General features: G+C 39.2%; 1 protein-coding gene across 3 annotated transcripts; it reads right to left on the reverse strand.

The window, feature by feature from the left end:
* Nucleotides 1–1,408: 1,408 nt before the first annotated feature.
* Nucleotides 1,409–59,297, reverse strand: LOC120533249 (NACHT, LRR and PYD domains-containing protein 3-like). 3 transcript variants are annotated; one of them, XM_039760034.1, is made up of 10 exons: nt 59,124–59,297; nt 47,996–48,176; nt 35,030–35,196; nt 34,708–34,882; nt 33,563–33,628; nt 31,748–33,473; nt 19,843–20,016; nt 13,816–13,989; nt 2,448–2,621; nt 1,409–1,632 (listed from the first exon to the last, which is right to left on the reverse strand). In XM_039760034.1, the coding sequence occupies exons 2-10, from the start codon at nt 48,084–48,086 to the stop codon at nt 1,533–1,535; spliced, it is 2,847 nt and encodes a 948-aa protein (XP_039615968.1). In that variant the 5' UTR covers nt 48,087–48,176; nt 59,124–59,297; the 3' UTR covers nt 1,409–1,532. The 3 variants fall into 3 exon arrangements, with proteins under 3 accessions (XP_039615968.1, XP_039615969.1, XP_039615970.1); XM_039760035.1 differs by lacking the exon at nt 59,124–59,297 and adding an exon at nt 58,909–59,073; XM_039760036.1 differs by lacking the exon at nt 47,996–48,176 and having other exon boundaries at nt 59,124–59,289.
* Nucleotides 59,298–72,089: the final 12,792 nt, after the last annotated feature.

Genomic DNA, 72,089 nt, shown 5'->3' on the forward strand with positions numbered 1-72,089 from the left:
TTAGCTAAAATTGCAACTCATTATGGTGGTCCAGCACTGTCCTCTGTCTCAGCAGTCATTACATAAGCAGCAGCAGTGAAAAAAATAGAGTCTAAAATCTACTGGTCTCTTATTCTTTTCACTCCCATGATTTCTGTTATGTTTACTGTCAGCTCCTTATTCCTACATTCTTGTCTACTTGTCATTTTGTTGTTTTTGCTCTTCTTTCTTGTCAATACCTGAGGATGTTGCCCATCTTTACATCTTCACTTTGACACACATGATTGATCTACTTGAATCAGAATTCAGGTAGAGAGAAGGTCTCCTGATCTTCATGTCCAAGGATATCTTTGGCCTTCTCACCATAGATGAAGGAGTAGGTAGCCCTAATGTCTCATTCAAAAGCTACAGACCTTGGAAAGAAAATTCTCTCCTCCATTCTAACATGACTCGGTTTTATATCTGTTTCACTTTAAGATGGTCACTCTCTACTTTCCACTATTCATTAATTCCTTCTCTACCGATCTAGACTCTCTTCCTCATCCTCTCTGCTGTCTTTGTCTTTCTTCTTGTAGCTCTTCTCCTTGCACACACTTTCAGTCCATCTTTCCACACTTAATTACTTGCCCAACTGTTCTGAAGAAGCCCACCCTCAAAAGGGATCTCACACTCTATCCTCAAGGACATCAGTAGTTTCAGTTCTCACCAATTTGTATTTTTGGACTCTGCTCCTAATTCTACAACCTCTTATTTTACAGTTTCTGTGTCTATTCCCCTTTGTTTTTATACTCCTGCATCCATCCAAGTTTTCATCCTACTTAGTCCAGTTCAGGGTAGCTGGGACACCATTGGGTTTAAAGCAGGACCGCACACTGAATGGCTTGCATGTTCCTGATGTTTTCTACACAGTTAGGACTGAGTTTTCCTCATTTTGTATTTGCTCTTGTTTCTTTTTAAATGGCTCATTTATTCAGGCTGCTGCTCCCCAAAGAGGACAATAGTGGAGGTGACATTGAAATGGAAACAATAGAATGAAAAAGAAGAAAAATGAAGAAGAGATCCTTGTGTCTTAAAGTGTTACAGAAGACCAAATCAGCACATGGTAGTGTCTGCTCAGTCAGATGTAGAAGTCAGGAATTAAATGCAAATAGGGACAATAAATCAGACGTGGAGCAGACAGGTTTAAACAATACTAATTATTGTAGATGAGCAGGCATTTTTTTGAGGTTTCCACTTACAGCTGGTCAACTTGTCCATGGTTTTCAGCAATACCAATTCTGCCCAGAATTCCCCCTTCTCCCAACCATTTTCTTAAAACTGGACAATCAACCTGTTATTACTCATGATGCTACTCTCGCTGGACTTCTGACCTTAGGTGGCTTTGAGAAAAACACAACTGAGTGTAAAGAAAAATCACAAAGGCCGTGAGGAAGACAGAGAGATAGTATGTGAAAGAGAGCTGACGAGATTACAAAAGAATAAAGAGAAGAATTTAGAGTGCATGGGTATGGGCGCTGTCTCTGAGGGTCAGTTGATCATCAAATTCAGTCTTCTCATGTGATGATATACACCTGCTGCCCAGTTCTGTTCAGCTGTGCCTGTAGTGACCTCAGGTCCTTCTTCTCACTCTCACCGATCCCATTAGCATATATCCTGTGAAGGACACAAATGCAAGTTACAAACGCCAGAGCATGGCACTTCACACACTGGAAAATCTACGTGAACACCCCTGAAGTAAACTTCCCAGCATTTCTCTCAGTGTCTCTGGTCATTTAAATCAAATGATGTGTATGTTGGACTGCCGGTCACTAAGTTCATTGACTAGCTGGGTCAAAATCCTCTGAAGTCTAGTTTTGCCATATATTTTAAAATGAAAGATATGACAATAACCTCCTTGTCCACCTGTTGTCACTTCCTGTGTCCACTTCCTGCCCCCCCTCTCTGTTCACTAATGTTTTTTCTCCATTATATTCTTTCCTACTTATTCCCAAATCTCTTCACTTTTCTCTCCAGTTCATCTCTTTATTGTTTCTTCTCATTTATCCACTCACCTCCCTGTTAACTGACATTTGCTTTCTCTTTGTTGCTTGTTCTAAATTACTCTGAACGCCTCATTGCTCAATCTGTTCTTGTGCATACTGCTTGCTTTCCTGGTTCTGTCACCACTCCTTCCTGTGTCCTTGTCTCTTTGTCTGTGGCTGGATTGTCATCTCTACAGCTAATGTCCTCCTTTTTCCCCTGTCCTTTTCTCTCTTTCCTTCTCACACTTCTCTTTTCTTTTCTCTCTTACCTTATGTCATTTCTTATTATCTAGGATGTTCTTTCAGTATATCTCCTCTGTCCATCTCCATTTACTAATTGTCCTTCTCCTTTCTTCAGTCAGGTCATGTGGTGTCATGTGGACTGTCCATCCATCAAGACGTCTGATGTAAAATGATGACCCATACACCCTCACAATGTTTACTCACCATAGTGTCTCTAATTTACAGTTTGAGTTCCTTAATCCCTCACACAGCTGAGTCACTCCTGAAACTCCCAGCTTATTATTGTCCAAAAACACATAAGTCAGCCTTGAGTGTTCAGAAGAGAATATCGAGGAGAGAGCTGAGCAACATATGGAGGTGAGACCACAATTAGACAGGCTGTAGAGATAAGGAGAGACCAGTGAGGGCATGACAAGGAACAAACAGACATAAGGGCAAACCACAGAGCACTTTTTTTTTTTTTTTACAAAGGCTGAGTCCTCATTGACTGTGTTGACTGTGACATCCACCCATAGTTAAACACTGACCACAACAGGAAAAAAATAAAAATCAAAAGATAAATGAAAAGATCATAAAAAACAAAACAGATTGAAGCATCCAAAGATTCCTGTATAGTGATATGCATATGAAGAAGAAATGTAATAAAACACCACCAGAACTGTATGGAGAAGAAGACAAGAAAATATCATGTGGTGTGAAGACTAGACACACAAGGATCTCTGTATCTGTCTTTCTTTCTTTAACTCTTTTTCAATTATTCAGTTATTTTTGTTCCTGCTGATGGCCACATAACATTAAAAGTGAGGAGCTCATCAGCTAAGCAGATTTGTGTTTTCTACTCCATAAATGCATTTCCTGTTTTAATCCATGCCTCTTTTTCATGTCTACATGTTGATTGTGTACATTTTAATTATGTGTGTGAGACATGTCAGTAAGAATTTAGCTGGACTGTCAAGAGGACAAGAGGAGTGATTACCACCTGTGTAAGGACAATGACTGATAAGAAAGGACCGTTTCATAAAGTCAGGACAGTCAAAGTCAAACATTGAAATTGTCACTTCAATCTATGGGCATTGTGATCATTCTCTCACTCATTTCATATTCATCATTCCATCCCTTATAATCTCAGTCTCAGGTCTCACCACATTGCCACATACATGCCCATGTTTCATGTGTTTCAGTTTTTTTCCTACTCATGTCATTCCACAATGAGACCCCTTTTATGTCAACAGTGTCTACAAATACACAGATAGACAGACAGACAGGCTTGGTCTTAGTAAGTAACATGATGACTACAAGCAGAGTTGTGGACATTCAAGTGTGTCACTGACCAGCATCTATAGACTAAAAAGGATAATAGAAGTCAAACCATGTATTGCCTGAATGCCTACAGATCACTTCACGCAGTATGGCCTAGTGGATCAGAATAGGACAAAGATGACAGTACAAACCCCAAAATCTATTAGCTTGAATGAACCACGTGAATAAAGTCATTGTATGAATGACTCAGCACTAAGAGTGAAAGACAGACTGGAGTAACAAGAAAGTGGAATGAATTGAAGCAAAATAATTAAAAATGAAATAAGGAGGTGGACTAAATTTACTGTTAGAAATAATACCAGAAGAGCAGAGCAGTGCTTTGTCTCCTATTCTGTTTGTGATTTACATGGACAGGATATGCTGGTACAGCTGGGGTTTGTAGTCTTAAAATTGCATCACTGCTTTTTGCAGACGACGTGGCAATGTTAGCTCCATTGGACTGTGAACTTCAAGATATACTGGGATGGCTTGTGAACAAGTGTGAAGTGACAGGGATGAGGATCAGAGCCTCCAAATCTGAGGCTATTGTCCTCAGTATGAGAAAGGGAAACTATCCTTACCGAATGGGAGGCGAGTTACTACCTAAACTTGAGTAGCTTGGGTTCTTGTTCACTGGTGAGGAGAAAAGGGATGGTGAGTTTGACGGAGGGATAGGGGTGCAAGCACAGTTATGTGGTCACTATACCAATCCATAATGGTGAAGAAGGAGCAGATTCAGGTCTGAACATACCAGTCGATCTAAGTCCTTAGCCTCAACTACGGTCATGAGCTTTGGCAATGACTGAAAAAATGAGATTGAGAGTATAAGCGGACAAAACGAGATTTCTCTGCAGGGATTATCCTTAGAGATACAGTCTTAAAAATGGTTCCATAATGGTACTGGATGGTCCTTAATGGAGTTGTGTGTTTACTCATAGGACATTTGCTTGTCAAAGATCTATTTAATTCTGGGAATGGTTCTTTGCATATGAAGTTGGTTCTTTGTGATTTGATAAACTACCTAATATTTGGAAAAAAATCTAAATATTTAATATATGGTACGCTACCTAGCAGTACACTAACAGATAAAGAAAACCTGGACTTAGCCTGTGTTATTGTATGCAGAGAGACTCTCTTAAAAAATCAATTTAAAATCATGACCCATTAGTATTTCTTAAACATATTACAGATTCACAATAAGTGATACTAACTTATTACAATTGATCTAATTTAATTAGTTGGTCTTTTTCTCTTGTTTTGTATTCAGAAGAGCCCAGCAGGATTTTTTTTTTTTTAATTTATTTATAAGACATTTAGAAATATTTCTATTTTTTCTGAAGCTTTAAATGCTTAACTCTCTTTTGTTGTTCTCCTATTGTTTTCCCCTTTTCCTGTGTAGTTTGCTTCCTTCATTTAACTCTAACAGTGACAATTACCAACAAGCAGAGCAGACAAATGGGATGATGAAAGCTGTAACTACTTCAGAGTCAGACTCAGTAATTAGTGAATAATTGATTAACCGGAAAAACAGAATGAAAATCAGGAATACATTAGGGTCAACAATAAAAAAAAAACTACATATTCTTCTTATAACCAACTGTTTAATACATTTCAATAACAATTTAGAAGATTTGTTTTGTAATTTCTACATTGACCCCAAAACAAAGAAACTGGGAAATAATGATTCACTTATTAGGCTAGGGAGTCCAATGAAAAACAGAAGTTGGTTGGCACAAAAACCTGCAGCCACAAGGGGTCCCCAGGACACACTTTGGGAACCACTTCCCCATGGCATCACTCTGAAGAATCAGCCTGGCACGTTTATTTTTAAGAGTGTAGGGTGTGAAGCACCCAGGAGAGGCTCAGAGTACAGCCATTGATCCACTGCACCAAGAGAAGCCAATTGAGGTGGTTTGGGCATCAGAAATGGATGGCTCCCAGACACCTCTATGTGAAGGTTTTAAGGGCACTACCAGCTGGGAGGAGACTCTGGGGAAGACCCAGTGCTTGCTTGGTGGATTATATCACCAGATGGCCTGTCTTAGGATCCCATTGTATGAGTGGGAAAGTATGACTAAGTTAATTAATTAAATAAATAATACCAGAAAAAGAATGATCAGATCAATAGGAAGGAGTCCAAATTACAAGTGTACACTTAAAGCCATTAGTGACATGGACTTCACACATTTGGATGATCTGATCACTTGTAGTTTTGAAAATGAGACAATCTCAGTTGCCAGCAGTATATGTGTAGAGCATTATGCCTATGAAGTTTTATTAATAAGTAGAAGATTACAATTTATCACCTCCATGCAATTCGAGGTGCAGTTTGAGGTGCAGCAGATATTCCTGACTAATAAGTGAATGTCTGAGGTGGCAAGTAATTTAAATTGTCATTTGAGGACTCTTGGTGATTGCTGTGTTCACTTGAGCTTTTTAAGATGTCATTAACAACTGGGAATCTCTTTGCACCTTTATTATGCACTATAACATTATTTCTTTTTTGCATATTACTATTAAATCTATTGATATTCACTTTGATTTTTTTAACCATTACATGCCTGTAATTTGCACACCAGGTTATTAATTATGACTATAACAATTCTATGTTCTGAGCACAGTGAATTTATTAAATCCTCTAGAATTACACTTTCATTACAGACAGTACTCTAGACCAGTAGCTGCAGGTTTTCATTCTGACCATCTTCTTAATTAGTGCGCTGTTTTTGCTGCTAATTAACTTGTCTTGCCTTAGATTTAATTGACGTGATTCAGACCCCTTAGTTGTTTCTTTTTCCTTAATGAGCAGCAAAACAATAATGAGACACAAAACGAGCTGCCACATGACCAGCTAACCTGAAAATAAATAAAGATGAAGGTCTCGGTCATGTCGGTCTGCTCAGGTCACCAAAACATCTCGACGGTGGTCTTAGAAAAAATAGAAAACCAACAGTCTGCTGTGGTAAAATGAGACCAGCAACAAGTCATGATATTCAATAACGACTTTAATTAACAGCAGGAATTGACTTAGTAGGAAACTGGTTGGAGTGAAATTGGTTGAAGTGAAATTGGTTGGAGTTTGACTTTCCCATTTAGCTGGTCATCTCTCAGCTTGTTTCACATCTCATTTCTGTTTGGCTGCCATTTAATGAAGAAACAAATCAATTCAGAGGACTGAATCCTTAAAAAAACAGGGCTATTAAAATGAAGGGAAAAGGAGTTAGGAGTTGATTAGAAATAGGGTTAGAATGAAAACCTCCAGCCATTGCGGCCCACCAGGACCAGGTTTGGACACCCCTGCTTTAGACAGTGTGGCAATTTCTAATCCCAAAAATCCATACTTATCAACAGCAATATAAACCCCTAGTACATGCTGTGGTGATAATATACATAAGTATGCAAATTCTGTAGATGGCAGTAGAGTACCAAATCAGAAATAAACGATACATACAGGAGGTGCTTTGCCAGTGAGCAGTTGCTACCAGTACTTGCACAGAGTAGTATAGAACTTAAGAAAGGTATTTACTCTTGCTGTATAATTGTAATAAAGTTTACTTAAATAACCCACAGTTAATTTTGTTCAACTAAGCAAATAACACATGGGACCAGAAGTGGTTCTGCGAAACAGTTCCAGAACTTTCATTCAAAGAAGAGTCCCAAGGTAATTGTGAGATGCTGAAGAAAGGAACAAAAGCAGAGTTTAAAAAAAACAACACCACAGAAGTACAAGTAATAGTTAAGTTAGAATCTGAAAGTCAACATGGAGAGTGGCCACCTAAACCTGAACCTATGAATTAGACCAGGAATGTGGATAGGGAATGGAATGTCCTCAAATGGTATCTCTTGGCTTAGACAGCAAACAAGAAGCATGAAAAATTGTGCTGCTGCAAACAGTTACTGGACCCCAAGCAAATTACATTTCCATACATTGATGTTTGAACAAGCAGATGACAAAGAAGAGTTGTCAAGGAATTAAATGGAAAAAATTAAACTTATGAGAAGTTATGGCTTTGACATTAGTACTCAATGACAGGGAGAACTGTCCAATAATGTTTTTGAAGATTCACAACACAAATAATATATGACATTCTAATTGAAAAAATTGAAAGAAACAATACTGAGAGAGACTGATCTAACCATGGAGGGAGGAATTAAAATACACACACTGAGGAAATTATTAGGAACATTACATTAATATTGGGGAGGTCCTCCTTTTGCTCTCAAAGCAGCCAGAGTTGTTCATGGCATGGGTTACCACTCACTCACTCATCACGAAATCTCCCAAACCATGAGGATTTGGAACTTGAAATTTTGAATGTAGGTTACCCTTGGCCCGTAGGTGCTCGCTAAGAAACAGTTGTAAAAATTTTGTGGTCCAAGCGCGTTCTGTCTGTATGTCCGTCCACTTTTCATGAGAGAATTACTTAACAGATTTAGATCTGGCCGTTTTCTATAATTTGCTTTAACTTTACGGTTGATTTTGCGACTTCTCTCATCGTGCTAAGGTAGGACCTCGGTTCACAACCATAATTCATTCCAAAACTCTGGTCGTAAACCGATTTGGTCGTGAACTGAAGCAACTTCCTGCATAGGATTGTATGTAAATACAATTAATCCGTTCCAGACCATACGAACTGTATGTAAATATATATATTTTTTTGTTTTTAAGCACAAATATAGTTAATTAAACCATAGAATGCACAGCATAATAGTAAACTAAATGTACAAACATTGAATAACACTGAGAAAACCTTGAACAACAGAGAAAACTAACACTGCAATAGTTTGTGATATAGCGCTACCAACCGCTGGCTAAAAGCACTTTTTAAATGAGTTTTAAGCACAGGGAAAAAATGAACATTTGAAAAAATCTGTAATTTAATAAAACATCAAGAAAAATAACATTGCAACAATGCATGCTACGAACAGATCGATGGAAACAGAAGTGAAAACAAAATCAAGCCCAGTGCATTCTTTAACTGCCTTCCTACCTTAATGCGTCCAGCTCTCTCTCGCGCTGCCTGTGTGTCTGCATCTCAGGCTGCCTCTGTGTGTGTGCGCGCGCATCTCTCTCGCACTGCCTGTGTGTGTGTATGTGTGCGTGCATCTCTCTCGCATTGCCTGTGTGTGTGTGTGTGTGCGTGCATCTCTCTCGCACTGCCTGTGTGTGTGTATGTGTGCGTGCATCTCTCTCGCATTGCCTGTGTGTGTGTGTGTGTGTGTCTGTGTGTCAAGCTCTCTCGCTCTCTCTCTTGCTTCCTGAACAGGAAATGCACAGGGAGAGACTGAACATGTACAAACCGAAAGGGAACACGATCAGATACAGTGCCAAGTTTGTCCCGTTTCATTACTATGTATGTACTATGCCACTGGGTACCGCTATCTGTCTATATATCTATCTATATCTATATATATATACTGCTCAAAAGAATTAAAGGAACACTTTTTAATCAGAGTATAGCATAAAGTCAATTAAACTTATGGGATATTAATCTGCTCAGTTAATTAGCAGAGGGGGTTGTTAATCAGTTTCAGCTGCTGTGGTGTTAATGAAATTAACAACAGGTGCACTAGAGGGGCAACAATGAGATGACCCCCAAAACAGGAATGGTTTAACAGGTGGAGGCCACTGACATTTTTCCCTCCTCATCTTTTCTGACTGTTTCTTCACTAGTTTTGCATTTGGCTACAGTCAGTGTCACTACTGGTTGCATGAGGTGATACCTAGACCCTACAGAGGTTGCACAGGTAGTCCAACTTCTCCAGGATGGCACATCAATACGTGTCATTGCCAGAAGGTTTGCTGTGTCTCCCTGCACAGTCTCAAGGGCATGGAGGAGATTCTAGGAGACAAGCAGTTACTCTAGGAGAGCTGGAGAGGGCCATAGAAGGTCCATAACCCATCAGCAGGACCAGTATCTGCTCCTTTGGGCAAGGAGGAACAGGATGAGCACTGCCAGAGCCCTACAAAATGACCTCCAGCAGGCCACTGGTGTGAAAATTCTCTGACCAAACAACCAGAAAGACTTCATGAGGGTGACCCAAGGGCCCCATGTCCTCTAATGGGCCCTGAGCTCACTGCCCAGCAGCATGCAGCTCGATTGGCATTCGCCATAGAATACCAGAATTGGCAGATGCACCACTGGTGCCCTGTGCTTTTTACAGATGAGAGCAGGTTCACCCTGAGCACGTGACAGAAGTGAAAGGGTCTGGAGAAGCCATGGAGAACATTATGCTGCCTGTAACATCATTCAGCATGAGCAGTTTGGTGGTGGGTTAATGATGGTCTGGGGAGGCATATCAATGGAGGGTCACACAGACCGCTACAGGCTTCACAAAGGCACCTTGGCTGCCATTAGGTATCAGGATGAAATCCTTGGACCCATTGTCAGACCCTATGCTGGTACAGTGGCTCCTGGTGCACGACAATTCCTGGCCTCATGTGGTGAGAGTATGCAGGCAGTTCCTGGAGGATGAAGGAATTGATACCATTGACTGGCCACCACACTTTCCTGACCTAACTCCAATAGGACACCTCTGGGACATTATGTTTTGGTCCATCCAATGCCACCAGGTTGCACCTCGGACTGTCCAGGAGCTCTGTGATGCCCTGGTCCAGATCTGGGAGGAGATCCCCCACAACACCATCTGTCATCTCATTAGAAGCATGCACCAATGTTGTCAGGCATGTATACAAGAACACAGGGGTCATACAAAGTGCTGCGTACAATTTTGAGTTGCTGCAATTAAATTTTGGCAAAATGGACTAGCCTGCCACATAATTTATTCACTCTGATTTTTGGGGCGTCTTTGAATTCAGGGCTCTGTAGGTTGATCATTTTCATTTCCATCAAACGATGTGGTATCCTTTCGTTCCTAACACATTACCCAGTCTATATCAGTATAGATATCCAAGAGGATTTCTTTTTCCCCATTGAGATCTGATGTGTTTTCAAAGTGTTCCTTTAATTTTTTTGAGCAGTTTATATCTATCTATATATCTCATCCGGAAAGTATCACTTTTTCAGCGCATCACCTTTTCCACATTTTGTTATGTTACAGCCTTATTCTAAATTGGATTAAATTCATTTTTTTCCTCAGAATTCTACACATAACACCCCATAATGACAGCGTGAAAAAAGTTTGAGGTTTTTGCAAATTTATTAAAAATAAAAAAACAGAGAAATCACATGTACATAAGTATTCATAGCCTTTGCTCAATACTTTGTCGATGCACCTTTGGCAGCAATTCCAGCCTCAAGTCTTTTTGACTATGATGCCACAAGCTTGGCACACCTATCCTTGGCCAGTTTCACCCATTCCTCTTGGCAGCACCTCTCAAGCTCCATCAGGTTGGATGGGAAGCGTTGGTGCACAGCCATTTTAAGATCTCTCCAGAGATGTTCAATCAGATTCAAGTCTGGGCTCTGGCTGGGCCACTCAAGGACATTCACAGAGTTGTCCTGAAGCCACTCCTTTGATATCTTGGCTGTGTGCTTAGGGTCGTTATCCTGCTGAAAGATGAACCGTCACCCCAGTCTGAGGTCAAGAGCGCTCTGGAGCAGGTTTTCATCCAGGATGTCTCTGTACATTGCTGCTGTCATCTTTGCCTTTTTCCTGACTAGTCTCCCAGTTCCTGCCCCCCACAGCATGATGCTGTCACCGCCATGCTTCACTGTAGGGATGGTATTGGCCTGGTGATGAGCGGTGCCTGGTTTCCTCCAAACGTGACGCCTGGCATTCACACCAAAGAGTTCAATCTTTGTCTCATCAGACCAGAGAATTTTGTTTCTTATGGTCTGAGCGTCCTTCATGTGCCTTTTGGCAAACTCCAGGTGAGCTGCCATGTGCCTTTTACTAAGGACTGGCTTCCGTCTGGCCACTGTACCATACAGGCCTGATTGGTGGATTGCTGCAGAGATGGTTGTCCTTCAGGAAGGTTCTCCTCTCTCCACAGAGGACCTCTGGAGCTCTGACAGAGTGACCATTGGGTTCTTGGTCACCTCCCTGACTAAGGCCCTTCTCCGCCGATCGTTCAGTTTAGATGGCCGACTCTAGGAAGAGTCCTGGTGGTTTCGAACTTCTTCCACTTACGAATGATGGAGGCCACTGTGCTCATTGGGACCTTCAATGCAGCAGAAATTTTTCTGTAACCTTCTCCAGATTTGTGCCTCGAGACAATCCTGTCTCGGAGGTCTACAGACAATTCCTTTGACTTCATGCTTGGTTTGTGCTCCAACATGAACTGTCAAGTGTGGGACCTTCTATAGACAGGTGTGTGCCTGTCCAAATCACGTCCAATCAACTGAATTTACCACAGGTGGACTCCAGTTAAGCTGCAGAAACCTCTCAAGGATGATCAGGGAAAACAGGATGCACCTGAGCTCAATTTTGATCTTTATGGCAAAGGCTGTGAATACTTATGTACATGTGATTTCTCAGTTTTTTTATTTTAATAAATTTGCAAAAACCTCAAGTAAACTTTTTCACGTTGTCATTATGGGGTGTTGTGTGTAGAATTCTGAGGAAAAAAATGAATTGAATCCATTTTGGAATAAGGCTGTGACATAACAAAATGTGGAAAAAGTGTGCGCTGTGAATACTTTTCGGATGCACTGTACATTAACTAAAGGATTAGATTTAATAAATGTTAAAATGTACATCTTGTTAATTTGAAAGGAAAGGGGATGTGGTGATAACATAAATAAGCATGCCAATCCTGTAGATGGCAGTAGAGGCCTAAAGCAAGAATAAACAATATATAAAGGAGGTGCTTTAGCTATGAGCAGATGCTGCCAGTACTTACAGTACACTGAGTAATGAAGAGCTTAAGAAAGTTATTTACTATTGCTGTATAACTGAAATATTTGCTTAAAGAATCCACAGCTTTACCTTATATAAAAGCACAAATGTCATGAGTCCAAGCAGTTAAGTCACACTGTAGATGGCTATGAACAATGGAGGATGAGATTTTGTTGAATCTTAATGCTAGTTTTACTCTAAGCACATTTGAGAAATGTGTGAGCATTGAATCAAATAAGCGTTTAGTAATGCAGGCAAAGCCAACAGCAGCAGTCTTATTGATCATTAAGTATATTTTGTGGCATCCCTGACTCCTACATAATGGCAGTTTAACAATCATTATAATTATAGCTGCTGTTTTTATTGGATTATTATTTAGGCTGTAGTTTTACTTTGTTTCCTTTTAAGCACATTTGTTTTGTATTTTAGAAGTAATAGACAAATCAACATTCTAACAGATTAGGATTTTATGTATTTGAACATATACATGTGCTTTTATTGAAACAGAAGTAATCCTACGTTTATTAAACTCCTATGTCAAAGTAAGGGTAACACACCTGTACATGGGTGGAGTGGAGAGCACCATTTATTGCTTTGCCTAGGTCAGCAAGAATACTCAAGTCACCCCAGTGATTGTGGGTTTCTAATTTTCTTGTTGGCATCTCCATCATAATAATTTCTAACCTTTCAAACAAAAGTTGGCCTGTTCAGTGCACTTGACAATAATGATGGACTCCATCTGAGCTTTCTGTCCACCTGTGGTCACTTGCTCTGTTTCACACCTTACGGTCTACACTGACTTCAGTCATAATCCTGTCACCTCTCCTCCCTTTAAGCTTCTTCCTATATCTGTGGGCGAGCGGTCATTTCCACCGTTTCTACCCACCCTTTGTCCTGTTCTTCTGTCTATCCATCTGTCAATCCTTTGTTCTCTTCTTGCAGGTCTCCTTTTCTTCTCTTGCTATTTGTTTCCTTCTCATTTGTCTCCTTGTTGTTACTTTCCTACTCTTCTTTTACCTGTGTGTCACCTCAGTCCAGCACCAGTTATCCACTACTTATTAACTACAGTCAGCTTTTTTATCCTCACTCACAATATTTTTACTTCTTATTTTGTTTTAGTGACTTTAGAGATCAGACGCAATAGAAGTGTGAGGGGGAACAATGAAAGACAGGAACAAGGACAAGATGAAATAAAGAATGGCCAGGCATTGGACTGTGGGGGAAAAAATCTAAAACAACAGAATTGACAGGGCAATGAGAGAAACCACTGTGGGTGAATGGCTCAGGGTCACATTGCTGTCTTTATAAATTTAATTGTCTGTGTCCACCTCACATCCATTTGTCCATCTGTCCACATGGAACACTGCAGTCTACCCTTATTAAATGTAGCATATTATAGATGTTGAACATTCAAGTTAAAGTCATAAGAAATAAAATTTCTTAAACACACACACATATGTTGTTCACTCACCTTAGTTTCTTTAATTTGCAGTTTTCACTTTTCATACCCTCACACAGCTGAGCTACTCCTGAATCTGTAATGTTGCATTTGCTCAGGTCCAGTTCAATCAAATGTGAGACTGGAGAAGACAGGAGTGAGGAGAGAGCTGAGCAAATTCTGGAGGTGAGACCACATTGAGAGAGGCTGTACAGAAGAAGAGAGAGAAGTGAGAACATGAGGAGGGACGGACAGACAGACAGACAATAGAAAACACAAAATAAACCAAACAAAATGTCCTGCCAGTTTTGACAAAAAACAACTCCTCACTGACTGTGCAGACTTTGACGACCATCCTCAATGAAGCACTGACCAAAGCAAAAAGGTGAGCATCTTGGGAATGAAATGAAAAGTCAGAGATAAGCAAGGAAAATAGAAAAACAAAATGGGTTGGAGGTAACAGAGTCTCCTCAATAGTGTGACACAGTTAGAGAGGAAATGTAATCAGACAACACTGGTATTGTATGGAGAGGAAGATAAGAACATCATGGAGGGATAAACATCACGTGGATTGAAGAAAACTCTTCAGCATTTATTTTTCTTCTCCACAGGGTTTCAACTAATGACCTCACAAAAACAAAAGTGAGGAGGACATTTGATGAGCAGATTTATGTTTTCTACTCCATTAAATGAACTTCTCTATTTTACTGTATTTGTGTTTAACATGTCGTTTGTTGCCTGCTGTTCAATAATATCAATAAGAATTTTAATGGACTGTTTATGGGACAACATGAGCAATGACCATCACCTGTGTGAGCACAATGAGTGACCAGAAAGAATACTTTTATAAAGTTAGAACAGTCAATGTCATGTCACGCTCTGATCTTGTCACCTCATTCCATAAGCACCATCATCCTTTCTCCCACCATACCTCATTTCATATTTGTTTTTGTCACCTCATTAGAGACTTGCCACTTCAGTCTCATCAGTTTATCATCTAAATGTCCGTGCTGTCTGTTTGACTTACTCTTTGTTCCTTCATTTGACATCAACATCTACATATTGGAAATAAGAGAGAGAGACTGGGTGCCAGAATGATTCCACTCCATTGGGCTCTTGAGCAAGGCCCTTAATCTGTAATTGCTCTGTCCTGGGTATGACATTAACTTGCATCCAGCCCAGCATGCAGGTCATCAAGGTTGCAGGGAAAATTTGGGGGTTGGTGGCAGGATTGGAAATAAGGTAGGATGAATTTACTGTTATAAATAAAACAATAAATATTCAGACAAAATGCTAAATGAAAATTGAATCAATGAAGATGGGTTAAAATTCTGAGTGTATGCAAAGGCTATTAGTGATGTTAACTTCACAAGTTTTGATGACACAATCTCATTTGACAATGATATGAGAACAAGAATGAGAGAGGGCTGCATGTGAAGGATTAGCAAAGTCACAATGTCAGTTGTCAGCCATGTCGGTTGTCATTTTTATCTGACAATATCTAACCTGCTTAGCCAGAGCAGCTAAAGTCTATCCCAGCAGTTATCATCATCATTATTATTATTATTATTACTGTTAACTCCATGATGGTGTTAGTTGAGGGATCAAATGGATTCAATTTCATGTCTCCTTTTGTTAAGATTGCTAAAGATCTGCACTGGCAATCATGAGGTTGTCGGTTCGAATCCCGTAAATGCCAATAGGGACTCTGCTCTGTTGAGCCCTTGAGCAAGGTCCTTAACCTGCAATTGATGAACGTTTTGAGTAGTGAGAAAAGTGCTATATAAATGCAAAGAATTATTAAGTGTCTGATGAGACAACTTCAGAAAAACTTGCGTACCTTTAAGACCTCTGCTTTGATCAACTCAAACCTCTAGTGGTGAGGGCTCGTAACTGCTCTCCTATTATCCCCTATTTATTTTCAGCTCTCAGTTCTTTTCCCCTTTAGTTTTCTTTTCCTTACTGGACATTCCCATCTATTCTTTTTTCTCTCACTTCTCCTTTCCTATAATGCCGTCTCTACTGAAAAGTCAGATGTTTCTTAACTTACTTTAATGAAGTTTGTAACATCTGTTAAAGTGAAATTACTGACAAGTTTATTTATGGACTTGGCTTATTCTGTTAGAGTGGGGATTCAGCACACAGTCTTGCTTATAAGACACAGAGTCACAGGTTCAGTATCATTCACAGTTGAGTGATTTTTTTTTTTTTATCTACAAGGCAAGGAAAGTTCACAGATGCCAATGTAACAGAGCTGTGGGCATAACCTTGAGTGTCTGTTGTGGTCAGCTATCTGTTTAAGTTGCCTGTCCTGAGGACTCACATCACCTCCTACACCAGCTTAGCTTACCAAGGTCAAATTCATGGATCTCTTATTACTTATCCATTCTTTAAAGACATTCAGCCGGGTGACTTGTGCACTGCTTCCCTGTGTGTGGATAACTCTATGACAGACTGTCCACTCTGCTTGTGCCAACTTTATTCTAATTCAAGAAGTCCTAACCAGGAGTGCAAAGAATCAGAATGACATTACTTGGCATATGTACCAAGTAAACTGGGAATTTGTGTTGGTAGCACAGAGCACATACACGTAAAATAAAATAAAAAAAACATGAAGATAAGATAATAGAAGAAAAGCAGAAACACATTTAAATGATCGTTATCTAATCCACAATTGTCAGTAAATTTTTACGAAAATTTTACACAACCTTCTGTTTTTCCATTACCCATCCCACATGAATAGAAAGCATGTTTTTAGAAAGCCTAGCACAGGGTGATGAGCTCAAGCGGAATGCACTACTTGCTGACATGTCACTTTTTTTCCTTAGGTTTTGCTATGTCACGATCAAAACCCCTCTTCAGGTCAGTGAGGATACAAGCCTGCTGAATTTGTTGTGGTTGCACAGCCAAGGGCCACATGATACAAGCAAGGGACATGTTATGAAAGACCTGACACTGCAGCCCAAACAGCTATAGGCATGTGTTGACTACATTGCACAGAGGTTTATTATTTGGGATGGGACTGTTGCATGACCTCATCAATTCCACAGTCACTCAGATGTATGGTGAGGGACCCTTTGAGGGTATAGTCCTTTGTATAGGAGATACAATGCCTTTTAGGTCAAAACTGGGGAAGAAATTAGACAGCAGACAAAAAAGAGCTAGTGTGCCCTCATGCTCTATCTCAGGCACTGAGGAATTCCACCACACTAACGTATGAGTTATGGTGAGAAACAACTGGGGACAACAGTTGAGTCAGAGTCATTCTGTACACCCACTCTAGTATGTTTGTTTGTCTGGCTACTACTGTATGTTGTTTGAGTGAAGAGAACAAAGAGAACCATAGAATAATAAGAGACACCAATGAGCACGGGGTACAATTAAAGGCTATAAAGCAGTGTTTCCCAAACTCGGTCCTGGGGACCTCCTGTGGCTGCAGGTTTTTGTTCCAACCAGCTTCTGTTTCTAATTGAACTCCTGGGCTAATTAAGTGAACTGATATTTCCCAATTTCTGTGTTTAGGGAGGATTATAGAAATTTGAAAACTAAGTTTGCTAAAAAATATATATCTTAAAATGTACCAAGCAGTTATATAGGAATAATGTATTTTTTTTTTCATTTTAACAAAATCCTTATTTTGATTTTCATTCTACTTTTCTAGGTGTTCTAATTGTTTAATTATTTACTAATTAGTGGGTCTGACTCTAAAGTAGTTGCAGCCTTTGAATATTCAGTGTGTTGTTTGCCAGCGTGTCTCATCTGCTCATCTGAAATTGTCATTATTAAGATACAACGAAGGGGGAAAACAGAGAAAGGGCAACATATACTGAAATCAACAAAAGAGAGTTAAGCATTTATAACAAAAGCAGAAATATTTATAAATGTCACATAAATGTGAAAATCACGCTGCTATGCTCTTCTGAATGTCGAATAAAAAGAAAAAAAATACCAGCTAATTAAATGAGCTCAGTGCTATCAGGTGTTGTCACTGATTAAGAATCTGGTTGGAACAAAAACCTGCAGCCACAGGGGGTCCCCAGGACCGAGTTTGGGAAACACTGCTATAAAGTGATGGTCAGAATTCTCAGATCTCTAGTTGGTCATTTGATTGTCTGCAGTAATTTAGAAAGATCCTGACTGAAATATGTAAGATTGAAACCAGCAAAAAGAAGGATTTGTGAGGCTGAGGTTTTAACTTGAATCATACTCTTACGAGTGGAGTCTCCTCTAAAGTGAAATACACAGGACCTCCAAAATTCAGCTAAGAAGCAGACCGGGATATTTACTGGTCAGTTCAGCAGAAGCTTTCTTTGTCCAGCTAGGCCCCAAATACTAACTGCTGGATTCAGTTGCGACAGACCCAAAAATAGGGGAGATAGCAAAACAATGACAAATATTACAAAAATAAAAGTGAATATCCCACAAGGTGAAGGGTCAGAGTAAACTTCCAGTTAGATCATGAAAAGTGCCTCAAAGAATCTTTGAATAAAACATTTACTAAAAAAAAAAAAAAAGAAAATTTAAATGCTCTAAAGAGCAATAAAGGAGTTGCCGCAAAGGCAATACACAGTAATCAAGTCCTAACACACCAATCATAATTTGAAATCCTAAAACAGAGCCAAAAAAAATATATATAAAAAATCCTGAAAATCCAAAGCAACAATAAACAAGAGAAGAACTCACTAAAACCAAACACACACAATGTACTACAGACGGACTGCAATTCCCATGAACTTTCATAGGACTTGGGGCTGTCCCTTCAGAGAGATTGACAGGTGGTCCTAATCCCTGGGAAACCGCCCACAAAACACAAGGGACATTGCAAACCCAGCATTCACACATAGAAACAAAACAATAAATACAATGAAAAAAAAATTGTATAATTATACAAATAATAGCACAAACAATCAAAATAGCCAAATTATTAAAAATGAGCAAAAAGGACATAAAAAGGCATTTATATGGAAGCTGGGGTAGTGCACCCTGGTTTAAACAAAATACACATCAACGAGTCGTCAAGGAAGTGCATTAAAATATGACTTGATAGCTTATATTTTATATCATGATTTACATTATTTTAAACATCCAACATGCTGTGAAGAGACACGAGCGCATGTTACAAACAGAAGTGTGTACTGCTTCACACACTGGAGTATCTCAGTAACACTCTCCCTAATGTCACTTTTGCAGAATTTCACTTAGTGTCGTTTAATTTAGGTGATGTGTGCATTGGCTTTTTGGTCATTAAAACACCAAACCGAATCAGTCGGCGGATTATTACAGATGAGCAGCTGACATTTTGTTTTATGGTCCGTTTTAGAAAGAAATTGACCTGTTCGGTTGAGGTGGCTGCCCATTGGGCCTTCTGTTCACCTGTGGTCACCTTCTGTGTATCACACCTTACTGCACATACTGCCTTCATTTCTAATCCACTCCTCCTTGTGACCTCCTCCTTCGTTGTATTGCTGGCTGGTTAGTTCTACTTCTTTCGCCCAAGTTTTCTCTGTCTGTCCATTTCACACTGTTTCTCCCTGTGCTCCTCATTTATTTAATGCGTTCTTTCTTTTGTATTTTGTACTCTTCTTGTCTTTGCTGTCCTATTCTGGTCATTCCTATCTATTCCCTCACTCCAGTTCTATATGTCCACTGGTCCTTATCCATAATCACTCTTGGCAGCTACTCTGCTCGCAATGACTGTGGTTCTCCTTCATGTTCTATCATAATGACTTTGATGAAAAATTTATTGAGGAAACCAGAGGCTGATAAGTGTGAGGAAGGGAAATGAAACAAAGGAGAACAACAAGGACCAGAATGAAATAAAAAATGGACAGCATGAAATTATTCGGCAAGAAAGAACACAACAGACTTGGTAAAGAGGACAATGAAAGGACAAGAGTGATTACTATGGGAAGGACAAAGTGTCACAATGCTGCCTTTTTGAATTTGTCTATTTAACTGCTTCTGATTAAGGACAGGCTTTTTATTGTAGGGGGTTAAACAGTCCAGAAGTGATAAATAAAATTTATCAAACACACACACACACACATCTTGTTCACTTACCTCAGTTTTTCTAATCTACAGTTTTCACTCCTTAGCCCCTCACACAGCTCATCTACTCCCAAGTCCTCTATGCTGTTGTCACTCAGCTGCAGGTCAGTCAGCTGTGAGTGTGGAGATGAAAGGACTGAGGAGAGAATTGAGCAACATCTGGATGTGAGACAACATGACGACAGGCTGTGGAGAAAAAAATATAGAAGTGAGAACATGAGGAATGACAGGCATATCAGTATGAATTTGACAGGACTCTTGACAGGTCAAAATTAGAAATGATTGTCACCTGTGTGAGGTCAACAGGTAACCAAAAAGACACATTTAATAAAGTCAGGACTGTCGGTGTCACATACTAAACTCAGCTCACTTTCATTGTTATCTTTCATCTCACAATTCCACTCTTCATATTTGTCATTTTCATCTCATTAAAGTCCCCATTTGGCGTCTCCTCAGTCTCAGGTCATTCTCACCACTTTATAATCTAAACTAGGTGTGCTACCTGCCTAAGATGGAGTAAACTCTAAGTATTGAACATAAACCTCAGCATATTCAGCATCAATGTTTGCAGTGCACCATCTATTGGAATGTATTTTGTAATTCATGTAGTGATAAAATGCATTGCATTTTCATTCTGACAGATAGCACATCACACATCTACATAGCAACCAGATGGGCATACAGATACAAGGACACACACATAAACACCTTTTATTAAGGTTCATGTCCATGTTGTCACTCTCTTTCAATTCTCTTTGTTCTGTCATGTTATTCAAGAGCGAGATACCCGATGTATTAATTGTGTCTATAAATACACAGACAGACAGCCTGGGGTCTCAATAATTGGCAAGATGACAACAAGCATAAATTGACACTCAAGTGTGTCACTTAACAGCACGCTGCTCTCATTTGAACTGAAAATGTAGCAGAGTGAAAGATAATTTGCCATCGAAATGGAAGAAAGCTCATTAAAATGAATGAGGAGAGACTGATACTGAATTGAGAATAAGGAGAGGAAATGTTAGAGCGAGAGAGAGCAGAGAGGACAAGATGACAGAAGATACAAACAGGAGGCACCACATAGCATAAAGACAGGGTGAAGTTGAAAATGGAAAAGAAATGAAGATGGAGTTATGTGACAAATCTTACAATAAGCATAAATTTAGGGTGGATCAAAAATGCCAGCAAAACCAAGAGACCTGACCAAGAAGGCAAACTAATTAAAGATGTAAAGGTTTTTTTGGGCCTTTTAGAGTAAGAACCAGGTAATTTAAAGACTGAGAGTGAAAGACCTATTCAAACTGGTGGATTAGATAAAACTTTTGATGGAAATATGAGCATGCCAAAAAGAAAAGTCAGATACATAAAACCTGCCATATGTATATTTATCTACATAACCTACCCTTTATAAATTACAAACACCTTGTAAATGTGCATTTGTGAACACACCTCAGTGCTAATCAACCTCATACATATGCAGTCATGATGCTGTTGAAACCTTGCCACCTGCATTCAAGAGCATCTGCCAGAGGTCTGAATGATCATATGTGGAATTATCATGCCTCTCCTCTGTGTTCTGAGGATCTAGTGTGGAAGAAATTAACTTGGAAATATACTTAAAGAAAGAAATCTTGTCCTCAAACTAGGACCTCTAAGTCAGGAACCAGTTGGCAGGGAGCTTGTCCATTGCATCTTTTATGTACTCTTCAGCAAATACTTAACAGGGAGCACCCTGCACAACAATCTTCTAAGAGACTGGCGGCAAGTGGTTAAAGAATAAGAAGTCCATATTTATAAACAACTGAATGTACATAACAGTGCTGAATTCATGCATGCACATTACCTGACATTTACTCTGATTGGTTCATTGCCTTACACGCCCATCTAATTGGTTAAAAAAATGCTTTTTTTAATATCTGGAAAAAATTTGGGATTAACTTGCTTAGAGATCTCTATATAGACGTCTTTGCATCCTATGAACAATTACATTCCAAATTCAACATTCCAGCTACACATTTCTTTCACTATCTTCAAATCACAAACTTTGCTAAACAGAACCTGCCTGATTTTCCTCATCTTGCACCCTCGTCTATGCTGGAAAAAATATTGCTCAATCTCAAGGACTCAGACACCATCTCTGCAATATATAAAATTATTTTACAGTCCCTCCCTTTCAAAGATCCAAGAGTACACTGGGAAAAAGATCTCTTAATCAATATATCAGAAAAGGAGTGAAAAGTACCAATGCAGAGAATTCACTCGAGCTCCATATGTGCAAAGCATACAATTACTCAACTCAAAATTATATATCGAGCACATCTGTCTCGTCTAACACTCCCCAAAATGTTTCCAGGGATGTTTTCACTGGATCACAGGTTTCGGTCCTGCACCAAATGAACATCATTATGGACAAAAAGTTTTAATTACCTTTCAGGCAGCCTTGGTCTCATAATCCCTCCTAACCTATTAACAGCTGTGTTTGGGGTTCTTCCAGATGGGTTTAAAGTGGAGAAAGACAAACAAATTGTGATTGCATTCAATACACTGTTGGCACACAGACTTATTCTGATAAACTGGAAGAACCCAAACTCTCCTCTTTTAAGTCAGTGGAAAACCAATGTTTTATACTATTTGAAATTGGAAAAAGTCAAATACTCAGTTAGAGGATCTGTACAAATTTTTTTTCAAAACATGGCAGGATCTAATCAGTACTATATTTTAGAATAAGCTCTTAAAACACAGAGGAAGCAATTATTTCTGCATTTCTCTTTCTTCTCCATTCATCTCTATTGGCTTATCAAACTCATCAATTTAGATATGTTTACAGGCCTTAAGTTTTACTCCGTTGGCCATGCTCGCTCTCTCTCTCAAGTGTGGGGATCGACTTGATCTTAATCCTACTTTTTGTAAAAACTGATTGATTTGTATGGAATGATTGCAATAAAATTAATAAAATTTCAAAAAAAAAAAAAAACAACAACATGAGATGTTTTTGGCAGAGAGCAAAGCTAGCATAAATACCCCAAAATAAAAGTCTTGTTTCACTATATCCTTATTCTTCTCATATCTCATATTCTACCCTTATTCTTGAAATTTCTATGTATGTGACAACTGTCCAGTGTTGTTGGGTGCAGAAAATCTGCTGATTTCTTAATCTTACTAGACCATCCTGGGTATGACATCAGCCATCTGCTAGTACATTCTTGTTTTTGTTGTTCACTTGACCTTTATCTGGTTTCCTGATATACTTGAACACATTTCTGACATTTATTAACCCTTTCATACGGTTTCTAAGACAGATGCTATATTTTAATGGGGAATGCACTTGATGCACCCTAAGTCTCATTTTTCTTCCACAAAGGCATATAGTGCCAGTATACGAGTGGGTGGCCGCTATTACCTGGCAAAGGTAATGGCAAGATTGCTGATACAATTAGCAGCAATAGTGCATAATCACTAATCATATATGAAAAACTGTGGTCTGCCAAAGCTAGTTTTCCTCAAAATAAATAAATCACAGGTTGACTCAGGCCACGGACATGTGATGTGTGTCAACCTCATCTTGGCATCACATATGACTGGAGTGTTAATAAAATATAACAGGTTTAAGTTAACAAAAGCAGCTTCATTCTCTCTAGGTGCCCTTATTGCATTGTGAGTGCCTTAAAGTGATCTGATTACATTAGGAGAACTGAACACGGTTGAAAATTACCTTTTTATGCTGTCAAAAATATGTCATATGTAATGTATGTACATCCATACAATATGAAAACAGGATGTAGTGTCTCCTCAGATAGTTAATGGCTTTAAGCACAAAAGACACGACGAAGCTTGGCTGAGATTGTCCTGACCGCTCAGCTAGTACCCTGAGAAGTTACAACAAGTAGCTCATATAAACTTACAAATACAAAAAAAGGTTCTGCAGTAAAAATTAACAGCATTGGCCCTCTTAACCGGGAAATGAAATGCAGCCTGTACATTATAAATTATCACTTTCGTGGTGTAATATATTTGCCAAATGAATACATATTATAATAAGGGTTAAGTGATATGAATAATTATAATTCATGATAATTATTAAAATTCATATCATGAGCCATTATTATAATGTATTTATAATATTACAATAATGCTTACAAGTAGTCAGTTAGCTGGTTTGGCTGCATTCCCCTTCTTCATCAAGGGTGTCATCATTTCCCAGTTTCTCCTAAATGTTCCATACACTTGGGTCAGAGTTGTCATAAATATACAAACATTCGCCTGTCAAGTTTTCTTTTATTAATGCTGAAGTTTATGTGGGAAGTTGCATATGCACATTTCAAGTCTCTTTTTGGGCACACACAAGCTCTATAAATGAGGCATCGTGTCCCCATCAAATTTAATGGAAGACAAAAGACACATTCAGAACGCAGGGTAAATGGCCTCTGCTGGCCTCACCAACACCTCTTCCAGCAGCAACCAAAGCATTTCCTGGATGGTCCAAATACTGGGCGGACCTGAACATGCTTAACTTCTGGTGAATGACCTGTTCAGAAGTGCATTTGGTATGGCTGAACTGTTAGAATGAACAGTTAGAATAAAACATTTCTTTTTAAAACATTCACTAACTTGAAATGCCAAATGTTTGCAGTGCAAGAATCTAAGCACAGGTTGCATAAACCAAACATGTGCAAGGCAGTACTAGTAAGCACATAGGTCCCACACACCAACACACAGCACTGAATATGCAGCTCTGTACAACAGGAGATCAAGCACCAGGTCCATGGCTGCTACTATGCACATCGAGGACAGGCAGATTCCTGCTCGAGCTTATCCTTGGCCTCACTAAGTAGATCAAGTGATTGCCCATGCAAGAACCCTGAGCAACTCATATTTGCATACCTGTCAGTGCTTCAGTCTTCCTGGTCTGGTCTGATCTTTAAAATATTTAATGTATATTAGAGCTATTAAATCAAACTTCATCACAAGCACTTCATTTAAAACATAATTTCTAAACTTTGAGAATCCATTACCTATTTTGCACTTTTGTCACACTTCATTGTTGCATAATATGACCATGTGAGTCACAATATTAGAGTCCCTGGTAATGTAATTATACATACTGACATTCTCAAATTTGCATAATCAAATTTGGGCTCATGGGGGTACTGGCACATATCCCAGCAGCACTGGGGGCAAGGCAGGAAACAGCCCTGGACAGTGTGCCAGTTCCATGGTCCTGAAGTTATGAAAATTCCTACACAAAGACAATTTGAAAATACTAATTAACTTGTCCTGCACATCCTTAGAAATATGTGGGTTTAGGAAACAGCACTGAGACATGAGGAAAATATGCAGACTCCACACAGACATCTGGACACATGCATCAAAACCAGAATGCGGAATCCATAAGGCAGTCACACTACCAACTACAATATTCATTCATTCATTTAATTAATTTATTTATTAGTCTTATCTAAGGTCACCTGAAAAGGCAAAACAAACAAACAAAAAAAAAAAATAGACAAATGCAATACCACTTAACTGTGCACATGTGAAATTAGTCAATGGGGCTTTAAGAGAAAAAAAGGCGGATTTAACTGAATTCCCAATTCATGATGAGACTTGACTCAAAAGTAAGGTTGTGACTACTTTAAGAGGTTAGCAGAGCATAGGGTAGGACAAGGGACAAAGGGCTGGGCAGGTAACAATACTGGTGTAAAATTGAGAAATGATCTTTTCCTCACTAAACTGAAACAAATAACTGAAGAGACAATACTCAACCTCTGCTTCTCTTCCTTTGTCCTTAGCCGGGACGATGTGGGCACGTAATAAAACACTAAAGTAAATCCTTTATTGATGGATCATAGGAAAGGGTAAGTGTTAAAGGCAATACCTGATCCTGGATTGAGTGTTTTCAATGCAACTGCATAAACCAGAATATATCAGCTATGTTCCAAATTGAACTATCCCTTAGTGATCCTCCACTTTAAAGAAAAATACATAGAGTCATTTAGCAATTTATGCATGAAGGTCTTGTGATGCAAGAAATTGCAGTGCAAGTTGTGGAAAGAGACTTCATTATCATGGCCAATTATTCAACTCAACCTCCTTTCAAAAACTGTCATATAACTGGCACTGTATATATGATTCCTGTTTACTGTATCCTCATTAATCTTCTTCTTTCGGCTGCTCCCGTTAGGGGTTGCCACAGCGGATGATCATCTTCCATTTCTTTCTGTCCTCTGCATCTTATTCTGTTACACCCATCACCTGCATGTCCTCTCTTACCACATCCATAAACCTTTGCTTAGGCCTTCCTCTTTTCTTCTTTCCTGGCAGCTCTATCCTTAGCATCCTTCTCCCAATATACCCAGCATCTCTCCTCTGCACATGTCCAAACCAACGCAATCTCGTCTTTCTGACTTTGTCTCCCAACCATCCAACTTGAGCTGACCCTCTAATGTCCTCATTTCTAATCCTATCCATCCTCGTCACACCCAATGCAACTCTTAACATCTTTAACTCTGCCACCTCCAGCTCTGTCTCCTGCTTTCTGGGCAGTGCCGCCATCTCCAACCCATAGAACATAGCTGGTCTCACTACTGCCCTGTAGACGTTCCCTTTCACTCTTGCTGATACCCGTCTGTACTGTTGATCCCAAGTATTTAAACTCATCCACATTCACCAACTCAACTCCATGCATCCTCACTATTCCACTGACCTCCCCCTCATTTACACACATGTATTCTGTCTTGATCCTACGGACCTTCATTCCCCACCTCTCTAGAGCATATCTCCACCTCTCCAGGGTCTCCTCAAACTTCACCACCTTTCTCTTCACCTTGCGCCTTATCTTCTTGTACTCTTGTCTACTTTCTCAATCTCACTGACTATCCCACTTCTATGCCATCCTCTTCCTCTGTATACTCTCCTGTATTTCTTCATTCTACCACCAGGTTTCTTTTTCCTCCTTCCTCTTTCCAGATGCCACACCAATCACTTTTCTTGCTGTCACCCTTATCACATCTGCTGTAGTTTCCCAGCTCTCTGGTAATTATTTACTACCACCCAGTGCCTGTCTCACCTTCTCCCTGAACTCAACCTTGCAGTCTTCCTTTTTCAAATTCCACCATTTGATCCTTGGCTCTGCCCTCACTCTCTTCCTCTTCTTGATCTCCAACATCATTCTACAGACCACCATCCTATGCTCCTTAACTACGCTTTCCCCTGCCACCACTTTGCACTCTTCAATCTCCTTCAGATTGACTTTTCTGCATAGGATGTAATCTACCTGTGTGCATCTTCCTCCACTCTTGTACGTAACCGTATGTTCCTCTCTCTTTTTAAAATACGCATTCACCACAGCCATGTCCATCCTTTTGGTAAAATCCACTATCCTCTAACCTTCTTCATTTCTCTCTTTGATACCATACCTACCCCATCACCTCCTCATCTCTTCTGTTCTCTTCTCCAACATGCCCATTGAAATCCGCTCCAATCACCACTTTCTATCCCTTGGGTACACTGATAATCATTTCATCCAACTCACTCCAAAAATCTTCTCTCTCACTCATTGCACACCCAATTTGCGGTGCATATGCACTAACAACATTCATCATCATACCTCCAATTTCCATCTCCATAATCATTACTCTGTCTGACACTCTTTTCACCTCCAAAACACTCATGACATACTGTTCCTTCAGAATAACCCCTGCTCCATTTTTCCTCCTATCCACAACATGATAGAACAATTTGAATCCACCTCCAATCCACCTGGCCTTACTTCCCTTCCATTTAGTCTCTTGCACGCACAATACAGTATATCAACCTTCCTTCTCTCCAACATATCTGCTAACCCTCTCCCCTTACCAGTCATACTGCCAACAACCAAAGTATCCTCATTAATACAGGCAAAAAATTCCATATCACCATCACCTCAATGTATGGTATTGACAAATGCCCTCCTGCAGTCTCACTGTCCCTTTGTTTTTGTACCATCAGTAAGAAGGTGAGGAGGCAGGTGAGCACAAGATGGGCAAAAATGATCAAAGAATATCTCAGTCATAGGTTTCATGATGTCCTTAATCACATCACTTAAGTAGTGGCTGAGCACAGGAAGCACACATAAAACTGAACTGGGACGTGTTTACATCACATCTGTTTAAACTGTGGGGATAACCCAAACCAAAAGTAAACTTGTCACATTGAGCTGAATAGGAGTTAGCAGTGACAAGGTAAAGTTCACAAATATTCACAGCTGTAAGAGTGAAGGGTCTAAGCTAAGTCAGAGGATGCCAGCGATTTGAGACAGTCCAAAGACAGTTCTGAATTGTTATTTAATGTGTAGGAGTGTGCCCTGATGGACACTGGTGTGCTTCAGAGCATTGTATCTTGGCTTGTGCTGCCAATGAGATTGGATACGAGTGAGCAGAGAAAATGAATGAATGAATGTTTTATTAGTAATCCTGTTTTTGTTAATCAATTGTGAAGATGAGAGACTTGCTGCATATTTGAAAGAATAAAACTCCATGCATATCGAATGATCCCTTCATGTTTTTATGTCTATTGCATCAGGATATTGGCAATTTAAAATTTCTCCAATGGGGAATGAGTGGGATAGTGTATGTGACACCAGAATTGACTCAAGATCAGAGAATTGATAAACAGGATCAAGAAATAATAAGGAAGAGATGAAGAGGAAGTGAGGAAAGGGGACAACACACAAAAGAAGGACAAAGGTACACGAGAATTAATGTCAATCAAGAGATGAGTGTGTGAGAGATTGAAGACAAGAGAAGAGAAGAGATAAATGGAGCAAAATCTAAGTGTGTATATGGTGACAGAACCAGCTGTGACCTTGTGCCTTGCTTAGTGGGTTTCATTTGCAACATCTGAAATTTCAGAAGGTTTAAAGAACGTCCACCTCATAGATACAACTAACATCCCTCACTGCTGACACTGGGACTTTAAGGTCGGTTTCTGCGATTTTTTTGTATTTTACTGCTTTTCTTGATATTTTCGAATCCGTAATGGATTGTCACGCATGTGCGTCTAAGGATCTCCTTGAAGGCTCATTCGAGGTAAACGGTAACCCACCAGGACAAGAGGGGGCGCTGACGCTGAACTTGCTCCCTTTTTCCCCACAGCTCCCAGAAACCTTCCAGGGAAGGAAACTAGCTCCACCCCTTACAGTCCTCCCATTATAAAATGACCCCTGTGCCTCCACTAAGTCGTCTTATCTTGATGAGACCAGTTCTGGGGAGTGAAAGCTCTGAGAATACTTTCTGTTGTTTTGTTTGCTATTACCAAGCGCTATAGTAATTTTGACTTTGTTCTTGCTTGCCTTATGTTAAGTATTACAAGACGGCACTTGTTCAAGTTTGCAAAATTTGAAGGAATTAAAAGGGACTACCTGGCTGGAGTCCCAAACCTTGTTGAGTTGTTCCACCGTTGCTTGAACCCGTGTTCGGCCACCTCACAGGATCTGTCCTTATAAGGCATGTGGCTTTAAGCTAATCGCACAGATAAGGAGGAGTGTTGGCTTTAGTGACAGATTTTCTTCTGCTCCTCAAATATGGGATCAGATTGTACTTACACAAACATAAAGCAACTGAAGTAGTTTGTGCATTGGACAGAATTTCAGGAGTAAAATTTTTACGTTGCTTGATTAATAAGGGGTTATTCATGTCAGTGTCTCATATTTGCAGTTATTTTTTCCTCAGTCTCTCACACAGCTGATCCACGCCTTGTCAATCATCTGCAGAGAAGTTATTGCAATTTTGAAAAAGAGAGCCAAGAAGAGAGCAGAACACCACATGGAAGTGAGAAGACATTAATAGAGATTGTAAAGATAAGCAGAGGTAATCAAGGACAGAAGGAATGGCAGGCAGACAGACTCCTGCAGGTAAATCATCATTATCTCCAGGTCTAAATCTCGCCTGACAGTTTCAATTACAGAGGAGAAACTTTAATTCCTTCATGAGTACCAATATGCCTCAGCAAGTCTGCTACATTCCAGTAATGAATCCCACATACATAAGCCAGTGAGACTTCAGATTTCTGCATTCCCATAATTTCTTACTGCATTTATTTAAATCACATAATCTAAAAAAAAAACCTGTAAAACACTGAGATAAAAGATGTCTCACCTGAATTTCATAGAAAACATTTACGTATTACAAAAGATTTAGTCTTTTTTCAGTTTTTCAACTTTCCAAATGTTTTTTTCATTGATTTCTTTTTTTCTTTTTCATGTGCTTAGTTCAGTTCTATGGATATGGAACTATGGTGGTCTGCAGGTCTGATGTAGAAGATGGATCAGAGGTTCTACCGCAGAGACTGAGGAACTGTCACAGGTAAAAACACAAGAGCTGAATTCATGTATGGACAAAGGGCCATTGCGTAACTTAGGGAATTTTATGAAACATTAGAGAGGGGAAGCCCTGAGATGTCATAAAAGAAGGCCAAATGGTGGAGTCTTGCAGGGTCTTCATAGCTTCATGTGTGTTAAAGTGGATACAGGCAGACACTTTCACCTGTAGAGGGCGCCATATTTTAGAGTCTCTATTCTGACTCCTTAATAAAGTGACCCTGGTGATCAGGGATGAAGAGACAGGAATTACAGTGATCCACACTTTATCTGCCCTTGTGCTGTCTGTCCTTCTTATTGCTGTTAATGGTGTTCCCAATACGAAGGTCCAAACACCTTTAAGAATTAACTATTTGACCATACAGTTAGGTATTTGATGGTGCAGTTAAGGCGTCATTCATTTTAAATTCCATTCAAAAAAGGACTTCAAAACTTTATAAATGTAGAACTGCAATGAAACAAAAATCTTGACAGATGCAGAGCTTGTGTCATAAGTTAGCGGTGTGGCTAAAATAACTGACATCCACAAGTGTCAGTAAGACAGTTTGCTTCAAATTAGAGGGATGAATCAGAGATGCCGCTAAACAAGACAATCAGCCAAATGAGGAATTAAACCACATGACAGATAAAGGAGGCCGTTCTGTCTTTGAAGGAGCACCAGCTGTTGTCAGGATTACCAGTGACTTTTCTAGCTCCGACTGTCCATTTTGAAAGACATGTCCAGGTTTTATGCCAGGGCTGCTCTCCGATATCACAGAGAGGTGCTTGTGCTATCAGTCAATGTGTCACATGGCGGCTTGATATCTTTACCATGTCCTATTGAGTGTAGAAGGTAATTTTTTGTCTTTTAAAGGTGTCATTCAATATACTGTAAATATCCTTCCAGTATCCAGCCCGCTATATCCTAACTACAGGGTCACGGGGGTCTACTGGAGCCAATCCCAGCCAACACAGGGCACAAGGCAGGAAACAAAACCCGGGCAGGGCGCCAGCCCACCGCAGATACTGTAAATAATTGTTCAAAATGTTTATTATGTTGTGTTGCTAAACTGAATGTTTTAGTTATTTAACAACTGCTTAATTACTTTCATTCACCTTGCTTGTATAATTGAAATTAAATATTGTTAATAAAGCTAATTTTTAAATATTAATCTTTGATTTATTATTTTGTTTTGTTTATGTGCTTCTGACCGTCCACCATGGCCCTGCCCTTTGTCCACTTTACCTCTAGGTTACGGTTTTGAACGCATTATGGCTAGCAACAGTGTCAACCTCTCAGAAGAACATTTTCATTCTTAATTAAACCCACTATTTTTACAGTCTTTTTTTAATAAGAATGGAGGGTTTCAGCTCAAACAAGTACAGGGCTCCGAATGAGCAGAGTCTTAATGTGCCACTGATATGTGAGGGATAGCTGACAAACGTTCATGAGACATCACCGCAGTAACATCAGTTCCTACAGGGTGGAAGGTGGGACTTATTAGAAGTGGATTTAAGAGTCAAATGAAACTCCACTGAGTTTACAGACAACAAAACTAAACTAACGAAGGTCTGATTACTCACTTGACATGTCTACAGCAGCTGAGACCCGGTGCCAGCCTCCTGATGCACTCTGGGATGAGGTGTGTGTTTGACAGGTTAAGCTCCTCAAGTTCCCCACAGCAGCTGATGACAGAGCTCAGCACAGCACAGTCCAGAGGAGATAAAGTCATGGAACTGAAGTCCATCCTTAAACCCTTCCCAATAGCATTTCTGATTAATTTCTCATTCTGAGTCTCATAGAGCCATTGACACACTCGCAGAGCTTCACTTTTATCTTGGCCCTGTAGTCCCTGCACAGCTTTCCTCTTTACCCACTCCAGTATCTGTTGTGTCGTCTTCCACTCAAACTCCCCCAGGATTCCACACAGTGCTTTAAAAAGAGAAGGCCTGGTCAGTCCGGCTAGGAACTGAATAAGAATATCAAATCGTCCATCTTCACAGGAGTCCAGCATCACAAGAAGCTCCTCAACACCCCCTGATGGATCGAGATAGAAAGAGCAGGCGGCTATGAACTCTTGCAGGGTAATATGGTAGAACGTGTATGCTGTTTGCTCCAGAGTGCTTTCTCTTTGAAGGATTTCTTTGAGAAACCCTGAGAGAAACATAGAGGATGGGACTGACTGGAGACCAAAGGTGGACATCTCAAACTTGTCATAAAACACAAGAATCCTGTTAGCCACCCCATAATAAGCCATTTTAGCCAATTTTACTAGAATCCTTCGCTGGTCCTTGGCTTCTCTCCTGTAATTGGTCAGGGTGTTGCAAAGGAACATCACAAAGAGCTCAGTGAAAGTTCTGGGGGCAGCTCCTCGCTCTTCTTTAGGTGTCATGAAGTAGCTCTTCAACACACAGCAAATAATCCAGCAGAACGAGGGGTTGAAGCACATGGTATACAGGATGGCATTCTCCTCCACATACTGAAAAACCTCAGCAGCCTGATCAGCATCACCAAAGAATTTTTTAAAGAACAACAGCCTTTGTTCAGGGAAGAATCCTAGGATTTCTACAAATCGATCCACTCTTTTCATGTTCAGGGACTCCAGGGCTGACGGCCTGGTTGTTATGAGCACTGAACAGCCCTTAAGTAATGTCTGACTGATCAGGCTGGTGATCAGAATAGGGATAGGACAGTAGTCATCTGGGTTTGAACAAAGCCGCTTCTGTGTGAAGTCCAGTTTGTGTCTATACTCATCCAGACCATCAAATATAAAGAGGAGAGATTCCGGTTTCTGAAGGATTTCACTCAATCTAAGATCATTAAGATATTTATAGTGCCTTGTGATCAGCCTGGTCAGAGCCATGTGTGGCTCTGTTTCTGTGTCTAGTAAGTTGAGCTCCCTGAATTTAAAAAGAAACACAAATGAAAACCTCTTGTACTGAGTGCCTTTGGCCCAGTCAAACATGATCTTCTGAACCATAGTGGTCTTCCCAATTCCTGCCACTCCACTAACTACTATGATGTGGGGAGGAGTCTCACTCTCTATACTCCTTCTGAAAAGCTGCTCAGTCCAGATAGGCTCACATTTCATTTTTGTCTTCTCCTCGACCAGCATGGCATGAGTCCTCCCCATCTTCTCTAGTTCATGAAGCTTTTCATGGTTGATCCTTCTGTATTGACCAATGACCATCAACTCAGTATATCGAGTCTCAAAGCCCACAGCTTTGGTTTGTGGATACCTAGGAGAAGCCTGATCCTCCAGAGTCCTTGTGGGTTCAGATACACCATCTTTGTGTGTCTCTTGGAGGCCTAAAAGTCATAATGAGGACAAGTGAAAAATCTTGGGAACAGGAAAATGGACAAGCTGATGACCAGAGATATAAGACCATCATTTTTACCTTTAATATGAGCATCAATGGGAAAAGGTTGAAAACTGGTATGAATGTCCTTGAAGAGGTCCAGACCTAAAAAGCAAGGAAATGATTACCATTGGAAATTGTAACTTATACAAGAACACAGAATGTGGGCAATTTATCAACAGTAATCTCACATTTACTCTTTGTCTAAATGTGACGGATTAGCACCAATATGTAACTGTCTCTGGCTAAAGTGTAAAGCAAGAACTGGCCAGTAGGTCAGTATTGTGCTTGTTCAGGTGACAAAGTCCCTGGAAGTCACCAAATACAGAGAAACTCACATAGTAGGCATGTTGAGTAACATTGTTATTGTAGAGAGTCCAAAGAAAGACTTGTTCGACAAGATTTAGGCAGTAAACAGCCTTACAGAAGCTCAGGTGTCCTTCAAAGTCTAAGATCATAATTTTCACAGCCAGCAGTGTGACATCAAGATGTTCAGCCAGTCCCCAGAAGAGGTCTCATGGTCATCTGACTCAACATAAAAATGAAGAGGTGGAGCCTGTCTAGGGGCAGACAGAAGATCATGGAAGTAACATTGAAATGGATGACAGTGGAAAAAGCAGTAACTCAACATTGAAATGTCAGAACAAAATGTCTCCTTTGGACTTGAGGCTGAAAGTTTGCAAAGAAAGAAAAAGCAAAAAATGTTAAAAAGGAAACAAAGACACATATCTGCTGGTTATGGAAGTGAACCAAAAAAGGACAATGAAGCCTGCAAGTCTCAGGCTGATAAAAAAAAAGAACAACACAGTCTGTAGGCAGCATGGAGACACTGTAGGTTGAGAGTCTTAAAAGATTTTGGGACAACAGGACAGAAAATAATGAAAGTGTGAAATATGACACCAACAAACAGCAGCAAAACATCACATCTCAAATAGTTACAGTGAACCCCTTCAATCTTGTTATGGACTTCAGAAAAAAAAAGATCAATTGGAGAGAGAATTGTAGCTATGTGACTAAGGCAAGAATCCCAGTGTTAGTGAGGGGACCTGTCAATATTGTGCAGAGGGCTACACACAGGCATATTGCACATATACTCTTTTTTGTTGTGTTCCTGAGTCCTCCCTCTGTTTTAATCCAATATTTCTATGGACATTTAGAGCTTCTTTGTGACTCCCCCAACTCACCCCCCTCTGTCAACTCCTCCAGTATTCTTGTCAGATTTGGTAATGGAAATCTCTCAAGTTCTTCAGCCAATGCCTGCCACATGCTGACCAGCATCATGCTATCTTTGTTGATCACGTCACCGATGATGGACTCCACATTTTCTGTCTCCTTATTAATTTCTTTGGCTTTGAATTTCTGAAATACATGAAACAGGAGAATGGTTTACAAATCAGTGATGGACAGCTGAGAATTAAGTCTCTTGCTAACACTGAGTTTTGTCATGTCAGCTCTCCTCCTCACATCTACTCCTCTTCCTCCTTATTAACACAGAGGATCTCCTACCTTAGCCTCATCATTGGTGAGGATGCGTTTGGTGACTAGGTTCTGTAGGACACTTACGATGTTGCATTCAATTACATAGTCCATATAGGGCTTGTAGTATTTTGTGACCTTAAGGAGGTCCTCATGATTAAATGTTTTAATAACTTCAGAAAATCTTCGTATCAAACCTAGAGAGAGAGAGAGAGAGAGAGAGAGAGATGAGAAGACAGTAATGGGAGCAATAAAGGAAATCTGGAAACGCAAGAGTGACAGATCAAACAAAAATAATCGAATTCAGGTATAGGAGATCTTCTAGACATTGGAACGTCTATTTTGGTTCCCTTTCCTCCACTACTCCAATCACAAGGTGATTTACTTTCTTTTTAAAAAAATGTGTTAACTATTACCAAATCCAATACCATTGCAAAATCTACTATCCTCTTCCTTCCCCATTTCTCTCCAACTCCATATCCTCCATACAGTATGTAATGAAATACATATGCTAATTTATCGGTGTTCTCCAGTGGTTCTTGTTAAAAAATGTAAGCCTAAGATAAGATGTTTTGGCAATATTTTTTCTTGGGAAAACAGGGTCCTTGGCAATTTGTCTTTTATAGGCCACTGTATTATTGCCAGAAATGAGAGGGCTTCTCACCATCTTTGAAAAACAAACATTTTGACAACACTGGAGGAAGGAAAAAGAATGGATTACCATGGACATAAAAAGCAAGAAAAGGAAAAGACAGTGGACACCAATAAACTGACATTTAAGATGGGAATGGCTAAACTGCTTGACATCAAAACAGTTTGGAATTGCGTACTTGAAGATGCTGGACATTAAGAAAAGGATTTGTTCCCAGGATGGAGAGAACTAGTGAGCTGTAGAAGTTTACTGTCTTGGACTGATTAAGGGGATCCCTGCTGGCACAGTTGCCTGTGTCACACACGTGCGCATGGGTGGCACGTGTGTGACAAAGAGACCAGACCCGACCCATCGAGTTGGGCATACCCAAAAGCTCGCAACACTTGGATAGGGAATTGGCATTGCTTTGCAGCACTCCTTGGCAATAAACGACCGAAAACTTGTGTGGCTATAGGTCTAAAAACCACCTTGTGACTCGCGGGTTCGAGTCCCTGTGCAAGGCAATCTATTGTAAAGGTGCATGATCCTTCACCAGGATGAACTCATGGCCCAGAAGGTAGTACCTCAGCAGAGTGATCAGCCATTTGATTGCCAAGGCCTCCCGCTCCATGGCCACATACCTGGTTGATCCTGTCAGTACCGTATGCCTGTCTCAAAGATTAAGCAATGCATGTCCAAGTGCACACAGAAGCAACAATGAAACTGTGAATGGCTCATTACATCAGTTATGGTCCCTTTGATCGCTCTACCCATGAGAACGTGTGTGACACCTGTTAGAAAAATAGTTGTAAGAACTGAGAATTGAAGGAGATTGTTTATTTGAGAAGAAATATGGGTGTGTTTTGTTTTTTTATATAAAATGTACTCTATATATACTCTGTATGTGCATATGTAAAATACCACTTGTAAAGAGCAAATCAAAGTGTTGGGGGACGTAAACCCTTGTAAACCTGCTTAGTTTAAATAAAGCAATAATTAAAAACATGCAACAAATTGTGGATAAAGTCCTTTTAGATGGGAGCTCAGAATTGAACTGGCTCAAAATGGCAGGACTTCCAGTCATTTGGGTTCAGGGTAGGAAGGACTGGGTCAAGGAGGGTGGATAACAGAAGACACGTCAGTGTTGGAACCACTGTCAATCTTCCGTTCTAAAGAGGGAGGAACAGAGAATGCATTAGAACAGGGAACCAACCCCTGTTGTGGTAGGAAATTACTATCACCAATGTCCTTAGGCTGTCTTCCATGTGCACGCATATGACACACCAAAAAATGAATCAGAATTGGCGTTTTGTTTCTTGCACTACACCTTTTGCACAATTTCATCCCAGGGATACAATAAAAACTCAATAAAGCTGTATGGTTGCAGTGACTCCTTTTATCCTCTCTATCATCAAAGGTTAAAACCATTAATTTTGTGACTCTGGACATCAGCTTATCCATTTTCCTGCTCCTGAACTTTCTCACTTGTTCTCATTATGATTTTTGGGCCTCCAAGAGACGCACAAAAATGGGGTGTTTGAACCCTCAAAGACTCTGGAAGATCAGGCTTTTCCTGGATATCCACACACCAGAGCTGTGGGATTTGGACTCAATATGCTGAGCTGATGTTCATTGGTCAGTATTGAAGGACCAACAATGAAAAGCATCATAAAGTGGAGAAGATGAGAAGGACATGCAAAGGTGGTCAAGGAGAATACAAAAGTGAAACGTGACCCTATCTGGACTGAACAGATTTTTAGAAGGAGTATAGAGAGTGAGACTTGGGAAAACCACCATGGTCCAGAAGATCGTATTTGATAGGGTTAGAGGCACTCGGTACCAAAACCTTGCATTTTGGTTTCTGTTAAAATTTAGGGAGATCACCTTAGTAGACACAGAGACAGAGCCACACATGGCTCTGACCAGGCTGATCACAAGGCACCTTAAACATCTGAATGATCTGAGACTAAGTGAAATCCTTCAGAAACGTGAATCTCTCTTCTTTATATTTGATGATCAAGATGAATACAGATACAAATAGAACTTCACATAGAAGCAGTTCTGTTCAAGCCCAGTGTTCGATTAGCAGGATAATGCATTCTGCCACATGGCAAAAATTATTCAGAAATTGTTCAAGGAGCATGAAAAAGAGTTCAAGATGCTGACTTTGCCTTCAAATTCCCCAGATCTCTGTCCAATTGATCATTTGTGGGATGAGCTGGAAAAAAAGGTCCAATCCATGAAGCCACCATCTCACAACGTATTGAACTTATAGGATTGTCAGCTAACGTCTTGGTGCCAGGTACTACAGGACACCTTCAGAGGTCTTTCAGAGTTCTTGTCAAATTGAGCCAGAGCTCTTTTGGCAGTACAAAGGTGTATCTACAGAATACTAGGAAGGTGGTTTTAATGTGTGTGATCAGTGTATACTGTGTACATACATACATACCGTGGTGTGAAAAACTATTTGCCCCCTTCCTGATTTCTTATTCTTTTGCATGTTTGTCACACAAAATGTTTCTGATCATCAAACACATTTAACCATTAGTCAAATATAACACAAGTAAACACAAAATGCAGTTTTTAAATGATGGTTTTTATTATGTAGGGAGAAAAAAATCCAAACCTACATCATTAAATCTCAACACAGCTTCTGTGCTTCTCTCTTATACAGATTTCATTATGGAAACATTTATTCACAAATGAGCTCTACTAACAATGGGCTAAAACTTTGAATGTCCACCAAACATAAATCAGATTATCTAAGTAAAGTCCCTCCTTAATGTTCTTTAAAGTATCCGTTATTGTACTGAAAATGTTAAACTACAGTTAGGTCCTTAAGTATTTGGACAGTGACACCATTTTTATAATTTTAGCTCTATACACCACCACAATGGATTTGAAATGAGGGAATAATTACATGTTTGAAGTGTAAGCTTTCGGCATTAATTCAAAGTCCCTCCATTTTCAGAGGCTTAAACAAATTTGGACAATTGACTGGCAAGCTGTTCCATAGCCAGATGTGAGCAGGTCCCTCATTATTTCATTAACTATTAATCAGATAGAAGGTCTGGAGCCGATTCCAAATGTTGAATTTGCATTTAGAAGCTGTCACTGTGAACTCTCAATATTAAGGTCCAAAAGGCTATCCATGCAAGTAAAAACAGACCATCATTAGGCAGAGAAAACAAAACAAACCCATCCAAGAAAGGCAGCAGAAACACCAGGAGTGGTCAAATCAATCATTTGGTACATTCTTAAAGAGAAGGATCAGCTCTTTTAATCTTTCCTCATAATTCAACCCCTGTAGCCCTGGAATCAGCCTAGTCACTCTTCTCTGGACCTTTTCTAGCGCTGCTGTGTCGTTTTTGTCGCCTGGAGACCCAAACTGCACACAGTACACCAGATGAGGCCTCACCAGTGTGTTATAAAGCTTGAGCAGAACCTCCTTGGTCTTGTACTCCACACATCGTGCTATATAACCTGACATTCTGTTAGCCTTCTTAATGGCTTCTGAACACTGTTGGGAAGTTGATAGCTTAGAGTCCACAATGTCTCCTAAATCCTTCTCATAAGGTGTACTCTCGATTTTCCGACCGCCCATTGTGCATTCAAACCTAACATTTTTACTTCTTATGTGTAATACTTTACATTTACTGACATTAAATTTCATCTGCCACAATTCAGCCCAAGCCTGTGTGCTATCCAAGTCCTTCTCTAATGATATAACGGATTCCAAATCATCTGCTAATCCACCTATCTTGGTATCATCTGCAAACTTAACCAGCTTGTTACTTATATGCGTATCTAAATCATTTATATTTATTAAAAATAGCAGCGGCCCTAGCACTGACCCCTGCTGTTCACCACTCTTAACATCGGCCAGTTCTGATGAGGTTCCTCGCACCATCACCCTCTGCTTCCTGTGTCTGAGCCAATTCTGCACCCATCGACAAACATCACCCTGAACTCCCACTTTTTTTAGTTTGATGCCCACCCTCTCATGTGGCACCTTATCAAATGCTTTCTGAAAGTCCAGATAAATAATATCATAAGCTCCACTTTGATCGTATCCTTTTGTTGCCTCCTCATAGATTCCAGCATGTTAGTAAAACACGACCTCCCTCTTCTGAACCCATGCTGACTGTTCAGAATAACTCCTGTTCTTGCCATGTGCTACACAATCTTATCCTTAATAATTCCTTCCATTAATTTTCCTGTGTTTTATGTTAAGCTTACTGGCCATGGAAGACAACTGTGGTGGATGATCATAGAATTCTTTCCTTGGTGAAAAAAAAAACAAACAAACAATCTCACAACATTTAGCCAAACTAGGAACACTCTCTTGGAGGTAGACCTATCATTACCAAAGTCTGAAATCAAGAGAAAACTTAACGAAAGTAAATACTAAGGGTTTACCACAAGGTGCAAACCACTGGAAAGCTTCAAGGAAGGACAGATTATACTTTGCCAGAAACAATTCTTGAAAAAAATAGTCCAGTTTTTGAACAGTTTTCATCTGTAAAACATGGTGGAGGCAATGTTATGGCCTGGACATGCGTGACTAACAACAGAAGTGGTTACTGGTGTATATTGATTATAGAACTACTGACAAAAGTTGCAGTATGATTTCTAAAGTGTACGGATAGGTCAATGCTTCACAGTATAGAGGGACAATGAGCCAAAACTTACTGTGAGAGAAACCAAGTCCCTTTCAAAGCAAAGTAGTGGAATATTCTTCAATGGCCAAGTCAATCAAATGACCACAACCCAATAAGACATGCATTTTATCTGCCGAAAACAAAACGCAAGGCAGAAAGTCAAATGAACAAACAGTACTTGAAGACAGCTGCAATAAAGGCCTGGGAAAGCATCACTAGAGTGGAAACCCAGAACTTAGAGATGGCCATTGGTTCAAGACTTCAGGCAGTCATGGACTGCAAAGGATTTTCAAACAAATATTGAAAATCATGATTATTATTCATGATTATGTTTGTTTGTCCAAATACTTTTGAGCTCCTGAAAATGTGAAGACCATGTATAAAAATGGCTGTCTTTTCTAAATGGCTCATACAATATTTGTGTTAAATGCCTTAAAATTAAAACTATAAGTCTACACTTCAATCACACCTTGATTACTTCATTTCAAATCCATTGTGATGGCACACAGAGTCAATGAAATTTGTATCACTATCCAAATACTTATGGACTTAACTGTAATTTAGGATTCTGTATCAGTCACAACATATCCCAGCAGCTTTAGTTTGAAGGCAGCAGTTAATCTCAGATGCCTTACAGTCCACTCATACGTACTCCCACACTTAACTAGTTAAGTCAACCAATGGTGGGGATGTTGGTGTTAAGGAGTCTTAAAATGATTTGTGTGCAAAACAAGGGCTTGGAGGAAGAAAGTAAAATCAAAGTCAAAGGTCAGGTAAAAAGCAACTAAACCAAAACACAAAGTGCAAAGCAAAAGTTTGACAGTTCCTTTCTGTCTCCTCTAACACTAGAAAGATAAAGAAAGATTTGTAAAACAGAGTTAATCCAATCCAAATAAAGGATGTTTGGGTATGCTCTGCAATCTTAGATCAGAGGCACATTAAGACATCAAGCATCATAATGTACAATATAGCAGCAGAATTCAGAAACCAATACAAAAACCCACAGCAAATATAATTCTAAGATGCCAGCATGGCTATTGTGAATTCCTCCCACAGAAACAAAATGGAAGAAGGTCCCAAATCTTGCAAAAATACAGACTGTTATGGTGTATAAAATCTACATTTTATTCTGTATTATATTTTGCTCAAACCCAACAAGATGAATTCAGATGTAGGATAATAAAAGACATATCTTCTTTTGTATACCTCACTGTTACAACAGTTACAGCCCGAGAAAGGAAGCATGACCTGATACCTCAGGTTCTTGATTACTTTACGGATGGACATCTGGGACATCAATGGGATTTACAGCCTGAGAAAGGAAGAACTGAGGCAATCTCAAAGAATTTTATTACCTGGGGAGCAAAATTCATCCATCATATTGACAGCCAGCCAATCAGGTGCATGGAACATTCATGTGCTGTGAAACCACGGCATGGAACTTTATAATAAATATGCCTCATTTTTAAGCAACGTTAGAAGCAGAAGAAGAATAGAAACAGTGACGATGGAAGAGCCACGTCAGAGAATACAACAAAGACACGTGTAACCAGTTTTCATCCGATCGTCAGTTAACAGCATTCTCATGAACATCGTTTGCTAAATCAATCGCCGCCTGAGACTTTCATCCTTGACATCACTGATTCCTTTCAGTAAGCTTTTTTTAAAGACTATTTTATCCAGACTTTACTATCAAACTTATTTTCTATTGCTTATTATTTGTTCTTTAATAAAAAGTAACTTGTTTTCATCTTTCTATGCTTTGTCTTAATATCTACAGTGATTGGAGTAATAAGGTAGATTTCTAAGAGCACCTGAAGCAGCTAGAGATTTTGCCATTTAGCTCTACGATGTGGGGTTTTAAGGCTGAGAGCGAGGGCGCCGCTCAAAAGTTAGGGGCAATGTGAGAAGAAGGTGTTCTTGGCTAATAAATGGCCTATAATCAAGGATACTGAGTCTCTGTATGTTTTAATATTTTCTTGGAGACCAAAAGTAATATTTAGGTCTGAGGTCTATTTAAAACATCGCATGTTGTCCGTGCCGATAGTAAATAAGTCTCTTGATGTGCTGAGAGAGTGACAAGTTGTGTGGTTCTTTAACTTTTTAAGTGCTAAAAGTTAGCCAACTGTGTGTGTCATTCATAGGGCACTGTTGTGGTTAGGGTCTGAGTGTATGTGTATCTATGTATGCGTGTGTGTGTTATTATTTAGGGTGCGGGAGTAGACCAATCCAATAACGAACTTGACAAAGGAAAGGGTAACTTAAATATAGTCGATAATACACAAACATATCTTTATTTCTGTTTCACAGCCACTGAATTTGCTTACACTTTGGGCAAATTAGTTGCAACTCATGAGGCAAGATTTAGGCCTATCCAGTACCAGAAATGGAGCAAAGGCTGTTAAATTCACCAAAATGTTCACAATAAGAATGAGGGGGGGAAACCCTGAAACCTCTGGTCAAGAAGAAGAAATTAAAGCAATGTTCCTAGTAGTTGTTTATTGGAGTGAACCAATAAAAAAATCTAATCTATAAAACTTCCTTTGATATACAGCATGCTAATTAATTCCTTGGCAAATGAAAGCCTTTTTAAAAGAATGAAGTGCCTGCTTCTTGATAAAACAATCCACAATAACTAATACAGCTGTTTGACCCTGTAAAAAGGAAGCTCTCTAATAAAACCAAGGGTCAACTACAGTCGGTATCAGTTGCAACTTCCATGTTGGGAGTCCAAAATTAGACTTTGCCCCATTAAAATTTGATAAGCCTGAATGTAAAACTTTATGTCTCGATTCGTGTTACACCACCAAAAATATCCTTTTATCACTTCTGTAATTTTCCAAACATCTGCGTGTTTGACTAATGGAAAATTCTGACCTCACTTTAATACTTTCCTCCCGACTCTTACTGGGGCAAGTACTAAATTATGTTGAGTATTATGTGGGGCTGGATGAAGGGCTGTGCTGTTTTTAACAATTTCTAGGATGTTTTCAGGTGGGTCCACACTAATCTCTAAAGGTAAGTTTTACATCTTTGGAGACCAAAGCACTCTCAAATTGTTGAGATACAGTGACAGCCTTTTTAGGTTTTATCACCTGCCCAAAGCAAAATCACATTAAATATTGTGAATAATACAATTTGCTATCATCTTGTAGTGATTATTCTTACAGGTGTTTAGTTATGTTCTTTAGTATTGTTCTAGCCTTCCTCTTTAGGGTTTTTGTGTTGCCGATTTAAAATTTTTTAGTAGTTTTTACTTTTGATCTTATTTTGAAGGAGTTGAAATATTTTCACATTTTCCCACAGCACCATTCTATTGTTTCCTGATTTTGGTGAAACATTGCCACGTAGACACATCCTATTGCAAGGGGGCACAATATTGAAAGACACATGACATCACCAGCGTATCAGCTGTACTCAACAGTTTGTCCAAGATTCTGGATACATTCAAACTCAGTAGCACTAGTCATTTGTCATTTTCAAATTTTTGGTGATCGATTCTCTACTTTGTTTTCTGACTACAACTAAAGCTTAGCAGTTTGGTTTTGGTTACCTAATTTCTGTCTTCCCAGTAATGAATTTTCATTTTGCTTGTTGACTATGTTTCATCTCCTTGTCCCTTACTTCAAACAAACCAATATTTTCTATTTCTGGCAGTTGTCTAATGTTTTAGTGATATGAAAACTTGACCTAGGGTTGTTACTTTTCTCATGCCAATTTAATAACTAGCAATTTCTGATCACCAATATCATAACTCTAAAAATTGGGAGTTAATTCACAGAAGAAAAAGCTCATGGGCGAAGTTTTCCAGTATCCAAGATTCATGGGGGAAAGAAACTTAGGATGCTTAGACACTTGTGGCACCATTTTTAATAGGAGCGGTACAATGATGTCCAGCATAACAAAACCCAAATGCATCACTATCAAGAGATGTAATTACAATACATAATATGGCCACAACAAGTACAAAACACCCACAGTAAATAACAGTCCAATACACATGTCTCTGTGTAGAATCATTTAGCTTGGGTAAACCATTGCTCTGCAGTTTCTGTATGAAACTGGACAGAAGGAGATCTTGATGAAATGACAAGGAAGCCAAAACAATTGAGAATTGTCACACGCATACATTTTCCATTGGATGAATACTTGATCAATTGACTCATTTTTTTAAGTAATTAGCTGATGACAGTGGGAAAAGGATTGTACTGTATGTTTTATGGATTGTGAGCCCTAACTTCAAGCAGGCCCTGCAACTCCAAAAAGACCTCAAAGCAGGCCTGGCCCTAAAACTCAAAATCAGGCCTACTGTCAAGGTCTAGCTGATAATTTAATTCTTTTTCTCCAGCTGTTCTTTGATTTTTAAAAACTAATCTAGTTTCATCGTTTTTTCTTTTGCCCATGAAAAAAAAAAAAGACATCCGATCTACTGGAAACCCCGGAGTCAGTGGATTGAAAGATTCTGTCATCAGATTAGACTTTAGTATTAAATGTCCAGGAGGGTGTGGATGACCAGTTGGCCAGGGTCTCTAGGACCAAGACTGTGTGTGACTCTGCCTTTGACCTTCTGTGTTCTTATTGAACATGAACCACCCAGGATGCTGCTGACTGAGGTTTTTGTTTTCCTTTTCTCCATTCTCTACTGGCCATAGCTGAACAGGTACTGTAATTAATAAAACAACAACAACATTTATTTATAGAGCACATTAAATACAGTACATATACTATAGTGCTGGGCTCCATTTATATTAATAATTTCCAAACTACCTTGTGCCTTTATGTAATCCTTATGCAGGTAGTAAAGCTTGTATCTGCTGTCACAGTCAGCTGGGGGTGGAGCCCAGCCGAGACGCCCGAGGGCACTGGAGGAGGGCTGGTGCCTCCTCCCGACCATGAGGGGGCGACCGCCCTGGTTTTGTTGGTGGCCTTGGAAGCCCAACCCTGTAGGGGCCCGTGGCCACCGGCAGGCGGCACCCCGGTGCCTGAAGAACCCTGGAGCCCAGCACTTCCGCCACACCAAGAATGGGGACACTCTGAGAGCTTCCAGGTGCGCAGCTGGCACTTCCCAGCACTCCTCCTGGACATGCCCCCGTGTGGCAGAAGCAGCTGAAGCCCATTTGGGGTGGTATAAAAGGGGCCGGCTCCCTGCATTCGAGAGCGGAAGTCAGGTGGAAGAGGATGGAGCTGGAGAGAGGACTGGAGGCGGCCAGAAGAAAGGCACAAAGGACTGTGAGGCCTGGACTTTGGGGGATCGGTGCTGGAGGCACTGGGATGTGCACGGACTTTATTGTAAATATTGTATATAGTGGTGGTCATAATAAACGTGTGTTGGGTGAACGAACGATGTCCATCTGTCTGTGTCCAGGGCCCGTTCCACACTGCATTTTATCCGAGAACTTGCCACAGCAGTTTGTGCCTGCACTCAGTGAAGAGTGCTACACGAAAAATAAACTGAACATAAATTTCTATATTTTTTTTTCTTGTGTTCTGACATTGTTTGCAAAATGATTTACTTTTTCAATCAGAACCATCTTGTCTTCCGTATTAGGACTGCCATTTTAGCATAATTTTGTTGACAGTTCCTATGCCAATACATGGCTAGTTGATGAGGTGCAAGGAATTGCTGGCATAAAAGTCAGGGTCATGCCGTTCTTGATTGACCAAGATAGTATTAATGACAGTAAAACTTGGTAATTTCTTACTGTTAGTTTTGTGTTTACAGATTGTCTTGTGTTATTTGGCTCTGGCTATACTGTATGTACCTTTTTTGGCTAACAACTTACCTCTCTGTTCTTTCACCTCAGTCCTGGATACACATCCATGGACTCGTGTATTTAATTGTCTTCCCGGTTAGGACTCCTACATGAATCCTGACACGTTTATGCCATCTTCTGATTCCATTCTGCCTCAAAACTGCTGTCTTCCTGAATAAACATCACATCTACAGCCAGCAATTTCAAAAAGGTCAAGGCCTAAAAATTCCAAATTGGAGAGTGGAGGCATAGAAAACCCCTGCCCCCACCAAAACAAATAATAATAATAATAATAACAACCACCTTTATTTATCATCAAAATTTTAAAAAAAGGTTTAAAAAATAATTAATGAGAAACAGTCCCTGCCTTGGGGTCCCACCAAAACACTTTCTAGTTCTGTGGAAACTGCTTTGAATTCTGGGATATAATAGTTTGTCTCGGTACTCTAACATAGTCGTTCTGCATATGGTCTTTATCTCCAGAAGAGATCCATCCAGTGTTTCATTCAGATTGACACTCTGGGGCTAAATAAACACAGAGGAGATTTATCAGGCAGAATAAGCTGTATTGTAATGGCTGCAGAAACGTCTGAAACTGTGAATCCAAGTGCAGAAGGACGCAATCAACAAGATGAAATGAGAAGACATCAGCAAGACAATTAATCACTGTAAATAAAATGGTATTACTTTTGGTTTGCCTTTTGAATTTTTCAGCTCTGGCTGATGTTATTTATGCATTTTACACACAAGGACATTCAAATTGCATCTTGTCTGTCTGCTTGTTGGTCTTTTTCTCTGATTATGTGTTCGCTAATCTCACAAAAATGGCTGAAATGATTTTCACAAAATGTTGCATGTAGGTTGCCATTGGTCCAATTTAAAACATTCAATAAAGGGAAAAAACAAATAAAACGGTACTTTAGTCAAGCTTACATACTAGTTCAATTATTCAACAAACCATTGACTTAACAAAAGTGGGATCAGATATGTATTCACTAAATCACAGTAACACAAATATACACGAAGCATCTATGATGCCAACATAGCAAGGAGTTACTGCAATTACAGAATTACAAAAAACATTCTCAACTCATAAGAGTAAATGAGGTAGTGTAGATGATGTATGCAACCTCTAATAATGATAAAAGGGTCAACATTTTGCACAAACACAGACATATATTGCACAAATTCCATATTTACACTTTCATTATGGAATAGACATTCAGATTATAACATGTGTGTTTCAAATGTTCAAGTACAGATTTAGCAGGGATATGTGTTATTGTCTATGTTGGACTGATGGCTCATCCAGGGCTAGTCCCTAGCAGGTGCCTAATACTCCCAGGATAGGCCCTGGCCAATAAAACCCTGAATAGGCCCGAGTAGGGCTGAAAATGTTACATTGTGTTTGCCTGCTGGAGGATCAATATATATTTTAGATGATTTTCTTACTTTTTATTGAGAGTCCATACAATTGAGACACATTTTTCATCAATGTAGCTTTCACTTATGACCCCAGTGTATATTGGCACCAATCCTAAATAGCAAGAATGTATCACAGGACCTGATTTTCTGCACACCACCATTATATCATGCTGGACAGATTGAGAAGTACGTAATCAAATACAATAACTGATGCAAACATCTGAGATGTCGGAGTTAACTAGATCAACTTTAAAAAAAAACATATGCAAATGGAGAGAACATGGTAAACCCACTGTTGTCACCATGTAGCCCAGTTTTTGTATAATTTCAAGACTCTGATACTTAAACAACACAAATGGGTCAAAGTGAAATAAGAACTACTTTAAATCGGTTTATTCTCCCATATATCATTAAGCTACCTCTTATTTAATTAAGTTATTAAAGTGTCTAAATATTAATAAGCCAATTTTCCTGCATTTTTATATTCTTTCTATTCAAATGAGTGATGTCTCTGAATTGTTCTCACCAGACACAGCAGCTACTTCCTCATCAGATCTTCTTCTCCTGAAGTATGCCTGCCCAGAGTTCTCTTGGGGCTTAGAGCTGTTGAAAGCCATTTGAAGATGTCAAGATGACAGAATATCGGAGAAGAGTGGCACTTGGTATCCTTTTCACCAACGCTTAGTTGACCTCTAGATGGTTAAAGACTGTGGGGGAAAAACAGGCAACACTGAAGTGGACTGTTTATTAGAGACGCTAAAGGAGCCGAGTAGGTGGGCAGGAGTGCACATCTGGACTCGGTTATCCATGCAGTTGCACATGAGAGCCTTAAGGGACACAATCTTGTTGTAAAAGTTCTAAATGTAAACTCTTAAATACTCAACAATAATCACAAGAATTAATCCAGAGTTTGCGGTGGGCTGGTGACCTGCCCAGGGTTTGTTTCCTGCCTTGTGCCCGGTGTTGGCTGGGATTAGCTCGAGCCGACTCCTGTGACCCAGTAGTTTGGATATAGCGGATTGGATTATGGATGGATGTATAAACCCAGAGTAGTTAGTGTGGACATGATGGTAGCCACACATATCATTCAGGGGCTCTGAAATCATTTAAAAGTGCAGCTGTAAGGACATTCAACTTTAACCACAGAGTTCAGACTTATTTAGTTAATGTGTGATTCTGTGGCAAGTGCTGGCTAGTGTCATAGTGTCCATACATCCTATGATTGTCGTGACACCTTAAAAATAAAGAATTGCTTCACAAAGCATAGAGGACTGAAAAGACCAGGAGACAAAAAGAATCAGCGAGCAGGCCAGTCTAAATCAGATGAACAGGCCAAGGTCAGAAACCAGGAAGTCACAACAGTCATCACACATGTCTTTTAGTAAATTTAGGACTATCAAACATTCCAGGATGAACAACAAGAACAGAATTATGTGCCCATTAACAAATACCAATACTAGGCTCCCAGCAGAGAATTCTGGGACGACTTCTGCTCTTTTAAAATTGTCTGTTTTTTTCAATTAAATTGGGGCATCTACAAAAGCTTCAACTTCCAAATGACATTCTGAAGGCATTGGGTTTCCTGGTTCCTGAACTTATCGTACTCCATTAAACTGCATTAGGTTTTGTATTCTTGCCCCCAAGAAAAAAATGAAATAGGAAAGTTAAAATTACTCTTCAGTAATGACCATCTACCTTGTCTGGACCTCAGACTTCAAGGAAATATATATATATATATATATATATATATATATATATATATATATATATATATATATATATATATATATATATATGGTCAGTCTTAATAATAAATGGTATTTCAGTTCCCACCAGTCAATGGCAGAGCTCTTCCAGAGCTAGTTTATTAGCAAAATGTGTCAATTTCTTACATAATAAATTTTGGTCAATGGGATATAATTTTTTTGGAAAAGAATATACAAGGTTAATAGGCTAAGGTATTGTTCATAGCATTTTTTGTCGACCACTAACAAAAGAACCTAAGAGGATTGGTGAAAAAGTAACACACACACACAATCAGTAATCTCCTTCTTGAACATACTAAAATACTGAATATTACTATGCAAACTGACTTTACTGACATATGTACTGAGCTAAAGGAAATCCATTGTATCCTGTCATAAATCATAGAGAAATGCACTTTGTACAGAAGTTGACAAATTAAAAATTAAACTTGTATATCAACAGCTTGATTAGACAACTTAAAAACTGTTCTTCTGTGCACTCTCTTTAAGGTGCACAATGTTATATTTTTCTCATCCAAGCGTAGCCCAATTGGTTCTCAAATCTCTCAAACTTTGCTCCAGAGATCATGTGGGCTCATTGTGTGGATACTGGCTGTACTGATTGTGTAAGTCTTTCGCCTTTTTTTTGGACTACCACTTAATTCTAAAGGAGGCACGCCTTGTTCAAAATATTAACTTCAAAAGCTCACAGATCACTTTTTTCCTATACTTCAGTCTCTTTACTGTGCAATACAAGAAGGCCATGGCACTAGTGGATCAAAAAGAACATTTTCCAAGACTTCATCCATATTTAGTTTATGACGCCGACTTGCTGTAATAGACAATTTCATTTCACATACCACCTTCCCGCGCTGAAGATCTGTTCATTCGGTTTTAAACTTCTTTATCTGCTTTCATTGTTTATGTAATTTAGCAACTGGAGGCGTTTTTGAGGTTGGTTGGATTTGAATGTATGGAGTCAGGAAGTTTTGGGCAGGAGACTGAGCTACGGAGATGTAGGTTTATAATATATGTAAAGTTAACTATCACTGCAGCACAGTATATTGGTAGGACTGAAAGGTTGTCAATTACTCTGTGCTCTGCTTGCAGCTCTATCCCACATCGATGATCTTTCTTTCACTGACCTCACCAGTCACCTTCTTAAATTTTCTTAATGTGAGCAGATGGTTGATGCAAATGCTGCACTAAATCGGTTGTTAGACAAATCTGTGTTGTCTATCGGAAGGTGCACTCTTCACTCTGTTTCCTTTATGTAATTTTACTGCTCATCTTAATTTGCTTGATTTGTTTTGATTGCTCTATCCTTCAGCCAGAGAATTCTCTTTTTTCTCTTCCTGTCACCATTCACACAGTTTCATATTGTTTATATTTCTATTTCACATACTCTTTCCCTGTTACTTTAAGATTCCTTATTAGTCTCATCTGCTTTGTTGGACTACAACTGTAACCATTTGCAATTGCATCTTCCATTTTTTGAGTCTTGAACTGCAAGATGGAAGTTCTATATTTCTCTTCTACAACACAAATAGTTTTTGTGGGCTTGATCTCCAACTAGACAAGCTCCCAGGTTTCAATATTGACTGTGTGGATAATGCTGGTGCCGTTTGGGAGGCAATTAAAGGTTTTATTCAGGGTTTTACAATCTTTCTTTCCCCTCACATCAAGCACATACTAAACTTTAAAGAATAAAGGAGCTTGCATCCATCCTCTCATCCTTGGAAAAAGCACACCCTCTTGTGCTCAAAAAATCATAAACGTTTAATTCTAACCCTAGAACGGAGGTGGAGGACCAAGAAAAGTAGTTTTTTTTTTTCTTTTCCATATCATCTATTCACACCAAATCTGACTCGATTTCAAATGAGGCCTGGGCAATAAATAGTGAATTTTTAGATTACTATTCCAAACTCTTTCCTGACACCTATAGTGCCACTCTCCCCGATATCCAATCATTTCTAGATAATCTTACAGGGGAAGAGGCTTCTCTTCTAGATACTCCCATTTAGTTGCTTGAAACTAAAGAGGTGTTAAACTCTATGAACAGTGGAAAGGACCCTGGGATAGATGGATGCTAGAGGTAATCTCTGCATTTTGGAAACACGCTTTGCTTGCGATGATCAGTTTTGTTCCCTTCTCTTATTACGATTATCCCTCCCCTTCTTTGATATGATTAATGGAGCCACCACTTCCAGACCAACTAAACCTTGGGATTAATTGGGTAATTACTACCATACCTTTGAAGCATAGTGAATACCCAACATTAAGTCAGAGTTACAATTGACTCAAACATAAGAAAGTCAGAAATGACAGAAAGTCATTAGTAAATTAATCCATCTTGACTGGTCTTCATACACTCAGGATTAGCCTCTAATTTTGTTGGTTTGATTTATTCCTTTTGAAGCCATGCTGCTCTTCTTTCCCTTGATGCAGAAAAGGCTTTCGATTGCATGAACTGACTGTATGTATAGCAAGTCATAAACAGAATGTGCTTTAATATAGGTTTTGTAAATTTAATTAAGACTTTTTATTATTTTCCCTCTGCAGTCCTCCTATCTGATTTTGACTCTCCTGCACTTCAATTTATTTAAATTACTTTCACTTTCCATCCATAATTCACAGCTTCTAACCCCATTACAGTTTCAAATTTGAGTTATGTAGTATTTAAAAATGATGATCATGACGACCTTCTGGTATCCACATGTGCTACAATTGTCCAGTCCTTTTAAAGCCATGCACAGTTATAGAATCAATTGGACTACATTTTCATATGTACTCCCTTCTTTTATTCCTTTATCTAATAGTCTCAGATATTTAGGAGTTGAAATTACTGCCTCACTTTCCGATATTTCCTCAAACATCTGTTGTCACATCTTAGCAAAAGGCAATCCAGCCAAACCTCTAAACAACAGATTTGTTCAATCTTTCACATATGCCCTAAAAGAAACCAAAATTCAACAGTGTAATACCAAAATTGATAAACAAAAATAAATAAATAAAAAAAGAATGTACTGTCTAACTCATAGATTTCTCTATAATCAGCTAGCCAGAATTGCAGTGGGCCAAACTTTAAACCATCACACTAGTGATATGCAAGTCACTAGACCCTTCCCAGTGACAATAGGCTATGCCTTATCATATCAAATCCATAAAATGGTAGAACCCATAAAAAACAAAATAGTGCTAAAAAAAAAAATCGCAAAAATATTCTAACATCCTTAAAACTCAAATTTAAGAAGCAAAGCTGCATTTGAATTCCTTGGGTATCCAGAGCCTAGAAAGATATAAACATTTTTGCATAACCCTAAGACGACACAGGAAAAATTAAATGAATATTACTGGCTATTAAATACTAATAATCTTGAAAGACGACAGTTTATTTTGCCATCGGTGTATGTGCACCTCTTTTTTCAGGTTTTCTTTCCTTATGACAGTTTCCTAATTTTAAAACTAAGCTGATCTGTTCATCAAGAGTGTCGGCAATGTCATAATTAGCCATCTCATATTTCAGCTCCACGTAGAGGCCGCTCCAAGGTTAAACTTCTCATTTTGAGTCAGCAGCTAAGGCTTTAAATGTTGTAATAAAGTTAATAGATTTATTGCCTTGCTGGCACTTAGTAGGTTTCCTTCTAGATAGTCCCTAATGTTCAGTCTGCTCAAAGAATTTTGAGAATTATTTGAAAACTTAATTCATATTTAAGAAATTGGGACAATGGTGATTTGCATCCTGGGGTTAACCTGAAAGTAAATAGATAATAAATGGTATTTTTGTTTGGTCTGTAGTGTATGTTTGTCATGAAAAAGATATTGTTCACTCGGAATCTTTGAGTACTTTGAGATCTTTGAAACGAAAAGCTTAATGAGGAAGGCAAACTTCTAGTCAAAAAAGAAAACATGGGTTTATTAACCCTTTAAGAAAAAGAAAATCCGAAAGGAAAAGAAAATCCGAGCACATTTCTCCAGTTTTGATGTCACTACACTGGTTACCTGTGTCATTCAGAATTGACTTTAAAATTCTGCTTTTGGTTTATAAAGCCTTAAATAATCTCGCTCCATCTTATATATCCAAATGTCTGACACCTTATATTCCTAATCGTAACCTCAGATCCTCAAATGAGTGTCTCCTTAGAATTCCAAGAACAAAACTTAAAAGAAGTGGCGAGGCGGCCTTCTGCTGCTATGCACCTAAAATCTGGAATAGCCTGCCAATAGGAATTCGCCAGGCTGATACAGTGGAGCACTTTAAAACACTGCTGAAAACACGTTACTTTAACATGGCCTTTTTATAACTTCAATCTAACTTAATTTAACTTAATCCTAATACTCTGTATGTTCAGTTCATCATGATAACTATTCATGGTGGCTCTAAAATCCATACTGACCCCTACTCTCTCTTCTGTTTTTTTTTCCGGTTTCTCTGTGGTAGGCCACCGCCTACTCAAAGCTTCATGATGCTCCAACAATGATGGATGGATCAAAAGCCAAAACTCTACGTGACCATCATCATCATCAAGTCCTTCCGTGAGAACCCTAAATCCAAAGAGGACTGTTTCATTTATGTTAGGTAGAATGCCCAGAGGGGACTGGGCGGTCTCATGGTCTGGAATCCCTACAGATTTTATTTTTTTCTCCAGCCGTCTGGAGTTTGTTTTTTTTTTTCTATCCCCCCTGGCCATTGGACCTTACTCTTATTCGATGTTAATTAATGTTGATTTATTTTATTTTCTTATTGTGTCTTTTATTTTTCTATTCTTCATTATGTAAAGCACTTTGAGCTACATTTTGTATGAAAATGTGCTATAGAAATAAATGTTGTTGAAGTTTCAAGACTTTTCCTAAAGTGACCCAAAATACACAAAAATGAACATATTTTAAAATTTTATACTGTTGTACTGGTGTTACACATTTTTGTACATTGAGGCTGTTCAGTGTTAAATTTGACTCATTTTTATTGGGATGGATTTTGCATCCACCAGTGTACATCAAAGAAATAAAAATAATGGTTTTAGAGAATCTTGAATCTGTGAAAATGTATATTCCATTTCTGTGAATATTTTATGGGATAGTGGTGACGAGTTCAATAGAGACCTTAACACCGTCATGAGAACTGTTTGTGTTCCCATTACATTTGCCCGGGTTTCCGCTGAGACAGGCAGCTGTTGGTCTCCAAAGGGTCTTGGGGGAATCTCGAAACAGTGAAATAGTAAAACAGCATAGGAGAGATCATATATGGTGCACATAAGGAACAGACGTCGTACAAAGGTCACAGGGTGCCTCGACACAGACACGAGATCCACACCTGCAAGCACAAGCTCCTGCAATGTAACAAAATAATATAAAATAAACAAATTAAAATCAATTTACTCTTTGCTAACTGAAATTAAAACAGAGATCAAAAGAAGGGTTGAGGAGGTGGTCATAAGGTTATAAAGGTATCTGCGCCGCCATTTCAGTGACAGAGGTTAAGGCAACAAGACTTGCTGTGCAAGAGGCCCTTGATCTGATCTTTCAAGATGAGGAAGCAAATAGTCATTTGGAGGAGGAAGGTTCAGAGCAGGAAAACTACATGGAGGAAAACTCTGATTGTAGCCCTCTCTGATGAAGACGACTCTGTGGCAGTAAGGGAGACATTTATGTTGAACAAGAATGCTATGAGCTGGTCTTCACTTCCACATCATGATGCATGCAGGAAGTCAGTGAAAAATATCATTCGAATGACTCCAAGACCCACAAGACTGGATACTTCTCATGCATACCACATTTGTTCAACATTCCAGCTCTTCCACCCTCCAGCCATTGAAAAAAATGTTATTTAAAATGACAAACAGAGTGGATTAAATAATATGGTCAAGAATAGAAGACCATGGATGTGACCGACATGTGCAAATCCCACACATGCAAGGTTTCCTACCACTGCCTTAAATGCCCAGACTAGTTTGCAATAAGCAATATTTTTTTTATATGTTTTGTGATGTAAGTGTTAATTAATGTTGAATGAATATTGATAATTATAGATGGTAGTTATAAGAATTTCCTTTATGATAAAGCAGTGAGGACAGTGTTTAATGTTTATACAGGTTTATATAATAAATCCCAATAGTTCCATAATGTTCTTGCCAGGACATGCTATTGTGTGATAGTAGTTTTTTTTTCTTGGAGAATGAAAACCTGAGATGAAGACTGGACTCCTTTGGTACAGTGTCTCTTCGGAAAATCCTTCAGTACTGCTGGTTTGACTTTGTGACGAATGAGCAGTGGCTCATATATCCCCTAATAAGGCACATTACCTGCATTGTGAGGGAGCATCAGTTACAGCACTACGGCCATGTGGCACGATTCCCAGAGGATGAGCAAGTTGGCAGGAACCTCATTGTTGTTGACCGGAGTGGCTGGACCAGGCCAAAAGGGACGCCCACGTAACACCTGGCTGTGGCAGATAGAGGGTCATTTCCGGATGGTGGGACTGGACCGCGTGTCTGCCTGGGGGGTTGCCAACCGGGTATCCCGAGATGTTTCGTCGTGTGGTGGGTGTGGCAACGTGCTGTACCAGTGCATGCTTCCCAAGCTGACCTGACCTGTTATAAAAACTAAAAAGTACACTCTCGCTTCTCTCTGAAACATTAAGGATTAATCACACATTTGTTAATGTCAGATAGGCTATTTATATATTCTAAATAGATCTGCAGGTCAAAATTCTGTATAGGCACTTATTATGAGGGAATACTTGGCCCAGACCATACTGTAAAGGCATGAAATATGAACAGTATGAAAGGGTTAACAGAAGAGAGACCTCCATTTCCACCAGCACACCCGAGACCACAGGAATCGAGCAACGGACCAAAAGCAAGACAGATCTTTATTTGTCCCAAAGGGAAGTTTACTTTTTTTTTTTTTTACAGACACTGAAGAACTACAAACAAGGCCACCGATACACCCTCTCAAATACGCACCTCAATTTAAAAAATAAAAAAACTTTTTGCAAACAACATTTTATTAACTTTTAAAAAGAGTAAAAAGAGGAAGAACAGGATAAAAAAAGTGGCAAATCAAAAGTAGAATGAAGCACCCTAACCCACCAGCACCTCGCCCCAATCACTCTCCACACAAGCACACATTTTGGAGATAGCTGAAAATTAAATTATGTAAAAAGTGCTAGCAGCATGCCCTACACCAGTGGTTCTCAAATAGGGGGGCACGAAGTAACAAAAAGGGGGCGCGAAGATGTGAAAACAAGAATCGAAAATATGAAAAATACATCTATTGAAACCAAAACAAATGAACTTAAACTACATGCTGATACTAGGAAATTAAATACAGAGTTAGATAAATGTCGATAAAAGATAAGTAGGTATAATAAAATATGCATCTATGATATATCATCAATTAAAAAAAGAACAAATTGGTATTAGTGAACTCCTTTCAAAAAAACGTTAGGGGGGCGCGATTAAAACTGTTATGAAAACCCGGGTCGCAAATACGTAAAGGTTGAGAAACGCTGACCTACACATATTGGTTAGAACAACAGAAGCGATTTTAAATAAGTCTTTTTTTTTTTTCCTAAAGGTGACATTGTGAAAGGGAAAGCAAAATTAATCCAAACAGCTGAAGGTTCTAAAAGAAATCAGTTATAAAATAAGTTTCTTCTAGAATTTATTAGATATTGGTAATGTGTCTGTGGTGGGCTGGCGCCCTGCCTGGGGTTTGTTTCCTGCCTTGCTCCGAGTATTGGCTGGGATTGGCTCCAGCAGACCCCCCCATGACCCTGTAGGTTAGAATATAGCGGGTTGGATAATGGATGGATTGGTAATGTGTTGTCCAGTGAGATGCCAGGAGGATCTGAACACCTCAAGAACTCACTGAAATGTAATTCTTGTTAGAGTGTGTAAAGGAGTACAATGAAATATTGAGTAGTAAAAACACTGTGGAGTACATGGAATTAAGATATCCACAATGAGTGAAAGAGAGGTGGAAATGGAAGTCTGCAAAGATACAGCAGGAGGACAGGATCAAAACATACGAAAAAAGGAATCAGGCGCTTTAAGAAGGCATATCTTACAAACTGGGTCAGGGACTAAACTCATCATTTTTGAAGGAATTATATAAATCATATGGACAATTCTATATTGAATAAACTGTTGATTTGAATTTTTGGAGCACTTTTTGACTTCTTTCAAGATTGATCCCACTTAATTGAAATACCGAGAGGCTTTTTACTGGCACATACAGCACTGTGACAGGTTTTAATTGAAAACTGGTTGTTGAAATAAAAGTGAAAAACAAATGAGATAAGATGGGGGATATTAGAGAGATGCAGCATATTCTGAGGACCAACCTGAGCCATAGGTTCAAGAAAAAGGTGCCGAGAGGTAGTGACGATTGTGGATGAAGGAGGAAATCTATGAGTTGTCCATAGCAAAAGCCTACAGCTGATGCTGATATAATGCAAACATCTTTTCTCATATAATGACAAATAATATTTCCACCTGAAGTGAACTTGTCCAAAACACACCTTTACATAGAAAGGGGTCTACAGAGAAACAGACCTGTATCAGACCATATTTAATTATTGTATACCTTTTAAGAATAAATAAAAAAAAATATTGCTAAAATGACATTTTTATTAACTGAAGTGGTTCTAAAAGTATAAGTAACTTGTAAAAGAATTTGTAATGAAGAGAAAAATCAAGAACGAATATAAAATCTGCCACCAGTAATGAAATGAACGGGTATTTGCTGTCAAAGAAAAATACTGATAACCCCCTATTTTAAGATCCCAGCTGATTTCCTTATATGAGCAGACCACCAGGGCTGCTGTGCCCTTGCAAATCATCACTCAGACCCCCAACTGGGTTTAGCACAGTTGTTACTTCAATCACACTCCTGCACCGGACCACCACAGTTCCATTTTCCACAGCTGCTATTTACATATATTGAATGGTTTTTTTCTTGTGTATCTAGAGAGGAGGTCAATTGGAGGGGATATAATAGCAGCAATGAAATGAATAAAGATTTTGCTCCCAATAAGCCCTTAAGTCAACACTAATCAAATTCACTGCCAAACTTTCTACATTTCCTCACCTTCAGGACTATTTCTTTGTATTTAGAAATAGTGACCGAATATAAATACTTGGGAACTCGCCTAGATAATAATCTAAATTAGAATAACAAAAAAACACACATATGCTAAATGCAGTAAGTACTTATCTCCCCTCTGTAAACTCAGACTATTTAAGATGGACAACATCCTCGCATTGTTCTTTAATCAAAGTATTATCCAATCTGTCATCACTTTCAGAGGCATTGCTTAGCTATAGTGATCTAGCAAGTCCAAAAAAAGTTGCAGAAGATTACCTAACATGCAGCCAGAATTATTGCAGCTGATGTAGAATGATTTATTAAGTGTGTGTGACAGGGTAATATTGAAGAAACTGGAGCTCATCTCAGTTGATGACAGAGAGCCATGCAGGACTTTCCCTCAGTATAAGGAGGACTGGCAATTTAAAGACCTACCAGCCACTCAAGAAAATTCTTTCTTCCTAATGCCATATGGCTTTAAAACCAAAAATATCAGAGATAGATAAATAAATAAATAATGCGGTGTAGGTTTTCATATGTGGTGTGCAACTGTTTTAATTAAAAACATAACAGTCAGACTGTTAGGAATAATTAAAAAACATACCTGCTCGGCGAAATAATCACAAGCAATCAACATATTGAACATTTCTTTTCCACATTAGTGTCAAGATTAATGAAGGAAATCAGTTCGTCCCTTTAAAATCTTATGTCATGCCATTAGTATAAAGCTGTGTGAGTAAGTAGAGAACTTGAGACTCATGCTGGAGGAGATTGCCGGTCCGACTCGTTCCTTTCAAGTTTTTGAACTGAGATACTCACCCCTCAGCCGTGCGCCTCTCCGTCCAAACATTCACAAAATCAGCAAACGAGGAATAAGCGTCGGCTTGCTGTACGGTCTTCTCCACGCCTCCGAGTTCCTTGCACTTTGTGCGCTTGCGCAGAGTTTTCAAAAGTATCTGCCTCTGAGCTTTGACGTCACATTCACAGCTCGTTGAAAAAAAAAAAACTTCAAAGGAGACCCAGTTGGCCTAACACTATCAGCTGTCAACAGCATGTAATCAGAGCTCTTAGGTTGTTGCCTTCGTGTCACGTCCATGTTATTATTTCTAAAACCTCTTACAAGTGAAAAGACCATCCACTTGAAAACTGTCAACGTCCTTTAAATACTAAAGGGACACTCTTTTAGCTCTGATTAACGACGACTTTAACGAGCATTACAGTAGAACAAGCACCATTTGGAAAATAAACAAAGTAGAGGACAGAAATGAATATGTTTTCTCAGATTCCTATTTGTTCATAATATTGTTGTCATGGCATTTTTTTATCACTTCTGTCAGCTGTGTGATATCGTGGAGTGTGTTGTATTGCATTGTAAAAGTTTGTACTTTCTCCGGCTTTTTATAACGAGCACCGACACGGGGGAGGCGCACACACCGAGAGATCCCGCACAGGATGAGCATCGGGCCAATCGGAATGGCCATCCCGTCGCGCGCCTGCCGACCTGCAATTTCTTTTCTAGAACGTGAATTCTCGGGGTAACGAACTGCTGCCTTCACTTAGGTTCAGCCAGCTAGGGGTGTTCCCTGAGACCACCAGGCACCGAGAACGCTGGGCGGGTCGATCCCCAGCTATTTAAAACAATCGCGATACCTTCAGGTGTCTGCCCATTGTGTAAGTTTATTATTGACAGCTGCATTCTCACAGACTTGCGCACCAAGTTCATCTTTAATATCTCGTCTGATTTACTCACATAAAATATGAATACATATTAACATCAGATTCTTTCTAGATTTCTGTCATCTGTGAAAATCAGATTGTGTCAAGCTATTTTATCCTTCAAATAGTGTTTTCCTTCAACTCAAAGAGAAGAAGGAGAAGGTTAAAAGAGTGTTAAGAATAATATGAGAAGAAAAATATAATAAGATGAAAATAAGTTCATTTTGCATATTCTGTTTACATAAAATAAACATGAAATTACTAAAAAATGTAAAGGGGAATCTCATTTTTATAGCTCTTAGGGGTCATGAAAATATATCCATCCATCCATTATCCAACCTGCTATATCCTAACTACGGGGTCACGGGGTTCCGCCGGAGCCAATCCCAGCCAACACAGGGCGCAAGGCAGGAAACAAACTCTGGGCAGGGCGCCAGCCCACCTCAGGGCGCGCGCACACACACACACCAAGCACACACTAGGGACAATTTAGAAATGAAAATGTATGCCCACTCTAAATCTAGATTTAAGGTTATTTATTGTTTGTTTGTTCATTCTCTCGCACATTGCTCTTCAAATGAAAAAGACTAGCATTTAATATCAGAAGAGAGCTGAATTACTAAAAAAAATGTAAAGGAGTTGCATTTTCTCAACTGAATGGTAATCTTAAAATTTTGACAACCGTCCTCCCCCATTACGTGTTTTTACATTTTAAATGAGGTTATTTTTTACTTTATCTTTTTGGACGAAATGAAGCATATCAGTATTTACAAGCATGAAAATAATAATACTTGACCAAATACATTTTCAAAAATAAAGGTGGCAGAGTGGATCTTTAGAGCAATACCATAGAAGAACCATTTTTCGTTCCCAAAAGTCCTGTCCAAATGAAGATTCCAGAATGAACCTTTATTTATTTGAGATCTATAATAGGCTCCATATTTTAAAAACCATAAATCGGTTTTAAAACGATTTGAGAAATACCTGTGAGTCCTGATTTTAAAAGGACTCTTGTTGCATAGAATAACACAGACTAAGTCCAGGTTTTCTCAGTATTAGTGTTCTGCTAGCCTGCCTACTGTACATTAAAGATTTCAGGTTTTTTCTACACCTCAGGACGTTTTACAAAAAAGAACAAAGAACCAACTAAATATGCAAAGAACACTTTCCAGAATGAAATGGTGTTTGGTCAAGTAATTGTTCTACAAGGAACCACACTACCCAATAAATGACCCTAAAATGCCATTGTTTTAAAGAGTGCACTCCCATTATACAATGAATCAGTTCCTTTCCAAGGTGTTACTTATTTATTTAATTTTAACAAAAACTGTATTTTTACTAATATTAACTTAGATCCAGTAAAGTACAATAAAGTGCCATTAAGGAACCAGTATTTTTGAGAATGTACAGTATATATGAAAATGATGTGTGTGTGGGTGTGTGAAGTTTTAGGAATGAAATGAAAAGTTAACTCTGGCAAAATCCACAGAAGAAACACATCTGGTGTGACAGAAGACATGAAGTGCCTTCAGGTGACACAGGTCACTGGTCAGATTGGGTCAAAGGGCAAATTGTTGCACTGGAATTTGGTCTAATCCCAAAAATTGTATATAGAGACTCTGTGAAGGAGGTGTAGAACCTGTGCAGGTGGGTCATTGTGCAACCCCAAATCAGAAAAAGTTGTGACAGTGTGGAAAATGTGAATAAAAAAATAAAGCAGTAATTTACGAATTTTCCTTAACTTTTATTTCATTGCAGACAGTATGAACACAAGATAATTCATGTTTTTTTTTTTTTTGCCCAACATCATTTGATTTGTAAATAAACATCCATTCTTGCCATTCAGGCTTGCAACACATTCCAAAAAAAGTTGGGATGGGGGAAATTCAGGGATAGTAATGAGGTATAATAACTAAATAATGATGTGATTTGAAACTGGTGATGTTAACAGGTGATTGCAATCATGATTCGGTACAAAAGCAGCATCGAGGAAAGGCCTACTCCTTTAGGAGCAAAGATGGGCAGAGGATCGCCAGTTTGCCACCAAGTGCGGGCAAAAATCTTTGAAATGATGAAGAAAAATGTTTCTCAAAGACAGATAGGAAGAGATTTGGGCATTTCTCCCTCTACAGTGCATAACATAGTGAAAAGAATCAGGGAATCTGGAGAAATTACCGTGCGCAAAGGCCAAGGGTGCAAGCCTAAAATGAATGGCCGTGATCTCGGCACTGCATTAAAAAACGTCATTCACCAATAAATGATATAACTGCGTGGGCTCAGGACTACTTCAGGAAGTCACTCTCAAGCACTACAGTACGTAGTTACATTAGGAAATGCCAGCTAAAACTGTACTGTGCCAAAAGGAAGCCCTACATAAATAGTGTCCAGAAGCGCCGTCGACTTCTCTGGGCTCTGAGGCATCTGGGATGGTCCATTGTGGAGTGGAAACGTGTATTGTGGTCAGACGAATCGGTTTTTCACATCTTTTTTGGAAGAAATGGATGCCGTGTGCTGTGGACCAAAGAGGAAAAGGACCAGCCAGACTGTTACCAGATACAAGTCCAAAAGCCAGGGTCTGTCATGGTATGGGGTTGTGTCAGTGCCTTCGGCAAAGGTAACTTGCACTTCTGCGATGGCACCATCAGTGCTGAGAAGTATATCTCAGTTTTGGAGGAACAAATGCTGCCTTCAAGACAACGTCTTTTCTGGGGACGCCCATGCTTATTTCAGGAAGACAATGCCAAACCACATACTGCGCGAATAACAAAGGCATGGCTGCGTAAGAAGAGGGTGCGGATGCTTGACTGGCCTGCCTGCAGCCCTGATTTGTCTCCTATAGAGAATGTTTGGCGCATTTTGAAACGAAAAATGCGTCAACGAAGACCCCGTACTGTTGCGCACCTAAAACGTTGTTTGCAGGAAGAATGGGACAAACTAACACCTGCAACACTTAGTCACTTGATTTCTTCAATGCCTAAACATCTTTTAAGTGTTGTTAAAAGACAGGGGAACTGTACAAAGTGGTAAATGCTGTACTGTCCCAACTTTTTTTGAAATGTGTTGCAAGGCTGAATATCAAGAATGGATATTTATTTACAAATCAAATGATGTTGACAAAAAAAAAAACATGAATTATTTTGTGTTCATACTGTCTGCAATGAAATAAAATTTGAGGAGAATTTATAACTTGCTTTTTTCTTTTTTTATTCACATTTTCCACATTGTCCCAACTTTTTCTGATTTGGGGTTGTATCTGAAATGCTATAAAATAAGAGAAAGCCAGCAGACCAGTCCAGATACACATCTATTCTGTGACTGCAGGGACTGCTGATGACAGTCTTCTTGTTATTGTGATGTACAGAGTGACTGGAATCAGAGCAGATTAAGCTACAAGACTTGTCACTAAATCCAAGGAGGCAGTCATCTCTCAATTCGTTCCTGGCAATTCCTTGATATGTGACTCCAATCCCAACCCAGGCTCCACTCCACTCAACCTCCCAGTAACATCGAGTCCCACTCAGAGCCTCTCTGCAAAGAACTTGGGACTGATATTCAAATCTTAGAGGATTATTAGGATATGGGACCTCTGTCATGTTATTAACTTTTTACTCTCTTCAGACAGGTGTAGGTATCTGTTTGCTGTGTCCAGAGTGACTGGACAGTAGACGGAATGAAGCTGACATTGTGACACATGAGCAAAATAACGCAAAAAATACAATATCATCTATGACCTTCACGAATTTTCACCTTCACGAGTATTACATATCCTTCATGATACACTGTGTGATTCTACTGACAAAATTAAATGATTTGAAATAAAAATTGGAGCTCAGTAAAATGAAATAATTTATCATCAGTGTGCAGAGTAATAGGCATGCAGTGGTCATGTGGACCAGCAGGGGGCAGCACCTCAGTCTTCACAGTCCAGAGAAGACTGTGGAGACTGTGGACTGAGTGAAGAGCTGTCATGGAGGAAGGCTAAAAGGAAATAAAATGAACCAGTGATCTTAGTGTTAAAAATGAGAATAGTAATTACCAGACAGATGATCAGGATGAATAAAGAGAAACTGGACTGCAATACTTGTGCATCATGGAGAGCTGCTGGATACCCAAGGAGTCAAAGAGGAAGGGTGGGAGAATTTGTGTGTGAGAACAAAAAGACATGAAATAAACTGGGAACATGTTCAGAATCGTGAGAGGCAAGTAAAAGAACAAAAATAGAGAGCAAGAGAATGAAGAAATGAGTGAGGTGGAAGAATAAAGGGTATATGGAGGAGAATGAGGAAGCGTAACATGAAAACTAGTTAGAAAAAAACAGAATAGGAAAGAATGTCAGCGGGACAGGCTGGTGGAAACAACATACAAGTATAAAGCAAAGCTCAGTGTCATTCAGTTCTTCATCATAAATTTTAAATAAAATCATTCAAGCTTTAAAAAATAGTTTAAAAAGGGGAAAATGAAAAATATCATCCTGGTTTGATATTGAAGATGCAATGGAATCATCGGTATGCACTATCAGCATCTCTTTCAAATTCAACATGCAAACCTTCATTTACATACCAGTGAGTAGTGGTACCTCTTGTTTCGATACTGGCACCTGATTTTAGTCAGGGTGAGCATCGGAACCTTTTTGAGAATTTTCAAGGGGGACCAACCCCTTTGAATGGGTGTTGACTTATCCTGGAGTTGAAATGTCACTGTATCACGATATCAAGAGTACCACCAGTAATTTGCTTCACCTTCAAGTGTTAAATGTCATAAATAAAAACTTATGAACCAACCTTTCACTACAGAATACAGTTTCTGTGCCAGTTTAAAATGCAATAGAAAAGTGACTTGCATTTTAATTCCTGTCCATAGATTGTGTCATAACTAAAATGATAGATAGATAGATAGATAGATAGATAGATAGATAGATAGATAGATAGATAGATAGATAGATAGATAGATAGATAGATAGATAGATACTGTGATGTGTGAGTCCCTATCTTGCACCAGAAACATGAGGCTGAGTCTCAGTACTTTAGCAAAACAAGCTTTGTTGTTATTATTTATGAATATTATCAAAAATGCATTGTTTAAATTGTAGCTTAACTCCTGCTTCTCTTTTACTACACCTAATTGCCTGAGGTTATAGATATAGGAGGGAAGGTGGAGAGAAGTTATATACTATAATACCTCATAAACAGTGGTAAGTCAGTGAGATTTGAGGCTTCTGACAGAGGCTACATATTAATAATACAATAAGGGAAAGTAAGGTATAATATATTACTCTACCAAGACAAAACAATTGGTGTAGTGGGCAGGATTTTGGGGTAACCATGTTTTGCACCCTGTTTGCAAATATTGTTTTGATGTACATGTGTGTGTATGTATGTGAATTTTTGGGCACCCAGTGTAAATGCGGTGGAAGTAAAACATTGTTTGGTTGCTGAATGGAATATAACCAACAAAGTGTAGAGACTACATGTACAGTTAGGTCCATAAATATTTGGACAGAGACAACTTTTTTCTAATTTTGGTTCTGTACATTACCACAATGAATTTTAAATGAAACAACTCAGGTGCAGTTGAAGTGCAGACTTTCAGCTTTAATTCAGTGGGTTGAACAAAATGATTGCATAAAAATGTGAGGCAACTAAAGTATTTTTTTAACACAATCCCTTCATTTCAGGGGCTCAAAAGTAATTGGACAATTGACTCAAAGGCTATTTCATGGTCAGGTGTGTTCAAGTCCGTCGTTACGTCATTATCAATTAAACAGATAAAAGGCCTGGAGTTGATTTGAGGTGTGCTGCTTGCATGTGGAAGATTTTGCTGTGAACAGACAACATGGTGGTCAAAGGAGCTCTCCATGCAGGTGAAAGAAGCCGTCCTTAAGCTGCGAAAACAGAAAAAACCCATCCGAGAAATTGCTAAAATATTACGAGTGGCAAAATCTACAGTTTGGTACATCCTGAGAAAGAAAGCAAACAAGCACTGGTGAACTCAGTAACACAAAAAGACCTGGACGTCCATGGAAGACAACAGTGGTGGATGATCGCAGAATCATTTCCATGGTGAAGAGAAACCCCTTCACAACAGCCAACCAAGAGAACAACACTCTCCAGGGGGTCGGTGTATCGATATCCAAGTCTACCATCAAGAGAAGACTGCATGAAAGTAAATACAGAGGGTGCACTGCAAGGTGCAAGCCACTCATAAGCCTCAAGAATTGAAAGGCTAGATTGGACTTTGCTAAAGAACATTTAAAAAAGCCAGCACAGTTCTGGAAAAACATTCTTTGCACAGATGAAACCAAGATCAACATCTACCAGAATGATGGCAAGAAAAAAGTATGGAGGAGGCGTGGAACAGCTCATTATCCAAAGCATACCACATCATCAGTAAAACACGGTGGAGTCAGTGTGATGGCTTGGGCGTGCATGGCTGCCAGTGGCACTGGGACACTAGTGTTTATTGATGATGTGACACAGGAGAGAAGCAGCAGAATGAATTCTGAGGTGTTCAGAGACATACTGTCTGTTCAAATCCAGCTAAATGCAGTCAAATTGATTGGGCGGCATTTCATGATACAGATGGACAATAACCCAAAACATACAGCCAAAGCAACCGAGGAGTTTATTAAAGCAAAGAAGTGGAAAATTCTTGAATGGCCAAGTCAGTCACCTGATCTTAACACAACTGAGCAGGCATTTCACTTGTTGAAGACTAATCTTCAGACAGAAAGGCCCATGCAGTTAAAGGCCTGGCAGAGCATTAAAAAGGAGGAAACCCAGCATCTGGTGATGTCCATGAGTTCAAGACTTCAGGCTGTCATTGCAAGCAAAGGGTTTTCAACCAAGTATTAGAAATGAACATTTTATTTCCAGTTATTTAATTTAATTACTTTTGAGCCCCTGAAATTAAGGGATTGTGTTTAAAAAATGCTTTACTTGCCTCACATTTTTATGCAATCTTTTTGTTCAACCCACTGAATTAAAGCTGAAAGTCTGCACTTCAACTGCATCTGAGTTGTTTCATTTAAAATTCATTGTGGTAATGTACAGAACCAAAATTAGAAAAAAGATGTCCCTGTCCAAATATTTATGAACCTAACTGTATGTCACGAGGACACCTGCATGTTTGTTAGTGCTGGTGGTAGTGAGCCCCTAATTAAAATGCTAAGGAGTGATGGGACATGCATGCGTCATTCATACGGCACTTATTCATTTAGGATCTTTGTGTATGTATGTGTATGTTTGCTTACAGGGCAAAAGTAGCCCAAACCATAACGAATTTGGCAAATTGTATTAGAGTAAAATTTCAGACTCAGAAATCAGAAAATTTATATTAAAGTCCGCCATCTTCCAGTTTAGTGGCAGAAGCAAGCAGGCCAAAGCTAGGAAATGGAAGCCTGTAGTGTTGGTAGAGAAAACAGAAACTGAGCTGAGCATGCCACAAAATGGAAGGGGGCTGCAAGGATTAAAATCAGGAAAACAGAAATCTGGTATAACAAAGACAGCTGCTGTTATAAGAGGTTTACTATCTTGTATTATTGGTAATAAGGAAGATCAGTATGAGAAAGAAAATAGAAAAGTGACTGAAAGTGAAAGTTATGGAATGTTGTGTGAAAATTTGAAAGACGTAACAGTGGGTATGAAAATTGTGAAGTACTAGCATTTAGAACACCCACTGCTAAAGTAGAAAGCACAGAAAGCAGGGGGAACAAGGAGAGAAAACCACCCATGGTGAAATTTAGGGTACTAGTAACCGGATCAGACTGGAACCCTAAAACATGGGTGGGTGACTTACCTGGGACAGATGAGTGCTCAGAAAAGAGTGGGAATGTGAGTGTGAGGAAAAGGAGATACATGAAAGGAATGGAAAACAGCAAGGGTGTTACCTTCCATTATTCTTCACTGCACCATTATCTCCAATTCTGAGGTCTGTCCAGTATTTAAAGAACACGTTACACTGAGTGATATTTCACCACCGTTAGGAAAGGTAACCAGTGCTGCATTAAAATTTGATTTGGGAAAAAGAAATCAGATAGAAGGCACAGAAGCTGGTGAGTTTGAATGGCAATTGTTGACTGAAGGGCATGAACTGGATAATGGCTTAAGGGTACTGAGTGAAGAAAGTGTGGAATTTAAACAAGGAACAATAGAAATCAAAGGAATTCAAGTGCTTGTGTTTGAAAGGTCTGAAAGTGCTAGTGTTAGAATGGCTGAGTTGGAAAGAAAGTGCACCAGTTTAGGAGTTGGTTTGAATGAAACAGGACAAGCCAAAGAACAAAGGACGGGGGATGGTACAGCACAAAGGTTTACAAGCTCAGGCAGCAAGTCAGGAATACACAGGGGTGTGAGGGTCCTAACAGCTCTGCTAGACACGGCAGTGATTAAAAAGCACACACACTTAGGTTCAATAATTCGAAACCTTTCAGGAGACCTTTTAGCTCCTTAATCCAGGGCATGTTATTTGGAAAGCAACATGCTGTATTTGTGGGCTCCACAGTGTTATTGCAAATGTTAGCGCAATTTGTGATGCAGTTATTGAGCCCCTCAGTATTGTCCCCATGTGACTCTCAATCATTTCCCAGCTTGTCATTTGGAAGCTGTCACTCAGAGCCATTTCAGCTTCCTGACTCCTGGTGGTAACAGGATACTGTCTAATAACAGGCTTGTAGCTGGGAATAAGACAAATCAGGTTATAATCAGATATTCCCAAAGGAGCCAGTAGTTTACACTTAAAGCAAAAACATTGCATTTTGCTAGGCAGCCACTCAGAGTGCATTGCTTTTCAATTTAAAACCATGCATTAATCATGGCAAAACTAAACGTAATCAAATGAGCAATCAGCATTAAAAGGTGGGACAGGGAACAGTTGGGGTAAGATGCATTCCACTTGTAACATTTCTGTATGCTGATGGCAAGCATAAGTGTCATCAATGTGCAATATGGAGTGTGTGTTTAAATCTCACTGAAAAGGTTCCTCTTGCATTAAGTTCTCTAAAGTTGTTTTCATTTTATACATGTTAAATTAAGCGGTTCAGTTAAATTTACTAGGCACAAGTTGTTAGTGTTTGTTACTAAATACTAAATATAGTCAAATATTTGTTAGCATCACTTCTTCTTCTTCTTCTTTACCTTCTATGTGCTCAACCAACCTTCTCCATACAGTTCCGTCCTGCACCTCCTTCCCCGTCAAACCCATTTCCTTTAAATCTTCTTTAAATCCACCTTCTCCCTGGCTTTCTCTTCCCCTGTATTTCCATTCTCATCACTCTTTTGCCAACATATTCATTGTCTCTCCTCATCACATGCAATAACACTTCAGTTTACTTTCTTAGATATCTCTCCCACTTTTGTTGTACCTCTGATCGTCTTACTTGATTGTCGTATTTCTAATTCTATTCTTTTTTGCAGTTCCACACACCAGTCTCAAGTTTCTCTTTTCTAAGCTTGGTTTCCTCATAGCTTTTTATTCATACCCTTTGTGATAAACAGACATTACTGTGGTTTTAACCCTACATAATAGGGTTAGTATGCAATGATGCCATTAATATCGAGTCTATTCAAAAACTTAAAAGCAAAGTTAATTAGCCTTAAACTGGCCCAATGCAAGCATGCATGGGCCATGTACATTGACTCTATAAATATATCAAATTATACTCAATTAAATATCACGAAAATATTCTCTTTTGGTAGTTTAAATGCAACAAAGATGGAAAGTTATTTACATTTAAAAAGTTCATTTCTGGTTTTCATATTCTGCAGGATGTGATCTGAATCAGTAATCCCTGAAGAAACAACAAAAGAAAAGCATAATATGAGCCCCGAGCACACATGATGTACAGGACATCTATTCTCCAAGGTCAGAGTTACATGAGGACACTGTTATAATACATTTTGCTATAATATTTAAGGTTAATGTCACTGTCTCTATAAAACACTGTTAAAGGATTCATTCACATGTGCAGGCTAAGTTTGTCACACAGGGGTAGTCTGCCTGCATTTAGAAAACCATTACTTTAGCAGTTAGAAGAATGAACAAACTGCAGTGTCAGCATTGTGCTCTTCTTGTTGGAGGTGGGGTTAAGTCTTTACTGTCCTTGTTTGGAGACCAGAGAGGACCAGCACGTGGAGAAGACAGTATATAAGGCTTGGACTGCTGCCAACCCCTTCGAAGCTGACGGCCGGATGATATCGTCATTTGTCCCGAAAATCCTTTCAGCGTAGTGATGAAAATGGCAGACTCTATAGATCAAGATCCGACCTTGGTAGTGTCTGCTATAAGCTTACTTTCGTCGGTTATACTGCGTAAACCGTCATTAAAGAAAGCTAAGTATAATTCTCTTATGTAATTTGTTTTTGTACCGCCGTAATCACTATGGGAGGGATATCGCCTTTTAATATCATATCTCTGTATTTTCGGTTACTTAAAATGCCGCAATTTGAAATAACTTATTCCAACAAGGAAGCTTTTGATTCTAAAGGAAACAGACACACAACCCACCATCCTTACTGGCCACCATAAACTCCCATCCACTGATCTCTTCTAGATGCTTCTTCAGATCTGACAATCTTCTTTAGAGTCTCAGGAAGGAAATCCTCATTAATATCAATGTTATGTATGTCTTCATCTCTGGGAGAGACACAGAGAGAAGAGAACTTCTACATAAGAAGACCAGAATGAAGAGACAAAGAAGAGAAATGAGAAATCAAGACAGCTTGTATGTCCCTCAGATCAGCCCTCTTACCTTTAGGAAGTGGATGTGGTCATCTGTCTGTGAAATCTCTGCCAGCTCAGTGGCTATCATCTTCAGCTCCTTGATCTCCTTCTCCAGTCGCTCAATGAGCTCTTCAGCCTTCCTCACTTCCCTCTGCACATAATCTCTAATGACCTCAGTTAACTCTGACCTCAGCCTTTCAATGGATTCCAGTATAGACTTGAAAATCTTCTCATGTTCCTGTACTTCCCACTTTGTGAAGTTCTGATTAGAAGAAGACAATAATCTTAATTTTAATCTATGTAAACCTTAGAGGAGCTAGAGGAGCAAGCAAATCATCACAGAAAAAACTGGAATGTCAAAACATCCATGAATTAGATCAACTCAGGCAACAATCTCTTCAAGTGTAATTAGGAAAATATCAAGGTACATTACATATTTACCTTTACCTGCTTAAAAATCTAATGTAAATTGTATAATTACTAGTATCAGCACAAGGTCAGGTCAGGACAGGTTGGAGAGCATGCAGTGGTATAGCACACTGCTACATCCACCACATGATGAAACAGTTCGGGATCCTGATTGGCAACCCTGCAGGCAGACATGTCATCCAGTTCCAACAGGAAATGACCATCTATCTGCCTCAGCCAAGTGTTACGTCTGCCACCCTTTGGCCTGGTACTGCCATTCGGGTCTTCTGTGAGCCTGATCACCTTCAGGGAATTATGCCACATGGCCACAGTGCTGTAACTGATGTTATCTCACAATGTTGGTAATGTGCCTCATTCAGGACTCCATGAGCAACCACTCATTATAACATTAGAACAATCTAGATGAGAACAGGCCATTCAGCCCAACAAAGCTCGCCAGTCCTATCCACTTGTTTCCTCCAAGAAAACATCAAGTCGAGTTTTGAAAGTCCCTAACGTCTTACTGTCTACCACACTACTTGGTAGCTTATTCCAAGTGTCTATCGTTCTTTGTGTAAAGAAAAACTTCCTAATGTTTGTGCGAAATTTACCCTTAACAAGTTTCCAACTGTGTCCCCGTGTTCTTGATGAACTCATTTTAAAATACCAGTCTCGATCTACTGTACTAATTCCCTTCATAATTTTAAACACTTCAATCATGTCACCTCTTAATCTTCTTTTGCTTAAACTGTAAAGGCTCAGCTCTTTTAATCTTTCCTCATAATTCAACCCCTGTAGACCTGGAATCAGCCTAGTCGCTCTTCTCTGGACCTTTTCTAGTGCTGCTATGTCCTTTTTGTAGCCTTGAGACCAAAACTGCACACAGTACTCCAGATGAGGCCTCACCAGTGCATTATAAAGGTTGAGCATAACCTCCTTGGACTTGTA

Source organism: Polypterus senegalus, chromosome 8, assembly GCF_016835505.1.
Source record: "Polypterus senegalus isolate Bchr_013 chromosome 8, ASM1683550v1, whole genome shotgun sequence".
Classification (NCBI taxonomy): domain Eukaryota; kingdom Metazoa; phylum Chordata; class Cladistia; order Polypteriformes; family Polypteridae; genus Polypterus; species Polypterus senegalus.

Bases quoted from the DNA above. Each gene is read 5' to 3' on its own strand.
- LOC120533249 (XM_039760034.1), bottom strand. From the start codon at position 48,086: ATGGCTTTCAACAGCTCTAAGCCCCAAGAGAACTCTGGGCAGGCATAC. The intron at 33,629-34,707 runs GTGAGTTGGGGG...CTTGCTTTTTAG, and splicing joins GGAGGAGTTGACAGAGGGGG to GTCTGGACCTCTTCAAGGAC. The intron at 1,633-2,447 runs GTGAGTAAACAT...TGTCCTTCACAG, and splicing joins TGTAAATTAGAGACACTATG to GATATATGCTAATGGGATCG.